The 72,089-nt window shown below is 32.9% G+C and overlaps 1 protein-coding gene across 1 annotated transcript; it reads right to left on the reverse strand.

Annotated features, from left to right (window-relative positions):
• Window positions 1-5,462: 5,462 nt before the first annotated feature.
• On the reverse strand, window positions 5,463-60,206 carry LOC143046286 (uncharacterized). The gene is made up of 24 exons (XM_076219378.1): window positions 60,031-60,206; window positions 59,205-59,366; window positions 37,815-37,991; window positions 33,592-35,257; window positions 31,933-32,114; window positions 30,960-31,133; window positions 30,300-30,443; window positions 28,279-28,403; window positions 27,359-27,508; window positions 26,094-26,258; window positions 23,841-23,978; window positions 22,940-23,042; window positions 20,837-21,057; window positions 19,350-19,580; window positions 18,544-19,000; window positions 17,363-17,502; window positions 15,775-16,008; window positions 14,991-15,179; window positions 12,362-12,522; window positions 10,918-11,620; window positions 9,899-10,028; window positions 8,666-8,919; window positions 7,961-8,135; window positions 5,463-7,251 (listed from the first exon to the last, which is right to left on the reverse strand). Exons 2-24 carry the CDS (start codon window positions 59,293-59,295, stop codon window positions 5,876-5,878), a joined length of 7,386 nt encoding a protein of 2,461 aa, XP_076075493.1. The 5' UTR covers window positions 59,296-59,366; window positions 60,031-60,206; the 3' UTR covers window positions 5,463-5,875.
• Between the last annotated feature and the right edge of the window lie 11,883 nt (window positions 60,207-72,089).

The following is a 72,089-nucleotide window of genomic DNA, read 5'->3' on the forward strand; positions in this document are numbered from 1 at the left end:
GACTTGTTACTGGCATTTTCTTTTGCATGCACAGTTATCGTGAGTCTCTCTTTTGAATGAAACTTCTCATTTCAATTTAAAGCAATCTGCTGTGCTTAGCCAGATGTAATACAGTAGTATATTTCAATTGTTTTTATGTCGAAGAAGGTCATTTTAATCACATCTTTAAAATCAAGTTTTTCAAATATTTAGAACTATGACAAGTGAGTAATATTAAATTGTGTTAAAACAGCAAAAAGTAAAATAAAAAAAATACTGAACTCCGAGGAAAATTCAAAACGGAAAGTCCCTTATCAAAAGGCAAAATCAAAAGCTCAAACACATTAAACGAATGGATAACTACCTGTCATACTCCTGACTTAGTACAGGCATTTCCTTTCGCATGCGCAGTTATCGTGAATCTATTTTGAATGGAATTTAGCATTTCAATCTGAAGCAATCTGCTTAGCCAGAGGTATTGTAGTAGTATATTTTAATTGTTTTTGTGTCGAAGAAGGTCAAAATTATAACATGAAAAAGTGACAAAAATGGGTTGCCCTCGACAAAAAAAAAATAAACAGTCTGGTATTTTCTCTTGGCTGCACGTGTTTTACTACTGAATATTTGTGATCTAGGAAAAAAAATAAAAACTGGGTTAACTTTCTTAGTTCATTTTATCAAACCCACAAAACATATAAGTTTTCAAGCAGCAGTATATGTTGGCCCTACAAAAAGGCTGTTTTATATTGCTAATATGAGCGGCCGACTCTACATTTACTCAGTTGTGTTTTTTTTATATGGTCATATTTATAAAATAACTGTTTACAAAATTAAATTTTCGAAATACTACGGATTTTCAACACCAAGGAATTGTTTTAAGTTTTGAACATATTATACGTTTTCCTAACGAATATTATAATATTGTATCGATATAAAATGTGTAACATAGGTATACTTGTAATGCGTTTCTATTATTTAGATCCGTTGCATATTTCCTAATTGATATTTAAGTCTGCCAAAGTATGCAGTTAATGAAATGGCTGTAATTTGTGTTAAATAAGCTTTCAGTATGTACTCCTAGTTGGAATCATTGTATCGTTTGTCTTTTATCCTTTAAGTCCTTTTGTATTTGTTCTTAGGGCTGATATTTTCACAGTGTCCACCTATGTTTGCTTTCAAAATATATATAGAAGCAAACTGGATCTAAGTCAATAATGATGGAAGATTTTATTGTGTCATGATTGCATGTTTGCCTTTCAAATACATGTACTATATATTGTAAATATGTTTAATCAGAGGAGCCATCCCGTACTACAACTTCCGCTTAGTGACGTCAAAGCATACAATATCTTACTATTTACGGATGTTATAATCTAGAAAGTTATTATTGCCCGATCAAAATAAAATTCCATTTAAAACAGTCAAAAAATATATTGTATATGAACAAATTCTTTAACAACTTTACAGGTACAGTTACAACTTTTTTCCAACTCCATTCCACAATTAGAATTTATGTGATAAAAGACGTTGAGCAAAATCTAACTACTATATCAAAAAAAATTCTTTAATTTTTTTTTTATATAGTAGTTAGATTTTGCATAAAACACCAACGTATAAAAGCTTTAAAATGACATCAATCCGAAAAGAGGGTACTTCCTACATCTGATTCACCATTTGTTCACCGAGTTAATATTTGTCGGAATAGTCCTAAAACTCATTCTCACATAAAACATTCGATTACATACCTGTTAATAAAAGCTTTTTTACCTTAATTTGTTATCCTAAAAATATTTAAGAACGTTGAACCCAGAATATATTCATTCCAACCTCAGCAATCATTGTTTTATACGGACAATAATATAACGCAGGCAAAACAAAGGCAGATTTAGTATATTTTGTCTTAAGTATTTGTACCGTTTGAAACTCAACTCAACGGTAGTTATCGGACGGAATGTATGTGTCACGTTTGTAACGCTTTTCCTGATGGGTTTCCCTAACAGTTGCTACAAAAATACCAAAATGTTTAAAAGATTCTAAAAAAATGACATTCCCCGCTACCACAACAACATAAAAAATGGTAACAGTAGAGAGGTGTCCTGCAGTAACAATTATCGACATTTAGAACCAATATTTATGTTATCAGAGCGTAACTGATGAGCCTGTATTAGATGACAAGCAAGCGCGTCTGGTGTACAAAAGTTCAATACTGCTATCTATAATGAGATTATTTACAGAATTTTAAAACAAAGCTAACGATTCATATTCAAGTACATACAATATAAATTGTGTTACATACTCATGATTAGTTTCTAATATATAGATCCTTTGAATATGTTTCATTATTAACTATATCTGTATTATATTGTCATTTTGACGTCATTAAACGGAAGTTGAAGTACAGACTGACTTCTCTGCTTAACAATCTTTACGATATATAGTACAGGTTTTATCAAAGGCAAACATGAAAACATGACATAATAACATTTTACTACATCATTATTGACTTGGACCCCGTTTATTTCTATTAATATTTTTAAAGCAAACATAAAGGTTAACTGTGAAAAGATCAGCAGTAATAAACTAATAACGATTTCTATTTGAAAAAGAGAAAATCTATGTTATTCTCTTTTTTCCACTTTACTTGAATGAAATGTGTAAATACAAAAGGACTTTAAGGACAAAAGACAAACAACACAACACAACGAGTCTCTAGGAGTACTCACTAAAAGCTATAAATGCTAGTTTTAAACTATTTACAATCATTTACTATTGCTTTTGGCAGACTTAAATATCAATAAAAACATATTCAACGGAAACTAATCATCAGTATTTAACACAATTTATATTGTATGTACTTGAAACTGAATCGTTGGGAAAACGTATGATCTGTTCAAAACATAATTTTGAGCAAAAATATAAAAACCTCATTTTACTCAAAAAGTAGCACATGAAGGTATATTTTTAATTACATATTTGATTTAATGAGGGGAAAACAGCCTATATGCAAATTGTCAGCAAAATTTCAATATGGGATCAAAACTGTATCGTATGCCGTTAATATTGAAGGAACAGTTATAAAATTCAATCCACCTGAAACATTCGACTCCATGCCAGTTAACAAAGTCAGACAACATCTACAAATTCTTGATATTGACATTTTGAAAATCAATGAATTAAAGAGCCTTTAAACAATATAAAAATAACAATTGTGTAGACCTTCACCTTATCCCTGACATCAATTATCTGCTTAAAGACAAATGATTTCTTATAAAAAGTCTGATGACGTACCTTTTATGTGTCACAACAACATATGTTTAACACAAAAGGGGAAACACTTTTGTAACATCTACCGAAGAAGTGATTAAAAAAATACAGTATACAGAAATATGACTCCAATGTGCAAAAGTTTTTGGCGAGTTTCAGAATCATGTCGAGGAGGCATAGAAAAAGAGAAGCGGATTGTCTCACATATCATTTCGTTGTACCATTGTGTACGCGTTATGTCAATATGAGCATATTTATCATATTCAAATTGATAAGCTATATTTATTAAGTCGATGATAAAACATGCTGTTGTTAAATCACTGTACAGTAGAGATATCCTTCTTCATTTTTTTCTATTTATTTCTTGGCGATAATGTGCACAGCTGTGGATACGAAACGCAGACCTACACTCTGCTCAAGCATAATTTATCTGTCCAAGATCTTTACACTCTAGTGTATTCTATTTATGTATTGATTCCAACGTTTGCTTAAAATTCTTATTGTTGCAGGTTTACAAATTGTTTTGACAACCTGTCATATGTAACTGACAGTTTTCAAACGACCAAAATTGTTTGACGATTATTCATAATGTTATTCAAGTGTTTTTTCGCAGTACTCATCATACCATTATTCTTTTATTTATGGAGAATAATTCCCTTTTTACAGTCTGAAAATTGACAAGAAGATTTTTTTTTATTCAATCTCTAAATTGTTTAAATTTTTCAAACTTGTTCGGTTTCCCGCTTTCGCGAAGAAATTTGTTTATTTCTTTTGATCTTGTTTGTCACGAGATTTTGTGTCAAATAAAGGAAGGGTATCATACTGCTTGTTTGTTGATAACGGGAAAAAATGACCGATAAACAATCAAAATAAATTTATTATATTGTCAAATGATTCTGGAGCTAAATCATCATACGAATTTATTGCAAACAAAATGTATTCTCTTTGGAAACTTGCCTGATCAATCGTCCTCAGATTTCTGTATCTAATAATACGACTTTTTATCTGAATCCTTAACTGATATTCATGTCAACACCGACGTGCTGACTACTGGGCTAGACGAGTTCCAAATATATCATGCAAACATGATCTATTATCGATTAAAACAATTGTATCTTAAAAATTATTTGATATAAATGAAAAACGTCACCAGAATGTTGATACCATTTCTTTGTTTACATTGAAAAATCACGTTACAACTAAAGTTCCTTACAACAGAACCAACATCGAAAACAGTTATTTCTATTTCCTTTTATGCAGATTCGGAAATAAAATGTTCGATGTTGACATGAATATCAATTATGTGGTCATTTTTATAAATTTCCTGTTTAAAAAACTTTGAATTTTTCGAAAAACTAAGGATTTTCTTATCACAGGGATAGATTACCTTAGCCGTATTTGGCACAACTTTTTGAAATTTTGAATCCTCAATGCCATTCAACTTTTTAGTTGTTTGGTTTTGTAACTTTTTTGATATGAGCGTCACTGATGAGTCTTATATAGATGAAACGCGCGTCTGTCGTACTTAATTATAATCCTGGTACCTTTGATAACTATTCCCTATTACAAGTAAAACCTGTCTCATAAATATTTTGGTGACAAATATGCCAGAGAGTTGCTAAGCCGTTAAGGCACATCCAATCCTTTAATAAGGGGACGAAGTCCCCTATAACAGTAGAAAAATCAATAAAAAAAAGGAAAAATATTCACGAATTTTTCATTGTACTAATGAACTCAAAACGGTTAACTATTTTTGTCACTTTTTATAATTCCCGCATTTGCGCAGAACGCAGATATCCACTTCCTTCTTCCGTTCTCGTTGTCATGAGACGTTGAGTAGTCTGGTAAAATAAAATATAGGAACTCAAGGAACACAAAACCAATTTCATTTTAAATAATTCTTTGTCTTTGATATGATGGATAAACGTTACCTGATGATCGCATTTCTTTATTTACATTGAACATGACGTCATAACTTAAATAACGTCACAAATAAAATCCCTAACTAAAGAATAAAAATCGGAAACGTTACGGTATTTCCGTTTCTTTGTAAACAGCTTTTGAAGTTACAAAAAATAATTCATACAGACTTCGTCCCCTTTACAGGTGATGCCTGCCTCATATTAGAGTACATGCGTTCGCTTTGCTTTTATTTTAACTTAATTTGTATATTCAAGAAGGACTTTAGAAAGTTGAACATTGAATATATTCAATCCAACACATGCACAAATTATTTAATACTGCAAACAATATAACGAAGGAAAAACAAAGGCAGATTTGGTATTGTATGTCTCAGATAACTTTAAGCGAAGTTATCTAGCGCGCATTAAAATAAGATTATTCAATAAAATGACATGTTTAAAGAAAAAACAATCATAACCTTTTATGTATTAAACATTTCTCAAACAAAACGAGATTATGAAACGAATTTTGCACTAGTTTATTGTTGCACAGAAAAAAAGTGATTGCAGAAAACGATTTCAATGTACCATTTAATGTTCGGTAGCATCATCTGTTTAATTTTTCGTGTAAATTATAGTCCCGTTTTAAACAGAAGTCAAACGTAATTTTTGCATTCGTTATGTTAAAAAGTAACTTTAAGATCAACTATTTACCAAGGACAATATAAATTCTACTGATAAATACGTCTTGGACGTATTTTCTTCTTCGTTAAATCGACTTTCGGTTTTACCATTTCGATTTGTTTTGTAGTTTCTTGTCGTATGATTTCTATTTGTTTTGGAACTTCCTTACTTAATATGTAGTCTGGTGACAACTTCATCTTGTCTTTTGTTGTGGTATTATTTGATGCAATAATGAGACCGACAGCCTCTTTCCAGAAACCTGCTACAATGTTTGTGATGCCGAATGTTGACCTAACAGGTTTGTTCCTGACAGTTGTAATACCTACATTTAATGTTGCATTCATCATTGTCATTAAAATCCACAACAAAAACAAAACAAAGAAGAAGTAATAGGCTCTTCCCAGAACGGGCTCCACAGTAAACAGATCTTTGATGCTATTTTTACCGATAATAGCATTGACCAATGTCGTTGAAGATACGAATAAGTTTTTGTATGTTTCTAGATACCTGCCAAATATTAAATGTCCAAAAGTAAAAAACGCTACATACACGATCAAAAACATTACAAAACATCCACAAAGATCACGGCTCACATGTCCTAGTATCTTTCCGAATTGATTTATTCTTTCATTGTAGCTGAGAACTCGCATGATTCGGAATGTGGTCAGAAATATAATGAATGCCAAGAAAATGTTAAACAGTTCGTCCCATGACGCAATATGACTGAAGTTGACGAATTCATTCTTATGATTTTCCCATTCTTTCATTGCCATATTAATCATTATCCATCTTCCAATATACATTACGGTACAAATAAAGAATAAAATTATAATTAAAATGTCAAGAATATTCCATAATTCCTTAAACAACTTCTTTCCGTTTCTCCGAATCAAAAGACATTTATTAACAGAAAATATAAGTATTCCAATTAGTACAATAATTTCACAAATTAAGATGAACATACCAAGGCCTCCGACATGTTGATAAGGCCGAAATGGTTTAATCAATGTACTTGTTATGATCCCACCTGATTCCGGAAACTCGGTCAAAAAGGAAATGAAAACAAAAACATTGTCATCTACGTTGTACAAAGTGAATTCTGTAAATATGGCTCTCGTTTTACGATCTATCCATGTGTATTTATACAAATCATTGAGAACTAGACGTGATATGTTGTAGTTGACAACAAATTCTGCTATGTATCCACCACCGCCGTAGGTAGAATGTAGTCCTGCGGCCGGAAGTCCCCAAATATCAACAGAAGACACAAAATTCCAGGCAGCATGTGTCATATTATAAACAGCTTGACCTCTGACACAAGGGCGAGACTCCCAGGCTACACAATAGTTTCCATCCTCCTCTCCGTAAATAGAATATTCACCATAACATGTAAAATTACCCCAAAATTCTGTTCTACATGGCTCTGAAAAAGTTAATACCTACATTTATATCAAGTGACTTTTAATAATAAATTTCCCTCGATGTAAAAAAGACTACGACCAAATGAGTTGTAGAATTTCAGTTAAACTCCTTTGATAGCTTGCTTATTATACAAGTTTTGTCTTCTCAGATTCAAGTTGCGTTTTATTTTTAGTTGTAATCAGCTATTTACTCTTATATGTTAAGACTGTCAATCTGAATGTTCATGACTTGTTTTTTTATATTCTTGAGAATATGTTTATGTATGTACTTATTATGGCTTTCGAATATCCAGGTTAAGGCATTCCTGATAAAGATATATCTAAAAAAAGACTTTAGATGTAACCAACTTATGTCATTAGTTTCATTAATCAGTTTGCCAATACGAATATTGTTTAATTGAAAGTAGCCAAAACAATAAGGAACAGAAAAAAGTAAAAACACAAAAAAACTGAACTCCGAGGAAAAATCAAAAAGGAAAGACCCAAATCAAATGGCAAAATCAAAAGCTCAAACACATCAAACGAATGGACAACAATTGTCATATTCCTGACTTGGTTCAGACATTTTCTTATGTAGAAAATGGTGGAATGCCACTACTAACTGAAAATAATCGTTGCCAGACTTAGCTGCAAACCTCAATTTCACAAGTTCGAACTGGTAATTAAATTGAACACAGTAGTAATACAAATAAAGATGTTTGTATTATTTACCTTGAACTGCTCTTAGTTGTCTTAGTCTCATTGGACCAACACGAAAATTGACCTGGTCTTGTACATATAATCTTCTATCGGCTTTCAGTTGATCTCCATTGGAATGGTATCTTGGAAACAGAAACGGAATAAGAGTCTCGTCGATCCATGTATATAAATTAGATGCAGTTGTAACCTGTAAAACATTCTGATAGTTCAAGACATATGACAACAGAAGTTATAAGATGATTTTCATATTTTGTGTCTTAGTTACACATACTGAATTATGAATAAATAACATAACCTACAGATGTATTTGGTTATAAACTAAAATATTGACTATTCTAAATGTGGATGAAACAAAGATTATAAGATGACTGTCCCTCTGGTTTCGTCCCTCTTTTAGCAAATGGCAAGATAAGATCATAAAATTTGATTGCAATTCTGACATATTTTGTACAACATTTGAGAAGCTTTTAATTCATCACCAATCAAAGTCCTGTAACTCTGGCATGATTAAATTTTAATTAATTTTGTAAAATTGAGAACTATGAGATCAGGAAAAACCATGTTTTGAGTTATAATATAGTCTAAGGCAGATTTTGTTTTATTCCTTACATTTCTTTGGAAATATATCCGAAGTGATATATGGCTGTTTCTATCTCGTATTATTTTCTTCACATTTTCAACATTTAAATAAAACATCGGTATATAAAGACAACTTACCTGATCGTATCTAAACGTTGAATCGCCTGTTGAGATATTATTCGATGTAACAAGATGCTGTTCTAGATGATTTTTGACGTTGTACCATCTTGAATCCCTGTTACTAAAACTGACACAATACAAAACAGCAAGGAATATCATATACAAAACTAGCTCTATGAATATCTCTTGCATAAGAAGTCGCTGCTGTCTTTTTTCTTTCAATCTAGCAAGTTTCTTTGGTTTCAATGGAGCTTGCTTCTTTTGGTACACATCTATAGAAAATTAAGATAAACAGAACTTAGGAAAGTTATGAATAGCAATAAAAAGGTCATTACACGCAATAACCTCTTTATGGACTCTAAATTATAGCCATATTGACATAAGATTTTCTCTTGCTGAAGGTTTTGCTTGATGATGTGTCGGTCCATTTACTATATTCTACCTAATAATGTCATGTTGACAAATAAGAAACTATGGTCCCAACTTCGCAAGGCACAGTGTTCTTAGATGAGTTTATGTTTAGCAAATATTTCAAAGTTTTAGGGTCCTTCATTTTGCCTTCAATCTGTGCCAATTTTACTATGTAGTGTCGTCCACAATCATGTTCTACATCGGAAAAAATACACGCACTCCGTTTCTTGAAAAGGTCAAACATAAACTGTAGTGTGGCAAATGGGCCTATATGCATCGTATTCTTTAGAGTTTAAACTTATACTAAAATGCTATACTACCAACAGATTGTTTAATTGATCAGTAAGACATAATTACTGCAATAAAATCACGTGACAAAATGACGATAAGGTCAATTATAAGAACATCGTATCAAAAAAGAGGTGAAAGATATCAAAAGCGACATTCAAAATCAAAAATTGGGAATGAACTGACAACCCGGTGATACTTCTTATTCGGTAAGTTATATTGTCAAAAAAAGAGGGTTGGATTGTAGTTACGACAGTTGAAACATATCCGTGGTCTTATAATATAAAAACAGATATTCTATAAGTTTCAATGATGATCATATGGATTTTTGTTTTCTTTATTGATGACCGGAATGTTTAATAGTTTTCAACCAAAAGGTGAACAATCAAATCAAATTTTTAAAGGTGTAATTCAATTTTTTTTTTTATTGAATATATGATGTTCTATAATGAAGTCATACCAGCGTATTACTTCAATAGTTTAAATGAAAACGGAAAAGGGGAAATAATGAGGTTGAACAATAAATAGGACTATGGAATTCAAAAACTTTACCTAAAAGATATGAAAATGGACTTGCTGCACGTCTTTTCGTCTCCATAAGAAGTTTCTCTCTGTCGTATTTTCCAGTTTTTTCTTTATAACTCTTTACAATCCAAGAGAATACAAGCGACAGCAGTATAATCTAAAACAAAAGTGAAGTTTCCAAATAAAGGTAACTACATTTACTTTTTATCATGAGTTATACTTGTCCTTTAGTTTATATAAAATAATAGAAGTATTATACTCCATATCCTTATTTGATATATAATATGTTAAATTAACATGTACACATTGATTTAAAATTTTTATTTCTGTTTAACTAAAAGAAATATTAGATTAACTTTATAATGAAAAGATCCGAAATATTGTCAATTTCCCATTACATAGCGCTAACAAACTCTCTCGTCCATAGTAAGACGTTTATATATCACTATTTATGCATTACGCTCGTTCATGTTCAACTTTACGGACTTTATTTGCACAACTGTGATCCTTACATAAAAACTACCCCACCAAAATAACAAGGAAGAATGAATGAAAACGACGCTATATGAGTAGTTACGGGCACTTTTTTTGAATTGTCTGAAATGTTCATACTGTGGCCTTTTTTAGCTAGATTAAAGTGTTTTTTCGAATTTGTAAATAAGGCTATACAATTAGATTCAAGCTCAGAAGCGCAGTGCCATAAATATTTGACTGAAACATTAAAAGATTAATGGATCGAATGTATCTACATACAGATTAATTCTTTGTTCAAATGGTGTGTTTAATGGACACGAAACTTCGATACATTTTACGATCAATTTTCGTCAGATGTAACTCTTCACTACATTATTTTAAAAATATACGTATATTTCTATTTCATATGGGTATTTTATCTATTTTAACATTGTTGATTAATGTATTCGATATCTGTTGCTTTTAATTTTTGTTACTGGAATCAGAACACATGAATCATTTCATAGCTAAACACTGTTGTACGAATGGTAGTTGACGATTATATGAGTACTGCGACACCTGGAATATTTTACCTTAAGTGGATCAACGAGGAGCATTGATTCGATGAATGACATAAAGAAACATAGCAGCCATTCCTCTGACTTCGTCTTTCCCCATTCCATGCTATACAGAATTAGAAAAAATCCTGATGTAAAGACGGCTAATGTGACTATTCCCCATGCTACATATCTACACCAAAACGGAAGTGAAAATTGAGTGTCGTCTATAACATCTGCTTTAGAATGGGTTTCCGCATCGGTCTTGTCAGTGGGTTGAAGTGTCATATCCTGGACTTCGTTAGTATTTGGTAAAGGCTTCTTTGCGCTTGTGTTACGATGTCTTGAACTTCTAAATATATAAGATACTAAGAATATTGGAGGTGCCGCAATCATTGCACTTATAAGTGAAATGTATATCCCAGAAAGTGATAATTTGATTGGTCCGATTGAAAATTGACTTCCGGTATTTTGTCCATAAAACATTGCATTTGAGATCATAGTGAGAAACAACAATGTCAAACAACAAGCCATTCGTTCTATCCTTGTAAAATTGCTATCTTCAGGGCGAATTGCAACCGATAGCCATAAGTGATTGTCTGTAGTGTTTTGTCTGGTCTTTTCGTGAAATAAAAATGAGAATTTGTGTTTATCCAACTTATCAGAAACAGGAATGGCACAATCAATGCAGCCATCATCGTGGTCCAAAGACAACCATTGATCACATATAAACGTATACCTGTCAAAAAGAGAACATTTATTAATTGATTTTTACGGAAGCACATGTAATTTTGGTAAACATTTGTGTCTCCATAATATTAATAATAGTTTGCATTGGATGTTTTTGTCACTTTCTAGGTACCGACAGTCTTACTACGTTCCTATATCTAGAAAAGTTTGCTTGTTCTTGTTTGTAAAGTAAATACTATTTATAAATAAAGACGATAGTAGTCCACTGTTGTTCAATATTTAATAAACCGATTTGATTGTTTTTAGGTCTACTATTTTCAATGAGCTCCTTTCTGGTACATGAGTAAGGTTTCATTGTATAAACAATTTATGTTCGTTTAAGCCTGGCGAATCAACCCACGAAGGGGAAGATAGTTATCAAAAGTACCAGGATTATAATTTTAAACGCCAGACGCGCGTTTCGTCTACATAAGACTCATCAGTGACGCTCAGATCAAAATAGTTAAAAAGCCAAAAAAATAAAAATCAACCCACGAAGGGGAAGAGTAAGGCAATTTTAATTTGAAATAAATTTCGGAATTTGACTGTTTATCATTTTGCATGAACTGCTTTTGTCGTCTCTTATCAATCCTGCTTCACAAAATCATTATAAAAACACAACACAATTATATATGTTATTCATCTTTATCAATATGCAGGTGAAAACTCTCAATGATACCTAAATAGATGTATATTTCTATATAGCCTTTATCTATGATAGGAGAGAACTTAATTAATTGGTAAGCTTTACCTCTCACTGGTTTGTACATCTTCTAGCATTATTTTATTAAGATACCATGATGCTGAATTTCCTTGTCCACTATTATCATGCCAAATTTTCAATACCGTTGGATCATTTATTGGTTTAGAAACGCTCATGACAAATTTCCGGATGCTACCAACACCAAAACCCTATAATATAAACAAAACCACTTGGTTAGGCCGACAAACTAATGATTTTTCTGTTGCTTTCGTTATATAATTATATTTTAATCATTTAAAGAACTTGTGGTGGTCAGATTGTTGAACTGCTTCCATTTAAAAAGAAAAATCACAAAAAATACCGACATCCGAGGAAAATTAAAAACAGAAAGTTCCTTATTAAATGGCAACGAAACAATATTTTATTGATCTCTTATATACGGCATTTTCATATATTAATATGTTACGTTCATGTATGTTTGCTGCAATGAAGTCGTTAGATCAAGGGTACGGTGAGAAGAACGACTTCCATCGACCAATGTATTTGGTGGTCCGATACGGATTGTTTTAATAAATGTGTGTTTGCTTGTTGTATACATAGACATAAGTATTAAATTATCTTATTACACAAATTTATATAATTATGTTTAAAATTGAGAAAGGAAATGGTGAATATGTCAAAGCGACAACCACCCGACCATAGAGCAAACAACAGCCGAAGGCAACCAATGGGTCTTCAATGTAGCGAGAATTCCCGCACCCGTAGGTGTCCTTCAGCTGGCCCCTAAAATATGCATAATAGTACAGTGATAATGGACGTCATACTAAACTCCGAATTATACACAAGAAACTAAAATTTAAAATCATACAAGACTAACAAAGGCCAGAGGCTCCTGACTTGGGACAGGCGCAAAATTGCGGCGGGGTTAAACATGTTTATGAGATCTCAACCCTCCCCCTATACCTCTAGCCAATGTAGAAAAGTAAAAGAATAACAATACGCACATTAAAATTCAGTTCAAAAGAAGTCCGAGTCTGATGTCAAAAGATGTAACAAAAGAAAATAAATAAAATGACAATAATACATAAATAACAACAGACTACTAGCAGTTAACTGACATGCCAGCTCCAGACCTCAATTAAACTGATTGAAAGATTATGTCTTCATCATATGAATATCAGGTACAATCCCTCCCGTTAGGGGTTTAGTATCATACTATCATAAAATATATGAGAAGAACATAACCCGTGTCATGCCAACAACTGTTTTTTTTTAGAAGTAAATGTGTTTAGTTCCGATGCAAAGACCCTATCAGTGAATCAATGTTAAAGCCAAAATATGCAATCTTTAATGACCTGACAACAGTATCGTAACTATATCCCCTTTTAATAAGTCTATTTAAAGGTTTTGTTAGTTTCTGAGGAGAATACTGACATTTTTGTGCTTTATAAAGAATATTTCCATAAAATTTTGGATGTGAAATACCTGAACGTATAAGATGTCTGCATGTTGAGTTATATTTACGAATTATTTCCTTATACCGGTGATAAAATTTAGTAAATGTTTTGACCAGTTTGTGATATCGAAAACCCTGGTGTAATAATTTTTCAGTAATACATAAATTTCTCTCGCTAAAATCTAATACATTGTTACATACACGAGCGAATCGTACAAGTTGAGATATATAAACACCATAAGATGGTGACAAGGGAACGTCACCATCTAAAAATGGATAATTAACAATAGGAAATGAAAAATCATCTCTTTTATCATAAATTTTTGTATTAAGCTTCCCGTTTATGATATAGATATCAAGATCGAGGAAAGGGCAGTGGTCATTGTTATCATTAGCTTTATTTAAAGTAAGTTCTACAGGATAAATTTCTTTAGTATACATACTGAAGTCGTCATTATTTAGAGCCAATATATCATCCAAATATCTAAAAGTATTGTTAAATTTTTGTATCAAATGTTGTTTTGATGGGTCTTTGCTAATTTTAGTCATAAATTGTAACTCATAACAATACAAAAACAGGTCCGCAATAAGTGGTGCACAGTTAGTCCCCATTGGAATTCCAATAACTTGACGATATACGGAATCTCCAAAGCGAACAAAAATGTTATCAAGTAAAAATTCAAGTGCATAAATAGTATCAAAGCATGTCCAATTGACATAGTTCTTTTGTTTATTGCTACTAAAAAATGATCTAAAAGAGTTTGAACATATGTACTCGCATTCCGACTTTTTAAATGCCCAGTTAATTAGGGATGTGAATTTTTTCTTAATAAGAATATGAGGCAAAGTGGTATATAGGGTAGAAAAATCAAAACTTTGAACAGATTCAAAATCACCAATATATGCATGCAATTTATCAAGTACTTCCAACGAGTTTTTGACACTCCAAAAGTAATTAATTCCACTATTTTCAAAGGCCTTATTTGAACAATTTATTATCAGGTTTTTTATTGTACCAAGTGTACTAGTAAGTAAAACAGACAATTTAGTAGTTGAACAATGGCTGGAAGATGAAATAAATCTATATTTGTAAGGTTTTTTGTGCAGCTTCGGAAGCCAGTACATAGTTGGGACTTTCATTGTGTTTGGTTCTGCTTGTAAAGAAGTAGCTAAAAGTTTATGTTTGTTACAGTTTATTTACACGTATAAACGAATACTCACTCGATGTGTTTCGTCATCTAGTAGTCGTACATCTGGTTCATAAAAATGGCTTTTCTTAGGTTTTCCATCAATTATCATGAAACCTATTCTTGATTTTGTTCCAGCATTTCTGTGTAGTCCTGTGAACACCGTCAGAATGTACAAGTAATCGTCGTAAGGACCGTTGTCACTCAGGTATGATAAAGCCCACTGGAATAGTTTCATTGATTAATCAGTTCTATCTAATCTTAAGGTTGGTATTTTTTCGGTTTAAAACATGAAGCTACCTTTTATATACAACGTTTAAATCAGACCCCTTACTTTATTTCTTTTCAATAAATGGACAACTATAGGTAACTGAATGGTTGTATTTGTTGTTGAGGAAAATGATGTATTACCTATGTTTATTTTATTCATTTAATAATAATAATACTTATGCATGCATAAAGACAATACTTTTAAAGCTGATAAATATTTTCTTCAGTTGTTCCCTTTGGAGCAAACTAATGATGTATGGATGCTATCATCATTGAATGGGATACATTTAAAAATTTGTACTTAAATGTAGATGAGGTATATATAGGATATTTGCTTTGGATGGATGGTATAGCTTATAATTCGTAACTCTTTGTGTCTCTATTTTGCTTAAAAACTGTGGTTTTTTTTTTACACAAATCGGCATACACTTTGGATGTAATTATTTTCTTTGACATTTTATTAAAACTGCCGATTACATAAAATTTTATACAATCTTCATGTTGTACAATACTGTGTCAACTATTTTATAAGTAAGCTAACGCATTACCCTTTCATGGTCCTTTTTGTCCTGTCTGAATGCCCATACACACAACAAAATATACAACAGTACTAGTGATACAACTGTTGCAAACACCGCTGCATTGTTTTTCAAATCAAACTTATCAAAAACGCTTCCAAAATCTATCATGTTTGGAGGCACATAGAAAGTAGTGGCAAAACTGTTTCCGGGTGGACTGGTACATTCACAAACAGTCTCATTGATGGTTGATGCAGCAGAAAGCTAAATAACAAAAATAACAGGTGTAGAAAACATTATTTTATATACACTAGGAGAATATGTCCGTCAGAAGCAGCTAAGACCACAACATCTTTTTATAGAGTGTACTGCTTGATATTTCGTTTTTTGTATGATATATTATAGTCTGTTGCTTGTTTTGTAGTCTGTTAACATTGTTTGCATTTCATGTTGGTTTTAACTTAACTTATGAAGTTGCTTTGTTTTGGGTCCTTCTACCTCGAAAATTTTACATTTCATAAGATGTATGCAGTATTGTAATAAAACCTTCTTTAATAATTTTCATGACGCCTCTTATCACTTTTTTTTTATTAACTCCATCATTGCTATAAAATAAAAATAACTCTGAAGAAATCTGCTTCTACCGACGTGCTGGATGAGTCTATTAAGCTTGGCACAATTCGAGAACTATCGAAATACGACTATACAAAGAAAATTTAGTGTTGTCTGCAACTATAAATAATCACAATTCTTTCTTATCGATATTTGAATGCTATATAGCAATGACATACGTGTACGTCAGCAGAAACAATATAACATAATACTAAATTATCTGTCTAAATTCAGAACAAAAATAGTAATACTTGTTTGGTATTCAAAACAAAGTATAGAAGGGCTCTAATGCTATAAAAAAAAAAATCATTAACAGAAGGAAAAATTGAATTTGAAAAGAATTTTAGGATTTATATTTATTCGAACTATTTTATTTGTAAATAATGTCCATTGTGAAAAAAATATTTATCTTTGAGACAATGTATTGGTTTTTAAATAACGTGTACATGTAAATTGGAATATTTTTTATAATCTGTCACGATGTTGTACTGTACACGAATATAGCCTGCATCTTTGCAATCAAAATATCTTTCAAATCGACTGACCTAACTGAATGATTAACCAGATTTCTTGCTTTTTAACGTCACATGTTATAAATGCATTTGAAAACGACATAAATTATGAATTGATGATATGATACTATTTTAATGAAAGACTAACAAATGCAGTGATTATACTCTAGAATTCCTCTGAAATTTGGAACTATTTAGACGTGAACTTTCACAGACACAGCTGTGTCAGTCGAGTTATTGTGTACAATATTGTTAAAAAAAGGTAATAAGATTTATTAAATGACACAATGTGTATGCTAAAGTGAGAGTACTTTCTTTGTCTATAGAATATGTATATATACACTGAAGTTTGCAATGAGTCCTATAACGAGCTGCATGATCATAGGCTATTGGTGTAACTTTACAAATAGGGGATATGAATATGACTTACTGAATCTCAAGTTGAAATAGGACTACATTGAATACAAAAGACAATGGGGTCATCAAAGTCATACCTGACAAGATGTTTTGTTCCATTTCTGCTCTACAGTATCCCATACTCTACAACCAACCGTAGCACCAATTATTTCATATTCAACAATAGTAGTACTCAGTGATCGCCTTCGTCTGGTTAATGTAGGGGTTGACGATCTTTCTGTTATAAAAAAAAAAACAGCATTGTTATTTCATAAGTAAAACAAAGATAAACAAATGTTATAATGGGTATATCAATCAAATAGAGAATGGAAATGGGGAATATAAAGAGACAACAACCCGACCAAAGAGCAGACAACAGTCGAAGGCAACCAATGGGTTTTTCAGCGCAGCGAGAAAATCACGCACCCGGAGACGGTCCCCAGTTGGCACCTATATAAAATTATGAACTAGTTTAATGAAAATGGAAGTGCCACTAAACTCCAAAATATATAAATTAACTAAAACTAAAGAAACGTACAAAAGTTACAAAGGTCAGAGGCTCCTGACTTGGGGCAAGAGCAAGAATGCTGCGGGGATAAACATATTCCATTATCACTGAACCAGTTTATATTTGTTTAGGGGCCAGCTGAAGGACGCCTCCGGGTGCGAGAATTGTTCGTTGCATTGAAGACCTGTTGGTGACTTTCTGCTGTTGTCTGCTCTATGGTCGGGTTGTTGTCTCTTTGGCACATTCCACATTTTCATTTTCAATTTTATTTGTAAGATCTCAACCCTCCCCCTATACCTCTAGCATTGTGTCTAGCCATAGTAGAATAAAACGCATAACAATATACACAGTAAAAGATGTATTGGTTTCGTCTAGTGTTAACAAGTTTTACTGGCATCTACAAGGCACGGCCTTGTACATATTATAATTTCAGTATAGGAATTTATCTAAACATAATCAGATGTGGTATAAGTGCCAAAAAGACAACTTTTCATAATAGACCAAATGACTTACACCGGCATTATAAAATACCAAAAAAACATATATCGTTATGAAAAATATCAGCATTATATTAACAATGTATGCATATATATACAGTACGTATCCAGTATCCTGCCTTCTGTCTGAATTCTTCTCTTTTTCGTTTTCTTTTTGTTTTGATTTTGAATTTTTCAAATCAGATAAAAACATTTATAACATTCATTTTAGCCCTAGAAGGCAAACACAGACTTTAACAACCTTTCTTTTCTGTTTGTTTAAAAATTAATATACCTTTTTGAACAAGGACTCCAACATACACATTTGTTGGAGCGGTGTATAGGCCACTGTCAAGTATAACTTTTATTTCGCTGGTTGATAACCAGTCGCTGGAATTTATAATTTTCTTCCAGTCATATTCGTCTTCCGTTGGAGGTTCTGTCTTCCGAATGTAAATAGTGTGATTAAGGTGGTCAATGGCGTTATTTATACTGATTATCAAACTGTCTGCAGGTGTCTTCCAGTACATTTTATACGACAGCATCTGTGAAGTGGCTTCATTTTTGTCTATAGGAATGGCTATATTTATAGTTTTTCTTGTTGGTACTAAATCAGTATTTTGCAGTTTGATTTTAGATGGTATTGCTGAGTTTGTTGTATTGCTATCTCCGACTGACACTGTTACTGTCTTAGATGATATGAACTTGGACTCCACGTCCCAAGAAAAAGGTGTGTGGTCATATAATGTTACCTTTAAAGAAAAGTTGACATATTTGGTGACATCGAGAATTATGTGAGGCATTATTTAACAATATCAATACTACTCATATAGAAACAAGAAATAACTGCATCTACAATAAAATAATGTCTCTAACATTATAAACACTGAATAACAGCAAGGGATCATATTATTATGTTTTATATAATTTACATTTATTAATAACACCCATCAAGATTTAGATTTACTAGAAATCATACATGTTGTATATATGTTTGATAGAATTAACAAATAAAAAATTAACAAATATTTAAACACAATGAAAACCCTTTAATTGATGTTGATCATGTTGATCTACGGTTATTCCGAATAAAAAATGTACCTGAACAGCTTGCTCATCTGCAGACTTGGAATCAGATTCGACAAAATTTACATCTACTTCATTGTTCTGAAACCCATTCTGAATCAACTCCGCTATCAGTTTTTTATCTTCTGTTGAATTGATGTGTCCATTTTGAACGTAAACAGGCATCTGTTTACGATAGTTCAGTCTCTGGAGCACGTGACCTAAATCGGAAATACTGTCCAATAGTATTTGAACCTGGGTTTTAACCTACATATAGAAATCATTTAACAAATAACGACAAAATAAAAAAAGAGGATAGAAAAACACGATATTTACCATTAAAAAGAGGCTAGAAGAATGTATATGTCATATCTTCTCATTGTGTTCAGTTCCAATGACTGACAAGTTTAAACTAAAATGATTGATAAATATACAACTTCAAAGGGCTACGCCTAATTTTTCTAGTCCGAGTTTTAGAATTAAAGGCAAAATCTCATTTACATTATATTTTGTTATCTTTTATTTATTTTAATGTCATTATTATTCATGATATTTCTATCGGATTATTGCAAAATTCAATGACAGTTTTTTCATTTGTTACAGCGCCTCATACCAAGATTCCGATAAATAAACGTATATAAGTTTTTGCGAGGTTTGGCATGCCACAAAACAAGGTTCAACCCACCATTTTTTTCTTTAAAAATGTCCTGTACCAAGTCAGGAAAATAGCCATTGTTATATCATAGTTCGTTTCTGTATGTGAAACATTTTTACGTTGTGTTTCCGTTGTGTAGTTTGTTTTCTCCTATTTTTGAGTGTGAATTCACATTACTATAAGACGTGTCACGGTACTTTTCTATCCCAAATCCATGTATTTGGTTTTGATGTTATATTGGTTATTCTCATTGGATTTTGTCTAATGCTTAGTCCATTGCTGTGTGTGTTACATCTTATGTTGTGTCGTTGTTCTCCTCTGATATTTAATGCGTTTCCCTCAGTTATAGTTTGTTATCCCGATTTTGTTTTTTGTCCATAGATTTATGAGTTTTGAACAGCGGTATACTACTGTTGCCTTTATTTACCCCAGTGTAAATCATCTTGTCGCTTTTGGTTAGGACTTTAAGAACACTGACAGTTAAAGTTCGTAGTATAGACACCAATCTTCATATTTATAAGAAATTACATATAAGAAATGTTCACTGTTGATTAACGTTCAATCATTAGATGGTAATACTTTTATGAAGAAAAAGACTTGGCAACCTTTCAGTTTCTGATCCTTATGTTTTTGAAATTTTGTAAATTTAAGAGAAATGGTGTTAAACCATTGTAATGGTTGAAATGTCTTCCAAAATTAATTTAATTACTGTACAGATTTTTTGAATTATGAGTTGTATATGCTTCATCGTGATGGTGATAACTTTTCGCTGTGAGAGCAATTGAGCACTCAAAATGTTTTTGTATACCATATGTAATACATCTTAACTGTGTACGATAAGTCTGCTATAATTATGAACTTCACTTACAATATCATTTTTAAAATCAGCATCCAGTTCATTTTTCATAGCGACCTGTGAAGCAATAAATGCTCTTTCTACAGGAGTCAGATCAGCGTCGTTTGGTTCAGATAATTCCTGTCTGCTGGAGATATCCGTCATTATGGTATATATATCCAATGTTGTTGGTGTATCCACTGATGTTATGGGTAATATGGCTTCCAACGCATTGTTCAGGACCCTAAGCATACCTGAAACAATATATATCTATACATAACCCACTCGAGAAATCAAAATGTTTATCATGACGACATCTCTGCTTCCAGATATTAAAGCAATGTAAAGGATATCAAATGTTCATGAACATGACGGATATTCTTACTGCAATGGTTAATTTGTGTTAAACTATTAACTACTGCTACGTACAATATCATTTGATTGATTATTTGATTGATTTTTCGTACTTTAATGCCACTTTCAAGCACTGCATTTAGGCTAACTTGTGGCGGTCAGTTTTTATTTGTGTTGGAAGCCGTAGTGCCCGTACAAATACATCGACCTTTGATAAGAAAAATGACAATCCTAGTCAATTAAGATTTGAGTCGAGTGCACCCGCACAAGTGGGTTTCGAACTCACAACAACAGTGTTGTCTGGCTAGCGATTACAGTAGTAACTACTTAGTCCACTCGACCATCGAGGCCCTAAATATAATTTGATCAAGGATTAAAGTTACAGAATTAAACAGAAATTAAATAAATCTGTTCTTAATGCCTTACCTATTTCCAAAAAAAAAAAAATCAAACAACATAAAACATAATGACAACATTCCCTACCTTTTACGATTTACAAAATGTGTCTTTGTACGTCTTCTTCATATGCACAATATCACGCAGTTTCCAAACCTTGTTAACTGATTTTGAAAGACATTATCTTACATGGTGAGACGTAGTTATCATATATTGGATATGTTCCATTGTTAACTGTTTACGTTGATATGTCATGTTAATACTGTGGATATGTTTAATTGTTAACTGATTATTAGAAGACATTACCTTTACATGTTGAGATGTAGTCATCATACTTTGGATATATTTCAATGTAAACTGACTATTAGAAGACATTACCTTTACATGTTGAGATGTAGTCATCATACTTTGGATATATTTCAATGTAAACTGACTATTAGAAGACATTACCTTTACATGTTGAGATGTAGTCATCATACTTTGGATATATTTCAATGTAAACTGACTATTAGAAGATATTACCTTTACACGTTGAGATGTAGTCATCATACTTTGGATATATCTTAATGTAAACTGACTATTAGAAGACATTACCTTTACATGTTGAGATGTAATCTTCATACTTTGGATATATTTCAATGTAAGCTGACTATTAGAAGACATTACCTTTACATGTTGAGATGTAATCTTCATACTTTGGATATATTTCAATGTAAGCTGACTATTAGAAGACATTACCTTTACATGTTGAGATGTAGTCATCATACTTTGGATATATTTCAATGTAAACTGACTATTAGAAGACATTACCTTTACATGTTGAGATGTAGTCATCATACTTTGGATATATCTTAATGTAAACTAACTATTAGAAGACATTACCTTTACATGTTGAGATGTAGTCATCATACTTTAGGTATATTTCAATGTAAACTAACTATTAGAAGACATTACCTTTACATGTTGAGATGTAGTCATCATACTTTGGATATATTTCAATGTAAACTAACTATTAGAAGATATTACCTTTACATGTTGAGATGTAGTCTTCATACTTTGGATATATCTTAATGTAAACTGACTAATAGAAGACATTACCTTTACATGTTGAGATGTAGTCTTCATACTTTGGATATATTTCAATGTAAACTAACTATTAGAAGACATTACCTTTACATGTTGAGATGTAGTCATCATACTTTGGATATATTTCAATGTAAACTGACTATTAGAAGACATTACCTTGACATGTTGAGATGTAGTCATCATACTTTGGATATATCTTAATGTAAACTGACTATTAGAAGACATTACCTTTACATGTTGAGATGTAGTCTTCATACTTTGGATATATTTCAATGTACAATGACTTTTTGAAGACATTACCTTTACATGTTGAGATGTAGTCTTCATACTTTGGGTATGTTTCGTTATCCGTCAATATTTTGAGCTTTTCCAAAAGACCTTTATTTCCATTAAAAGCCTTTGACTACAAAAACGTGCAAACAAATATTATCATCAGTAAATTATTATTATTATTATTCAAAAAAAAATAAATTTCACGTAGTGTACATCATATAATAGTTATCAAAGGTACCAGGATTATAATTTAGTACGCCAGACGCGCGTTCCGTCTACATAAGACTCATCAGTGACGCTCCTATTAAAATATTTATAAAGCCAAACTAGTACAAAGTTTAAGAGCATTGAGGATCCAAAATTCCAAAAAGTTGTGCCTTATGCGGCTAAGTTAATCTATGCCTTATTGATAAGAAAAGCCTTAGTTTTTCGTAAGATTCAAAGTTTTGTAAACAGGAAATTTATAAAATTGACCACATTATTGATATTCATGTCAACACCGAAGTGTTGACTACTGGGCTGGTGATACCCTCGGGGACGAAAGGTTCACCATATAAAACATGCAAACGACAACTATAATTCATTGTTGAAGGGAATAAATTATGAACCACCTATGAATAATTTTGGTAATGATCGTTTCATTCAACAGATTTTTCTTAAAAAAATGAAAATTACAGATACAAATTCCTCAATTCAGGTCATAAAAAATAATCTTTTGGTCGTCAAACTTTTTATTTAATATACAGTACTGATGTTTCAGCAGACATCTAGTGCTTCTATATGCATTAATTAACGCCCTACTATCCGACATGTATTTGTACTCATTCTCTATGAGTATTTGTGAGTTAGGGTATGACATTTTGTAATGTGGATCTTGTATGAGCTTCATTAGTTATAGGAAAACTAAAACATAACAAATAAAACATACAGCTGAGGAATTAGAGGTGAATAGCTTGTTTCCAATAGTTGTACCAATACTATTAGCAACCTGGTCTAAGTTCACAGTGGATGTTCCATCAACTGCATTAGATGTGTTAGCCAGTATCGTGGAAAAGTCTGTCAATTGCTAAAATATATCATCAAATTTGGCTTGCAAAGATCTTTAAACGTAACATAATAAGAGATATACATTTCAGCAAATAGACCAATAGTGGTGTTTTTTAATATCATATAGATGTATTAGTTATTCGATGTATAGAGTTGATAATACATAGCTATAACACCCGGTTTACTCTTATTATTTTCTACATAAGGAAATGCCTATGGAAAGATAGGAATCTGACAGTTGTTGTTCATTTGTTTTACATGTCTGGACGTTTGGGATACCATTTGACAATGAACATTCCAATTTGAATTATCGTCGAAGTATTTTTGCTTTTTTACTTTTTTTTACCAAAACCTACAATCTGTTGTAAAGGAAGTGTTTGAGCATTAGAGAAACAATGACACTATTCTATAAAAGTAATATTTAGTTTTTCGCTTAACTTAAGGTTTGGGTGGTTGAGTTACTTGTTAGTGTTTACTTATCAAATTATTGTCCATTAAATGTTTGATGGATAATTGACTTATTGGAAATTAACACATATAACTTTTTTTATATATGATAAACATATTGGTCAATTTTGAAAGGAGACATATATTTATTGATCGTGAAAGTTATTCCGTGGCTGAGAATAACATTCATAGAATACGCAATAACAATAAGAAAAAAATAAACTGAATCGTAAATAATCTTTCAAATATATATCTTAAACCATTGATCTGAGAAAGTTTTGAAACATTTTATCTGATTAAGTTTTATATACCTCATTTCCATAAGAGCGTGTTGAGAAATACAACAATTTGCCATGCTTCAATTATGAAGTTCAATAATAATATTCTATAGAAGAGCATGTCAATTACATATTTCAACAAGAATATGTCCATATTACACGAATGCCCCGCTCGCACTATCATTTTCTATGTTTAGTGGACCGTGAAATTGGGGTACAAACTCTAATTTTGGAATTTAAATTAGAAAGATCATATCATAGGGAACATGTATACTAAGTGTTAAGTTGATGGGACTTCAACTTCATCAAAAACCTACCTTGACCAAAAACTTTAACCTTAAATTTGCACTATCATTTTCTAGGTTCGGTGAACCATGAAATTAGGGTCAAAACTCTAATTTGCCATTTAAATCAGAAAGATCATAATCATAAGGCACATGTGTACTAAGTTTCAAGTGGACTTCAGCTTCATTAAAAACTACCTTGACCAAAAACTTTAACAGGAAGCGGGACAGATGGACGGATGGACGGACGAACGGACGGACGGACGAACAGACGGAAGAACGAACTAACGGATACTCGGGGCATAAAAACATTAAACAAAATGTCGTATTGATAAGTTGATATATAAACATGCCTGGAGCAGATTCGATCAAAGGTAATTAAAAAACAGCATACAAATAACATGTTTAAGCTAGATCATAAGTAAATGTTTTTTTAAAACAGAATTTTCTTATAATTTGGCAAAATGAAGATTTTACTATCATTTTTTCATATATATATAATAAAAAGTATGGGTCACCGTGCTATTTTTCAAGCTATCAGTCCTTGAAAATTGCCTAAATTTGGTTAGTTTGTTCATGAAAAACAAATAAGAGAGCATAAAAAAAATTCTAGGAGATAGAATTTTGAAATAAATTGTGAGAAGATAGGTTTCATAACATGTTTTAAGAAAATAAAAAGAAAACATGATGTCACCCACCTTGTTTTCTTGCCACAAGTGCAAATAACAATTTTCCCTATTACCACAGTATAAATTTTGTACTAAAAGAGACATCTCCCCTTAAATGGCTCATTTGAAGAAAAAAAATGATTTTTAAAGCCAAAAAGGTTGATATTGTTACAATATTTTGAATGATAGTATAAATTAACAAGTTTTCTTTATATAAAAAAAACAGTCTAACTATTAAATTGCAAATCTGTTTCCAAATTTGCTGATTTGGGCAAATAACTAGACCGATTTTGTACTGTGATTGTACAATCCAAAATGGCGGTATACCATGAATCTACCTTAAAAGAGCTGTATCTCAAAGCGAATTCGATCATGAAGTATATTGCAATTTCAAATAAAAGTAGCAACTCGGCCTTCGAAGTTAATTAGATATAAGATATCAATATAACAACAGTACCTGTATAATATCACTTTGTGTTGTGACATCTCCATAATCAGGATGTTCATACATATTCCACAGTTCATCAAATGTTTTTGTTACATTTGTTCCATCAGACAGTATTTCTACACCAATATTGATCCATTGTGCAGGGTCGGTATCAAATAGTGTTGTTGTTGTATTCTACAGAAAATTCCAATTGTACAAACAAGGAATGTCAACTCGGTGAAGATTAACTTATCGAGTACTCGTTAAATTTAACGAGCGATTCATGAGCACTCGCTCGGTAAGACATTTACAAAATGGAAACATAAAATTATACCAATATGTGGATCGTTGTCTTATGAACGTAAAATCATCAACATTATTATCTAGATAACAGTCCAAGGATTTTATACTGTAAATAATAGTTCATTAGATCTACTACATGTACTAAAGATGTAAACTGTCAATAATCTAATCAATTGATTTTAAAATTAAAACAGTATTTTAGAACCTTACAAAAACTCATTTACTGATCAACAAATGTGTGATGATCAGAACTTTCTGTTGCCTTTAATCATTTTCTGAGGGTGCATAGAACTTGTTCTTATGTAGAAATATTATTTTGTCAACTTTTTTCTGGGACAAGGTAATTTCTAATTTATCATATACGTTAGGTAACTTATATTCATGCTGACAAAAAAAATCGCTCTGACGTTACAGAGGTGGTGGGATAACTAAGACACGATTTGTTTTTAGTGTAAGCCTTGAATGTTCATAGCCTACCAATGTTTGGAGGAATTTTAAATAACAGTTAAACATATGAATATTATTTTATTTTTATTTATATTGATTAATGTTTAATTTCCAGAGAGGCGCTCTCAATAATTATATTGTTTGTTTAAGCTTAAGAAAACAACCACATTCTAAAAGGATAACGATAAGTCAAGTATTATTTTGGTATTTCGGTAACAACGATCGTTACTCGAGTACTCAAGAACTCAATGACATCCCCCCTTACAAACTTACAATTATTTCAAATTTAGATTTGAGTTCTTTAAACGAAAATTATTCTTGCATAATATTCTTTTGTTATATTTTTTCTCTTGGTTTTTTTCTTTCAACTAACCTTGAATGTAATTGTTTATATAAGCACATACACCGAATGACAAACACAAAGACTTTCAGTGAAACAGCAAAATTCTATACGGACGGGAAATTAAAAATTTTCCGATAAAATCTTAGTATGAAAAAAAGTAAACCCAATCAAACAGGTCACGGACGTAATAAAATTAACATACCAAATCTGCGACAGGTGTTCCGGCTACCTCTGCATTCATAGCTACTTGTTTTACATTCCCTGTTTTCCAGTAATACTCCAAGCTACCAGCCGAGGAATGTAAGAATGACGATACACTACTTTGGTCTGATGTGGTATAAGTGGGTAGAATCTGAAACGTGTCTCAGTATTAGTTGTGTTTCTTATCATTTTGTTAAGCTAATCCAAATAAAATACCTTTCCGATATATCACATGTATTTCTATTTTTAAAATTATTTCGAGTTAACACTTAATTTGAACATTTTTGTAAATTGTTATATACAAACATCCCTTTCCAGAAGAAGTATGAACGTGTACATACCTGTCCGACATTGTGATTATTTCTGAATGTCAATACCTGTCTGATATGTTTGGTACATTCTGTATAATCGATGCATATCTGTCAGATATGTTTATTACTTTCTGAATAATCAATAACATACCTGTCCGATATGTTTGGTACATTCTGTGTCATCGATAACATACCTGTTCGATATGTTTTTTACATTCTATGTTATCGATACATACCTTACAGATTTGTTTGTTACATTTTGTATAAACGATAACATACCTGTCCGATGTGATTGGTACATCAGTCTGTACAATCGATAACATACCTGTTCGATATGTTTATTACATCCTGTATGTCCGATATATTTGGTAAATTATGTATAATCCATTACATACCTGTCCGATATGATTGGTACATTCTGTACAATCGATAACATACCAGTCCGATATGTTTATTACATTCTGTATAATCGATAACATACCTGTCCGATATATTTGGTTCATTCTGTATAATCGATTACATACCTGTCCGATATGATAAATTCATTCTGTATAATCGATAACATACCTGAACAATATTTTTTATTAATTCTGTATAATCGATTACATACCTGTCCGATATGTTTGGTACATTCTGTATAATCGATAAAGATATCATAGATCTGTATCTTTATTGTAACATGATAATTATCTGTCTCAATACCAGGCTTTACTTTGATGTAATTATCTTCCTCTGCTGTAATTATAAAATCAAGGGACATTAGCTTCGAGGAGCACAATACATATACAAGGTTTATTTTTTTTTTATTTAAACATTTAAAAAAAGCAAAATATTGAAATTATAAGTATGTCCACAAGAAGACTCAAAACAAATTTTCAGATGCTCTTATTTGCAGTTTCGTAGATAATTCTGACGCAAATTTCATACGCGGCCATCTGTTAATCATTAAATAAATATTCAGTTTACAGACAGTGGATGGATGATGATCTGAAAGGGAATCACATAGTATATCATGCTGATATAAAGTCATATAACACCGGAAGCTTATATTTGTAGATTCCAAGAAAATGAATATGTTCAGTATGTTTAGAATATATAAGTTTTGTAAGTTTTTGGTTAACATGTACTCGACGAACCGAAGTCACAAAATTCCAAATTACAGAAAATGGAGAAAACTCTCCACACAAGACCAAATTACACAGACGTAGCTGTGCGGCCTTCAATAGATTGTTGCAGGTTTATGCATGCAAGCAGGAGTTAACAACATCCACCATCCTGGAAAAGTGTTGTAACAATACAACCTATAGACAAACAAAAGGGATTAACTCATCAAATCGATACAAAGCAAAAAAATAAATAACAAAAAAACATACTTGGCGTGGAAGAGTAATTATACAATCCGATGCCCCGGTAGAATAACAGACACTACGTACAGATCTGAGAGTACTCGTAGTTACTGACTGCTAGTTTAAAACCAATAGCAACTAATAAAATAATCAAGCATCTAAGATTGAACAATCAATCAGTACACAGCAAACATCCAATGGATTTAGTCATCTAAAGACGGCATAATCAGTCAGAGAAAAACATCATTTGTGAAACGCCAAAAACAGTTGTCGACAGATAGTCATGAATGTGCATATATGTATTAATATAACAATTATTTATTTATTTTTTATTGACTGATAATATTATTTATATGACTTATAATACGAACATATTTAAGGTCTGATTGAAGTAGGTTACTTTTTAGAATAAGTTTATTGATGGAATCGGATCGGTTAGTTCATCTAGATCGCATCTTTATTTCCGTGTTCTGTTAACAAAATCTATGTATTTGTTGTTGCTATTAAAAGATCGACGAGAATATAATGGAAAGATCGACGAGAATATAATGGAAAGATGGACGGACAGGTGTTAAACTGAATACTCCAACTCTTCGAAGAGGGAATTTTTATTATCTCGACAAATTTGGTTCAATTTGGTAAAAAAAGAAAAGATAATCATAATCGACTGTATGACATTGTAAGCAGCAATTCGACCTTGTTTTGGTCTGTTTACATGCCTAAGTTTTTCATTAGTTGATATTGCTTTTGTATGGTCTCCGTCTCGATAATTTAGATTTTATATAATTAATGGAAAACAACATGAACGATGTGAAATAGAAGATTAAAACAACGGAATCACCTGTTAAATTATTGGTCTGACTCATTCAGTTCGCAAAAATCATTCTAATTTAACATGTTTTAGTAAAACGTTGATTAACATATAAATGTTTTGTTTAATTTAAGAAACGAGACTTATTTACCATTATGTAAAAATGAAACCGCATGTTACATTTTAATGATGTGTTTCTGTTGTGTCTTAGTTCTCTTATATTTGATACGTTTCCCTAAGTTTTAGTTTGTTACCCGGATTTTTTTTCTCTGTCGATTTAGGAATTTCGAACATCGGTATACTACTGTTGCCATTAGTTGTCGACAATTTTGAAACTGCAATTGCGTTTATTCCAGGTGACGTCTATCTTTTTGTAGAACCTCAAGTAAAACTACTGTCTTATCTTTTAAGTTGAGCATTTAAGTTTTTATTCAACGACATAATTCGATTTGTTTTAAAGTATTTACAACTTACAACCATAATACAACATAGTCTCTTTTCCTTCGGAATTTGTCTGCACTATTCGATAATTCAACTGTTCTTTCCAGTCATAGCTGGTATCGGTTGATGTTCGGAACCCTTCGTCGTTCCATCCATTTGTTGTTACTTTCTTTTCTCCTAAAACGGAAAATATAAAATATTGTCATAAATCCCAAGCTTAAAGTAAGACGCATTCATTCATTCATGAAACTAGCTATAGACATCAGTTTGTTTTCATATATTATGAGAAACTTTAAGACTGTCATATAGGACGCTCATCAGATATGTCTTATACTGTCCGAAGATACTCCTCCCCGAAAAGATTCCAAATCCTCATATAACGTTCAAAGTTGGTATTTAGTCTGTTTTGGTGATGTCACATTCTGGGGGAAGAGGTTGGAATTGAGGTTAGAAAAGCTGCCATCTTTGAAACATATATTTCGTCAACAATCTCTTGATCTCTTGATGGTTTCTCTAAAACTTTCAAAGGAATGATCTCAACTTTATATCTTTCATAGAAAGTATGATATGACTGATGATGAAATTGCCTTTAATAGTTCATAAAGAATTAAAAAAAAAATGAACCAAATCTACCAAAAATTAAAAGTTTTAAAAAAACGCGTTCAGTAAGAAAACACATCTGAGACAACTTACCCCATATTGAATCTTCAATCTCACAAGACCCTCCATACGGCAGTATGTTTGTATTGACGAGCCAAATACCAATGCTTGTCTCCCCTGTTGCAAGTTCCATATGAGCTTCAATAAGGTATCCAGCGCTAGCATTCAAAACATTGGCTTGCATAACAAATGAATTGGTTTCCAACTCTGAGTTTGCCATGTAATAAAGCATCACAATTGATAAATTTATAAATTCATCTATTAAAAAGTGATTGTCAGGATTAAAGAAAATTGTTATCAACAAGAAGTGATTGGCCGACTGATTAAATCCATATGTTATCTATTGAAAAAGGATTATCAGACGGATTAAAGCAAAATGTTATCTAACAAGAAGCGCCTGACCGACTGATTTAACCAATGTGTCATCTATTGAAAAATTATTGTCAGACGGATTAGGGCAAAGTGTTATCTTACAAGAAGTGACTGACCGACTGATTTAACCAATGTGTCATCTATTGAAAAATGATTGTCAGACGGATTAAAGCAAAGTGGTATATAACAAGAAGTGATTGTCTGGCGAATTTCACCAACGTGTCGTCTAACAAGCACTGACTGTTCGACGGATATCATCAAAAGTCATTGATAGATAAGTGACTGTCCGAGGAATTAAATAAAAGTGTAATCTGACAAGAAGTGACTGTATTGCAGAGTAATAAACGACTTTCAAATTTCAACTCACCATTATTATATCAAATATATTTTTAGGCACAGTTAGGTAGCAAAGAAATATGCAGCAAAAGTTTCGAACGGGAGAACGAACGAATATATTAGATGATAGGCGGACAGGTGAGACAAAAACAGTATACCACCAACTCATTGGAACGTTTGATTCAGTTTAACTGTATGAAATAGGTTGCTTTATACTAAAGATTTTACAAGGTTGATACTAAATAGTATAACTTATTGTTTAATGTTTATATATGCATAGAATTAGCGAAAAAATTACCAGATAACATCCAAGATTCCCAGTTATTATTTGTTGTTGCCTTCCTGCTAAATATATCAAAATCTTTTACTTTCCACCAAAATTTAAATCCTTTTTGTTGTTCATACGTACAAAATGGACATGTAACCTTTAGCGACATTATAGAAGTCAGAGCAGTCTTCTTCATGCAGTTTAATCTGCATCTGCAAGAAAGTACACATACGAACTAGTCGGTAGTCGATGATTTTAATTCACGATAAAGAACATGAACAACGATTTTTTTATCTGTTTTATGTCCGTTCTCAATAAAAAAAAAAAGCATAATCACAAAAATACTGAACTCCGAGGAAAAATTCAAAACTGAAAGTCCTGAATCAAATAACAACATCAAAAGCTCAAACACATCAAACGAATGGATAACAACATCATATTCCATTGAATGTTGGACATGTTACTGATTGGTATTTTAGTCTTACATACATGTACATCTTTATATGATTTATTTAATATTTGTTTTTTTGCTTTAAACTAGCTTTCAGCTATTGCTGTGTGTCTAATTTTTTGTGCATGTTAATATACACCGCCACGTTCGGTATGGGTTTTTGTAAGATTTCTATTATCGGTCTAATGGTTTGAGTCCTTTGAATTGTTTTCTTTTCATCTTGTATTGTAATACCACTACACCAGGGAGGGAGGATTGGCACCGTAAATTTTCTTATCTTGTACTGTTTTACCACTAATCCAGGGAGGGGGATAAGCACCGTAAAAAAATGTTTAACCCCGCTTTATTGGGTATTATCTGTCCTATGGCAGGAGCCTGAAGGTCAGTGATTGTCGTTAGTTCATGTCTGCTATTGTTGTTTTCATAAATTGTTTTGTTATAAACTAGGCCGCTAGTTTTATCAATTGAATTGTTTCGTAATGTCATGTCAGTGTTTTAATCTGACTATACGGTATTGAGTTTTCTCCTTGTTGAAGGCCGTATAGTCGATTATAAATAGTTACATCAATTTTATTTGAAATTTAGTAGATAGTTTTCTATTTGGCAATCATACCATATCTCTTTAGTGTTATAAAATGATACATTATATAGTAACAACAACGTTATTTAAAAGACAGAGACACATAAAATGACCTCAAAAATGAAATAAAACCGAAATAATTCAATATCCCCAATAAATATCCTCACCAAAAGGTCCTATGTAATGGAAACTCTTTACATTAAACAGCGGTATACTATATATATAGCTACTGTTGAACAGCGGTATACTACTGTTGCCTTTATTTTGTACCCCAAGTAATTCAGTAGCTTTATAGCAAACAAACATTCTTAAATTAATTACACAAAGATTCATGACCTTATGAAGTAATTAGAAAATGTAACGGACCATATCCAAAGGAAAATTTAACTCTTTTCTGGATTGAAGTTCGACTGAAATATTGCAATAGAAAGAATTTTCAAGCTCGTAAATGTGTAGAGAGTGATTTGACAAAAAGGATATTAAAATAACGGCAAAAGTTTTCCTAAGGTCAAATTTGCCTAATGAAATCGGAAAGGGTGTTACGTGAACATTACTGGGATACAAGTACCTTTATAAGATCTTTTAGTTCACTCTTTACATTAAATTATTCTTTTCGAGTAATAATATTGTTTTAACTAGAACTGAGAACTTTACTTACTCTATATCCAGGATTGGCGGATTTCCTATACCTGATTGCGCATGTTGTATAAAGTAACTTATAGACTCCTCAAATTCTACTCTTAAATACACTAAAAATCCCCTTCCCTCTGAGACATCTTGAGATGTAACAGTCAGACTTCCGGTTCCATCTTCGATTCCGTTGAACAGTTTACAAGCACTAGAGTTGAAAAGTTCTATCTCTAGCCAGTTCAAGTAATACTTTTCTTGATTTTTCATTCTATTCCAATCAAATGAGTTAATCTTAGTAAACCCGTCAAAGATATCTCCCAGATAATTCATCAAACATTTTCCCGATTCATCAATGATGAGTTTGAAGTAACCATCAATTCCTATCAAATCTACTAATCCTGTTGCACTGCTCACGTAAGACTGGACAAATTCAAAGCTATTTAACAAATCCCGCAGTGCAAATGCAAATTCTTTCGATACATTTGCATTTTGCAGCCATTCAAATAGATCATCAAAAAATGTATCATTCGCACTATCAGGCAACCCGGTAAGATCATTTAGTTTATACAAACTATCGAGAGTCAATGAGCTATCTGATAACCTTTCAAAAAAGTCGTCTGTATCCTGCAGAAAATCATCATACTCTGCACCATATAAATCATTCAGAAATTCTAGCATTTCGTTTAAAACAAGCGTGTTATTTCCTGGAAAAGGAAGGACATACTGTGTGTCTTTCAATTCAGATTTAGGTTTTGACTGCATTTCATACATGAAGTCAATATCAAAAAATCTTGTCAAAGGTATCCATTTATAAGGTGGAAGTGGCGTAGTTGTGTCCGGTGTTGTTGTCTCCATTGCAGTTGTGTCCGGTGTAGTGATGTCCGGTGCAGTTGAGCTCGGTGTAGTGATGTCATGTGCAGTTGTGTTTGTTTCTTTTTGATTGCCTTTCCTCTTTTTTTTCGCTGGAGGATATTTATTAGGTTCAACCTTGACGTAAAACTCACTTCCATACATACAGCGAGAATTAGAATTCTTTAGGCTTTTGACAACGGGGTCAAGTGTAGAGCCATCGATGAATGCGACTTTGTTTTCTATATACGAAACAAAATTAGTTTCGTACCATTTCTTTTTATAGTCACCTGTATCCTTAAACGCTAATACTGGGTCAATATTAAACTGCAGTAGATTATAAATATCATGTGTTACAAAATTGAGACATCTCCAGGAAAATATTATCCCAGAAGGATCACCGGGGCCTCTAGTTAAACTATACGACACAGAACGAGCGTCAAAGTCTGAGAGTCCTTGACCAATAGTCCTACCGGCTCCACCTTTAATAAATGCATGAGGTGGGGGTTGTTCTATTTTCACATACATTGATTCTTCCATCCAGTGTGTCATGCTTGCAGGATATCCTATTCTTGCATACAAACGATAGTATCCTATTTCATGTTCTCCTGGGTTAAACTTGAACTTAACGCCTGACTCTTTTTCTCCAACCTGTACTTCTGTATTAGCAGTAATGTTTATTACCTTGTATAACTCAAAGTAAGTATGAATTATAGTTGCTGTGGTACACTTGTTTTTCGTGAGAAGGTATATATCCACCTGTGCTGAGGTATAAATGGACATAGCATTTTCTATTTTTAGAAATTTGTCGCTAAACATTTGGTATGTTAGACATGGAGGTACAACTGAAAAAAAATAATTAATTTGTTTAAATGAACTGTGAGATCATCAAAATGTTTAAAATGGCTTCACCTTTGCAAATGATAAAGTAAACTGAAGACATTGACAAAACAAACAGTTGACTGAGATAAAGAGATAATGTATTCTTGACTTGTCCAATCGAGTAGTTGTCACGTGAGATGAATGTATCTGTAGCGATATCCTGTTGTCATATTAAATTCAATGTGCATTATCATAAAGACGACACAATGTTTTAATCGTATTTACTCACACTTTAATCATTATTTAATATGTTTAAGTGTAATGCGATTTTGTTTTTAAATTTCAAGAGACAGACACATTGCTTTCCAGATCTTGGTTCTTTGATATTTTTTCAAATAATTTGTACAAGAGGGACTAAAGATAGCAGAGGGACAGTAAAACTCATAAATCGAAAAAAAAAACTGACAACGCTTGGCTAAAAATGAAAGAAGACAAACAGATAAACAAAAGAACACATTACAGAACATAGAAAACTAAAAAATAAGCAACACGAACCCAACCAAAAACTAGGGGTGATCTCAGGTGCTCCGGAAGGGTTAGCAGATCCTGCTCCATATGTGGCACCCGTTGTGTTGCTCATGTTATAACAAATCCGGTAAATAGTCTAATTCGGTAGGTCAACATTCATGAAAGGGAAGAGAATTGATAGTTACGACGTAAGGAACATATTCTATATCATTTGTGAAGCCGCTATTCCATAACGGTCAAACAACTCGTGATGGGAAAATCGTATCAATTGGGAGTTATATACCCCGTATGAAAGTGCTGCTGGAATTTTGCTACTTACAAATGTAATATTTACGAATTAAAGATTCTTCAATATAAACGACATGATCATGCGTATTAATGTATGCTAGAATAATAGTCTATGGTTGATGCGCACAAAGCATTTGAATTTTATTTATATTCTTTTTTTTTTTTTGTAATTTCTGACGACTGATTTTAGTAGTTTTATATTCCTTAAAAGTAAATGACAAAAATAATGAACTCCGAGGAAAAGGACACCAAGAGATCATTACCTTACATGAATGTTAATCAATTGGATGCGACTGAATTTAAAAAGTCTCTTTTTACTTTGTTTATAAACTTACGTAGATATTTGTTATAACATTTTATTAATCTAATCTTGTTCATTTTGTTTATTGTCTTTTGAAACCTCTTCTGACATCGGACTCGGACTTCTCATGAGTTTTACTGTGCGTATTACTGCGCGTTTCTTTTTGTACATTGGCTATAGAAATAGGGGCAGGGTTGAGATTAAAAAAAAAACATGTTTAAGCCCGCCATATATTTACACCTTTCCCAAGTCAGGAGCCTCTGGTCTTTGTTAGTCTTGTATGATTTTTAATTTTAGTTTCTTGTGTATAATTCAGAGTTTAGTATGACGTCCATTATCACTGAACTAATATACACATTTGTTTAGAAGCCACCTGAGGGTCGCCTCCGGGTGCGGGAGTTTCTCGCTGCATTGAAGACCCATTGGTGGCCTTCGGCTGTTGTCTGCTCTATGGTCGGATTGTTGTTTCTTTGACATATTCCTCATTTCTATTCTTAGTTTTACTCGAATTATCCTGGTATGTTGGTAAGTCGTTCACTTATTGAAATTTTTTTCTTATTTTTTCGGTAGACTTAGCTTTGATTTTTTATTACCCTGTATTGTCAAGCTAGGTTACTCATAATTATTTCTCAGTCACTCAATGTTTGATGTTGTTCCATACATAAGCTGCTGACACTGTGTGTTTACAAATTCCAATGCCGTCAAAACCACGTGTTGCATATCATCGTTCCACCCATTTAATTGTTTTATTGTCAATTAGAGGATTTTTTTCAGTCTACAGGAAACATCCATTTTAGTCATGACATTCGACATCAATACAATTTTTATGAATATTTACCTACGGACATGATGGTCAGAACATTGATCTTTTTATATTGAATCATTTTTTTTTCTATGAAAAATAAAAGTTATTCGTGTTTTATTAACCTACTATATATTCCTGAAAACAAAATATGGCATGCACATCGTTTTTTCAAATAGTTTTCCTTTCATTTTGGATTGGTTTTTTTTCACGGGAAAATCCCGGAAGACGTGAGGTGCTTGTCATTTTAAACTTCATAAAAATACGATTTGATTGACCTTTTTTGTCTGCCACTAAGATTGATGATGCTGAATTAAATGTACACAAAGCAATGGAGGACGAAAGTGGGATTTTTTGAAGTTCTGAAATGTTTTAGGCATTCAGAAGTCAGGTTTGAAATGGCCATTAGAAAAAGGCGTTTTTGTACAATACTTTTGAATAACAATGAAAACATATCTTTAGAAATTTATGTTTTATTTTATTTTATTTTATTTAGAAGAGTAGAAAAAACGTAAACTGTACTAAACTCGAACGCTGATATTAGCGTAGTGACGTCAATGCGGAGTTTTTCCATGTGATAAGTTCACACTCAAATACCGAACGAACATTATGACTGATTTTAGACTACGGTAGGATATATCTTTTCAAAAACTCAACTTACCTCTGCAATTTCCGTCAGTCTGATTTACTCCTACGCAAAAATCGCCACCACAAATATTTACTGGATTATCACATCTTCTTGTATGATTATAGGTACCAGTTCCGTAAGTGGCAGAACCAGGAGGCATTGTACACGATCCCCATGCTCCCCATTCGCCCCATTGTCCTGCCACAGGTCCTAGTCAAATTAAAAAATAATGCGTTGAATATTTCATTTGTATGATTTATTTCAGGGCCAATGATGTTTTCTATCGGTGAATGTCGTGTCAAAGTCAATGATGTTTTCTATCGGTGAATGTCGTCTGAAGGTCAGAAATATTTTCTATCGGTGAATGCGGTGTGAATGTCAGGGATGTTTTCTATCAGTGATTGTCGTATGAAAGTCAGTGCTGTTTTCTATTGGTGATTGTCATGTGAAAGTCAGTGATGTATTATATCGGTGAATGTCGTATTAAAGTCTGTGATGTTTTCTATTGGTGAATGTCATATCAAAGTCAATGATATTTTCTATCGGTGAATGTCGTGTGAAAGTCAGTGATGTTTTCTATCGGTGAATGTCGTGTGAAAGTCAGTTATGTTTTCTATCGGTGAATGTCGTGTGAAAAGCAATGATGTTTTCTATCGGTGAATGTCGTATCAGAGTCATTGATGTTTTCTATAGATGAATGTCATGTCAAAGTGAATCGAGTTTTCTATCGGTGAATGTCGTATCAAAGTCATTGATGTTTTCTATCGGTGAATGTCGTGTGAAAGTCAGATGTTTTCTATCGGTGAATGTCGTGTGAAAGTCAGTTATGTTTTCTATCGGTGAATGTCGTGTGAAAAGCAATGATGTTTTCTATCGGTGAATGTTGTATCAGAGTCATTGATGTTTTCTATAGATGAATGTCATGTCAAAGTAAATCGAGTTTTCTATCGGTGAATGTCGTATCAAAGTCATTGGTGTTTTCTATCGGTGAATGTCGTGTGAAAGTCAGCGATGTTTTCTATCGGTGAATGTCGTGTCAATGTCAATGATAAATTCTATCGGTGGATATCGTGTTATTGTCAATTATGTTTTCGATCGATGAATGTCGTGTAAATGTCAATGATGTTTTCTATCGGCGAATGTCGTGTTAATGTCTTTAATGTTTTCTATCGGTGGATGTCGTGTCAATGTCAATGAAGTTTTCTATCGGTGAATGTCGTGTGAAAAGCAATGATGTTTTCTATCGGTGAATGTCGTATCAGAGTCATTGATGTTTTCTATAGGTGAATGTCGTGTCAAAGTAAATCGAGTTTTCTATCGGTTAATATCGTATCAAATTCATTGATAATTTCTATCGGTGAATGTCGTATGAAATTTAGTGATGTTTTTTATCGGTGAATGTCGTGTGAAAGTCAGTTATGTTTTCTATCGATGAATGTCGTGTGAAAAGCAATGATGTTTTCTATAGGTGAATGTCGCGTCAAAGCAAATCCAGTTTTCTATCGGTGAATGTCGTATCAAAGTCATTGATGTTTTCTATCGGTGAATGTCGTGTGAAAGACAGTGATGTTTTCTATTGTGAATGTCGAGTCAATGTCAATGATGTTTTCTATAGGTGGGTATCGTGTCATTGTCAATTATGTTTTCGATCGGTGAATGTCGTGTCAATGTCAATGATGTTTTCTATCGGTGAATGTCGTGTCAATGTCAATTATGTTTTCTATCGGTGGGTATCGTGTCATTGTCAAATATGTTTTCGATCGGTGAATGTCGTATCAAAGTCATTGATGTTTTCTATCGGTGAGTGTCGTATGAAATTCAGTGATGTTTTCTATCGATTAATGTCGTATGAAAGTCAGTGATGATTTTTATCGGTGAATGTCGTGTCAATTTCGATGATGTTTTCTATCAGTGAATGTCGTGTCAATATTAATGATGTTTTCTATCGGAGAATGTCGTGTCAATGTCAATGATGTTTTCTATCGGTGAGTGTCGTATGAAATTCAGTGATGTTTTCTATCAGTTAGTGTCGTATGAGAGTCAGTGATATTTTCTATCGGGGAATTTCGTATCAAAGTCATTCATTTTTCCTGTCGGTGATTTTCGTATCAAAGTCATTGATGTTTTCTATCGTTGAATGTCGTATGAAATTCAGTGATGTTTTCTCTATCGGTTAGTGTCTTATGACAGTCAGTGATGTTTTCTATCGGTGATTGTCGTATCAAAGTCATTGATGTTTTCTTTCGGTGAATGTCGTATCAAAGTCATAGATGTTTTCTATCGGTTAGTGTCGTATGAAAGTCAGTGGTGTTTTTAATCGGTGATTGTCGTATCAAAGTCATTGATGTTTTCTATCAGTGAATATCATATGAAAGCCAGTGACGTTATCTTTCGATGATAGTCGTATGAAAGTCAGTAATGTTTTCTATCGGTTTTGTCGTATGAAAGCCAGTGATGTTATCTATCGGTAATTGTCGTATAAAAGTCAGTGATGTTTTTAATCAGTGATTGTCGTATGAAAGCCAGTGATGTTTTCTATCGGTGAATGTCGTATGAAAGCCAGTGATGTTATCTATCGGGGATTGCCGTATGAAAGTCAGTGATGTTTTTTATCAGTGATTGTCGTATGCAAGCCAGAGATGTTTTCTATCGGTGAATGTCATATGAAAGTCAGTGATGTTATCTATCGCTGATTGTCTTTTCAATGTCAATGATGTTCTCTATCAGTGAATGTCATATCAATGTCAATGATTTTTTCTATCGGTGAATGTAGTTGCATAGTCGGTGATATTCTCTATCACTGAATGTCGTATGGAAGTCAGTGATGTTTTCTATCGGTGAATGTCGTATGAAAGCCAGTGATGTTATCTATCGGGGATTGCCGTATGAAAGTCAGTGATGTTTTTTATCAGTGATTGTCGTATGCAAGCCAGTGAATGTTTTCTATCGGTGAATGTCATATGAAAGTCAGTGATGTTATCTATCGGTGATTGTCGTTTCAATGTCAATGCTGTTCTCTATCAGTGAATGTCATATCAATGTCAATGATTTTTTCTATCGGTGAATGTAGTTGCATAGTCGGTGATATTCTCTATCACTGAATGTCGTATGGAAGTCAGTGATGTTTTCTATCGATGATTATCGTATGAAAGGTAGTGATGTTCTCTATTGCTTAATTCGCATAAACATCTGTGATATTTTCTATCGGTGATTGTCGTATAAAAGTCAGTGATGTTTTCTACCAGTGATTTTCGTATGAAAGTCATTGGTGTTTTCTATCGGTGAATGTCGTATGAAAGTCAGTGATGTTCTCTATTGCTTAATTCGCATAAACATCTGTGATATTTTCTATCGGTGATTGTCGTATAAAAGTCAGTGATGTTTTCTACCAGTGATTTTCGTATGAAAGTCATTGGTGTTTTCTATCGGTGAATGTCGTATGAAAGTCAGTGATGTTTTTTATCGATGATTGTCGTTTGAAAGTCAGTGACGTTTTCTATCGGTGATTGTTGTGTCAATGTCAATGATGTTCTCTATCAGTAAATGTCGTATTAATGTCAATGAATTTTTCTATCGGTGAATGTAGTTTTAAAGTCAGTGATGTTCTTTATTTCTGAATGTCGCACGAACATCTGTGATGTTTTTTTATCGGTGATTGTCGTATAAGAGTCAGTGATGTTTTCCATCAGTGATTTTCGTATGAAAGTCATTGGTGTTTTCTATCGGTGAATGTCGTATGAAAGTCAGTGATGTTTTTTTTCGGTGATTGTCGTTTGAAAGTCAGTGATGTTTTCTATCGGTGATTGTTGTGTCAATGTCAATGATTTTCTCTATCAGTAAATGTCGTATTAATGTCAATGATTTTTTCTATCGGTGAATGTAGTTTTAAAGTCAGTGATGTTTTGTATCAGTGATTGTCGTTTGAAAGTCAGTTATGTTTTCTATTGATGATTTTCGTATGAAAGTCAGTGATGTTTTCTATCGTTGAATGTCGTATGAAATTCAGTGATGTTTTTTATCGGTTAGTGTCGTATGAAAGTCAGTGATGTTTTGTATCGGTAAATGTCGTATGAAAGTCATTGGTGTTTTGTATCAGTGATTTTCGTTTGAAAGTCAGTTATGTTTTCTATTGATGATTGTCGCATAAAAGTCAGTGATGTTTTCTATCGGTGATTGTTGTGTCAATGTCAATAATTTTTTCTATCGTTGAATGTAATTGCATAGTCAGTGATGTTCTCTATCGCTGAATGTCGTATGGAAGTCAGTGATGTTTTATATCGATGATTATCGCATAAAAGTCAGTGATGTTTTCTATCGGTGAATGTCATATCAAAGTCAGTGATGTTATCTATCGATGAATGTCGTATGAAAGTCAGTAACGTTTTCTATCGGTGAATAAGGTATCAAAGTAATTGATGTTTTCTATCGGTGAATGTCGTATCAAAGTCATTAATGTTTTCTATCGTTGAATGTCGTATGTAATGCAGTGATGTTTTCTGTCGGTTAGTGTCGTATGACAGTCAGTGATATTTTCTATCGGTGAATGTCCTATCAAAGTCAGTGATGTTTTCTATCGGTGATTTTCGTATCAACGTTATTGATGTTTTCTATCGTTGAATGTCGTATGATATTCAGTGATGGTTTCTATCGGTTAATGTCGTATGAAACTCTGTGGTGTATTATTATCGGTGATTGTCGTATCAAAGTTATTCATGTTATCTATCGGTGATTGTCGTATGAAAGTCAGTGATGTTATCTATCGGTGATTGTCGTATGAAAGCCAGTGATGTTTTCTATCGGTGAATGTCGTATGAAAGCCAGTGATGTTTTCTATCGGTGATTGTCGTATGAAAGTCAGTGATGTTATCTATCGGTGATTGTCGTATAAAAGCCAGTGATGTTTTCTATAGGTGAATGTCGTATGAAAGCCAGTGATGTTTTCTATAGGTGAATGTCGTATGAAAGCCAGTGATGTTATCTATCGATGATTGTCGTATAAAAGTCAGTGATGTTTTCTATCAGTGATTGTCGTATGAAAGCCAGTGATGTTACCTATCGGTGATTGTCGTATGGAAGCCAGTGATGTTATCTATCGGTGATTGTCGTATGAAAGCCAGTGATGTTTTCTAGCGGTGAATGTCGTATGAAAGCCAGTGATGTTTTCTATCGGTGATTGTCGTATAAAAGCCAGTGATGTTTTCTATCGGTGATTGTCGTATGAAAGCCAGTGATGTTTTCTATCGGTGAATGTCGTATGAAAGCCAGTGATGTTTCCTATAGGTGAATGTCGTATGAAAGCCAGTGATGTTTTCTATCGATTATTATCGTATGAAAGTCAGTGATGTTATCTATCGGGGATTGCCGTATGAAAGTCAGAACTGTTTTCTATCGGTGAATATCGTATGAAAGCCATTGATTTTATCTATCGGTGATTGTCGTTTCAATGTCAATGATGTTCTCTATCAGTGAATGTCGTATCAATGTCAATGACCTTTTTCTATCGGTGAATGTAGTTTCAAAGTCAGTGATGTTCTCTATTGCTGAATGTCGCATGAATATCTGTGATGTTTTCTATCGGTGATTGTCATATAAAAGTCAGTGATGTTTTCTATCAGTGATTATCGTATGAAAGTCAGTGATGCTTCTATCGGTGATTGTCGTATGAAAGTCAGTGATGTTTTCTATCGGTTAATGTCGTATGAAAGCCAGTGATGTTATCTATCGGTGATTGTCGTATGACAGTCAGTGATGTTTTCTATCGGTGATTGTCGTATGAAAGCCAGTGATGTTTTCTATCGGTGAATGTCGTATGAAAGCCAGTGATGTTATCTATCGGTTATTGTCGTATGAAAGTCATTGATGTTTTCTATCAGTGAATGTCGTATGAAAGTCAGTGGTGTTTTCTATCGGGGATTGTCGTGTCAATGTCAATAATGTTCTCCATTAGTGAATATCGTATCAATGTCAATGATTTTTTCTATCGGTGAATGTAGTTTCAAAGTCAGTGATGTTCTCTATCGCTGAATGTCGTATGAAAGCCAGTGATGTTATCTATCGATGATTGTCTATAAAAGTCAGTGATGTTTTCTATCAGTGATTGTCGTATGAAAGCCAGTGATGTTATCTATCGGTGATTGTCGTATGGAAGCCAGTGATGTTATCTATCGGTGATTGTCGTATGAAAGCCAGTGATGTTTTCTATCGGTGATTGTCGTATGAAAGCCAGTGATGTTTTCTATCGGTGAATGTCGTATGAAAGCCAGTGATGTTTCCTATAGGTGAATGTCGTATGAAAGCCAGTGATGTTTTCTATCGATTATTATCGTATGAAAGTCAGTGATGTTATCTATCGGGGATTGCCGTATGAAAGTCAGAACTGTTTTCTATCGGTGAATATCGTATGAAAGCCATTGATTTTATCTATCGGTGATTGTCGTTTCAATGTCAATGATGTTCTCTATCAGTGAATGTCGTATCAATGTCAATGACCTTTTTCTATCGGTGAATGTAGTTTCAAAGTCAGTGATGTTCTCTATTGCTGAATGTCGCATGAATATCTGTGATGTTTTCTATCGGTGATTGTCATATAAAAGTCAGTGATGTTTTCTATCAGTGATTATCGTATGAAAGTCAGTGATGCTTCTATCGGTGATTGTCGTATGAAAGTCAGTGATGTTTTCTATCGGTTAATGTCGTATGAAAGCCAGTGATGTTATCTATCGGTGATTGTCGTATGACAGTCAGTGATGTTTTCTATCGGTGATTGTCGTATGAAAGCCAGTGATGTTTTCTATCGGTGAATGTCGTATGAAAGCCAGTGATGTTATCTATCGGTTATTGTCGTATGAAAGTCATTGATGTTTTCTATCAGTGAATGTCGTATGAAAGTCAGTGGTGTTTTCTATCGGGGATTGTCGTGTCAATGTCAATAATGTTCTCCATTAGTAAATATCGTATCAATGTCAATGATTTTTTCTATCGGTGAATGTAGTTTCAAAGTCAGTGATGTTCTCTATCGCTGAATGTCGTATGAAGGTCAGTGATGTTCTCTATCGCTGAATGTCGTATGAATATCTGTGATGTTTTCTATCGGTGATTGTCATATAAAAGTCAGTGATGTTTTCTATCAGTGATTATCGTATGAAAGTCAGTGATGCTTCTATCGGTGATTGTCGTATGAAAGTCAGTGATGTTTTCTATCGGTTAATGTCGTATGAAAGCCAGTGATGTTATCTATCGGTGATTGTCGTATGACAGTCAGTGATGTTTTCTATCGGTGATTGTCGTATGAAAGCCAGTGATGTTATCTATCGGTTATTGTCGTATGAAAGTCATTGATGTTTTCTATCAGTGAATGTCGTATGAAAGTCAGTGGTGTTTTCTATCGGGGATTGTCGTGTCAATGTCAATAATGTTCTCCATTAGTAAATATCGTATCAATGTCAATGATTTTTTCTATCGGTGAATGTAGTTTCAAAGTCAGTGATGTTCTCTATCGCTGAATGTCGTATGAAAGCCAGTGATGTTATCTATCGATGATTGTCTATAAAAGTCAGTGATGTTTTCTATCAGTGATTGTCGTATGAAAGCCAGTGATGTTATCTATCGGTGATTGTCGTATGGAAGCCAGTGATGTTATCTATCGGTGATTGTCGTATGAAAGCCAGTGATGTTTTCTATCGGTGATTGTCGTATGAAAGCCAGTGATGTTTTCTATCGGTGAATGTCGTATGAAAGCCAGTGATGTTTCCTATAGGTGAATGTCGTATGAAAGCCAGTGATGTTATCTATCGGGGATTGCCGTATGAAAGTCAGTGATGTTTTTTATCAGTGATTGTCGTATGCAAGCCAGTGAATGTTTTCTATCGGTGAATGTCATATGAAAGTCAGTGATGTTATCTATCGGTGATTGTCGTTTCAATGTCAATGCTGTTCTCTATCAGTGAATGTCATATCAATGTCAATGATTTTTTCTATCGGTGAATGTAGTTGCATAGTCGGTGATATTCTCTATCACTGAATGTCGTATGGAAGTCAGTGATGTTTTCTATCGATGATTATCGTATGAAAGGTAGTGATGTTCTCTATTGCTTAATTCGCATAAACATCTGTGATATTTTCTATCGGTGATTGTCGTATAAAAGTCAGTGATGTTTTCTACCAGTGATTTTCGTATGAAAGTCATTGGTGTTTTCTATCGGTGAATGTCGTATGAAAGTCAGTGATGTTCTCTATTGCTTAATTCGCATAAACATCTGTGATATTTTCTATCGGTGATTGTCGTATAAAAGTCAGTGATGTTTTCTACCAGTGATTTTCGTATGAAAGTCATTGGTGTTTTCTATCGGTGAATGTCGTATGAAAGTCAGTGATGTTTTTTATCGATGATTGTCGTTTGAAAGTCAGTGACGTTTTCTATCGGTGATTGTTGTGTCAATGTCAATGATGTTCTCTATCAGTAAATGTCGTATTAATGTCAATGAATTTTTCTATCGGTGAATGTAGTTTTAAAGTCAGTGATGTTCTTTATTTCTGAATGTCGCACGAACATCTGTGATGTTTTTTTATCGGTGATTGTCGTATAAGAGTCAGTGATGTTTTCCATCAGTGATTTTCGTATGAAAGTCATTGGTGTTTTCTATCGGTGATTGTCGTATGAAAGTCAGTGATGTTTTTTTTCGGTGATTGTCGTTTGAAAGTCAGTGACGTTTTCTATCGGTGATTGTTGTGTCAATGTCAATGATTTTCTCTATCAGTAAATGTCGTATTAATGTCAATGATTTTTTCTATCGGTGAATGTAGTTTTAAAGTCAGTGATGTTTTTTATTGCTGAATGTCGCATGAACATCTGTGATGTTTTCTATCGGTGATTGTCGTATGAAAGTCAGTGATGTTTTGTATCAGTGATTGTCGTTTGAAAGTCAGTTATGTTTTCTATTGATGATTTTCGTATGAAAGTCAGTGATGTTTTCTATCGTTGAATGTCGTATGAAATTCAGTGATGTTTTTTATCGGTTAGTGTCGTATGAAAGTCAGTGATGTTTTGTATCGGTAAATGTCGTATGAAAGTCATTGGTGTTTTGTATCAGTGATTTTCGTTTGAAAGTCAGTTATGTTTTCTATTGATGATTGTCGCATAAAAGTCAGTGATGTTTTCTATCGGTGATTGTTGTGTCAATGTCAATAATTTTTTCTATCGTTGAATGTAATTGCATAGTCAGTGATGTTCTCTATCGCTGAATGTCGTATGGAAGTCAGTGATGTTTTATATCGATGATTATCGCATAAAAGTCAGTGATGTTTTCTATCGGTGAATGTCATATCAAAGTCAGTGATGTTATCTATCGATGAATGTCGTATGAAAGTCAGTAACGTTTTCTATCGGTGAATAAGGTATCAAAGTAATTGATGTTTTCTATCGGTGAATGTCGTATCAAAGTCATTAATGTTTTCTATCGTTGAATGTCGTATGTAATGCAGTGATGTTTTCTGTCGGTTAGTGTCGTATGACAGTCAGTGATATTTTCTATCGGTGAATGTCCTATCAAAGTCAGTGATGTTTTCTATCGGTGATTTTCGTATCAACGTTATTGATGTTTTCTATCGTTGAATGTCGTATGATATTCAGTGATGGTTTCTATCGGTTAATGTCGTATGAAACTCTGTGGTGTATTATTATCGGTGATTGTCGTATCAAAGTTATTCATGTTATCTATCGGTGATTGTCGTATGAAAGTCAGTGATGTTATCTATCGGTGATTGTCGTATGAAAGCCAGTGATGTTTTCTATCGGTGAATGTCGTATGAAAGCCAGTGATGTTTTCTATCGGTGATTGTCGTATGAAAGTCAGTGATGTTATCTATCGGTGATTGTCGTATGAAAGCCAGTGATGTTTTCTATAGGTGAATGTCGTATGAAAGCCAGTGATGTTTTCTATAGGTGAATGTCGTATGAAAGCCAGTGATGTTATCTATCGATGATTGTCGTATAAAAGTCAGTGATGTTTTCTATCAGTGATTGTCGTATGAAAGCCAGTGATGTTATCTATCGGTGATTGTCGTATGGAAGCCAGTGATGTTATCTATCGGTGATTGTCGTATGAAAGCCAGTGATGTTTTCTAGCGGTGAATGTCGTATGAAAGCCAGTGATGTTTTCTATCGGTGATTGTCGTATAAAAGCCAGTGATGTTTTCTATCGGTGATTGTCGTATGAAAGCCAGTGATGTTTTCTATCGGTGAATGTCGTATGAAAGCCAGTGATGTTTCCTATAGGTGAATGTCGTATGAAAGCCAGTGATGTTTTCTATCGATTATTATCGTATGAAAGTCAGTGATGTTATCTATCGGGGATTGCCGTAGGAAAGTCAGAACTGTTTTCTATCGGTGAATATCGTATGAAAGCCATTGATTTTATCTATCGGTGATTGTCGTTTCAATGTCAATGATGTTCTCTATCAGTGAATGTCGTATCAATGTCAATGACCTTTTTCTATCGGTGAATGTAGTTTCAAAGTCAGTGATGTTCTCTATTGCTGAATGTCGCATGAATATCTGTGATGTTTTCTATCGGTGATTGTCATATAAAAGTCAGTGATGTTTTCTATCAGTGATTATCGTATGAAAGTCAGTGATGCTTCTATCGGTGATTGTCGTATGAAAGTCAGTGATGTTTTCTATCGGTTAATGTCGTATGAAAGCCAGTGATGTTATCTATCGGTGATTGTCGTATGACAGTCAGTGATGTTTTCTATCGGTGATTGTCGTATGAAAGCCAGTGATGTTTTCTATCGGTGAATGTCGTATGAAAGCCAGTGATGTTATCTATCGGTTATTGTCGTATGAAAGTCATTGATGTTTTCTATCAGTGAATGTCGTATGAAAGTCAGTGGTGTTTTCTATCGGGGATTGTCGTGTCAATGTCAATAATGTTCTCCATTAGTGAATATCGTATCAATGTCAATGATTTTTTCTATCGGTGAATGTAGTTTCAAAGTCAGTGATGTTCTCTATCGCTGAATGTCGTATGAAAGCCAGTGATGTTATCTATCGATGATTGTCTATAAAAGTCAGTGATGTTTTCTATCAGTGATTGTCGTATGAAAGCCAGTGATGTTATCTATCGGTGATTGTCGTATGGAAGCCAGTGATGTTATCTATCGGTGATTGTCGTATGAAAGCCAGTGATGTTTTCTATCGGTGATTGTCGTATGAAAGCCAGTGATGTTTTCTATCGGTGAATGTCGTATGAAAGCCAGTGATGTTTCCTATAGGTGAATGTCGTATGAAAGCCAGTGATGTTTTCTATCGATTATTATCGTATGAAAGTCAGTGATGTTATCTATCGGGGATTGCCGTATGAAAGTCAGAACTGTTTTCTATCGGTGAATATCGTATGAAAGCCATTGATTTTATCTATCGGTGATTGTCGTTTCAATGTCAATGATGTTCTCTATCAGTGAATGTCGTATCAATGTCAATGACCTTTTTCTATCGGTGAATGTAGTTTCAAAGTCAGTGATGTTCTCTATTGCTGAATGTCGCATGAATATCTGTGATGTTTTCTATCGGTGATTGTCATATAAAAGTCAGTGATGTTTTCTATCAGTGATTATCGTATGAAAGTCAGTGATGCTTCTATCGGTGATTGTCGTATGAAAGTCAGTGATGTTTTCTATCGGTTAATGTCGTATGAAAGCCAGTGATGTTATCTATCGGTGATTGTCGTATGACAGTCAGTGATGTTTTCTATCGGTGATTGTCGTATGAAAGCCAGTGATGTTTTCTATCGGTGAATGTCGTATGAAAGCCAGTGATGTTATCTATCGGTTATTGTCGTATGAAAGTCATTGATGTTTTCTATCAGTGAATGTCGTATGAAAGTCAGTGGTGTTTTCTATCGGGGATTGTCGTGTCAATGTCAATAATGTTCTCCATTAGTAAATATCGTATCAATGTCAATGATTTTTTCTATCGGTGAATGTAGTTTCAAAGTCAGTGATGTTCTCTATCGCTGAATGTCGTATGAAGGTCAGTGATGTTCTCTATCGCTGAATGTCGTATGAATATCTGTGATGTTTTCTATCGGTGATTGTCATATAAAAGTCAGTGATGTTTTCTATCAGTGATTATCGTATGAAAGTCAGTGATGCTTCTATCGGTGATTGTCGTATGAAAGTCAGTGATGTTTTCTATCGGTTAATGTCGTATGAAAGCCAGTGATGTTATCTATCGGTGATTGTCGTATGACAGTCAGTGATGTTTTCTATCGGTGATTGTCGTATGAAAGCCAGTGATGTTATCTATCGGTTATTGTCGTATGAAAGTCATTGATGTTTTCTATCAGTGAATGTCGTATGAAAGTCAGTGGTGTTTTCTATCGGGGATTGTCGTGTCAATGTCAATAATGTTCTCCATTAGTAAATATCGTATCAATGTCAATGATTTTTTCTATCGGTGAATGTAGTTTCAAAGTCAGTGATGTTCTCTATCGCTGAATGTCGTATGAAAGCCAGTGATGTTATCTATCGATGATTGTCTATAAAAGTCAGTGATGTTTTCTATCAGTGATTGTCGTATGAAAGCCAGTGATGTTATCTATCGGTGATTGTCGTATGGAAGCCAGTGATGTTATCTATCGGTGATTGTCGTATGAAAGCCAGTGATTTTTTCTATCGGTGATTGTCGTATGAAAGCCAGTGATGTTTTCTATCGGTGAATGTCGTATGAAAGCCAGTGATGTTTCCTATAGGTGAATGTCGTATGAAAGCCAGTGATGTTATCTATCGGGGATTGCCGTATGAAAGTCAGTGATGTTTTTTATCAGTGATTGTCGTATGCAAGCCAGTGAATGTTTTCTATCGGTGAATGTCATATGAAAGTCAGTGATGTTATCTATCGGTGATTGTCGTTTCAATGTCAATGCTGTTCTCTATCAGTGAATGTCATATCAATGTCAATGATTTTTTCTATCGGTGAATGTAGTTGCATAGTCGGTGATATTCTCTATCACTGAATGTCGTATGGAAGTCAGTGATGTTTTCTATCGATGATTATCGTATGAAAGGTAGTGATGTTCTCTATTGCTTAATTCGCATAAACATCTGTGATATTTTCTATCGGTGATTGTCGTATAAAAGTCAGTGATGTTTTCTACCAGTGATTTTCGTATGAAAGTCATTGGTGTTTTCTATCGGTGAATGTCGTATGAAAGTCAGTGATGTTCTCTATTGCTTAATTCGCATAAACATCTGTGATATTTTCTATCGGTGATTGTCGTATAAAAGTCAGTGATGTTTTCTACCAGTGATTTTCGTATGAAAGTCATTGGTGTTTTCTATCGGTGAATGTCGTATGAAAGTCAGTGATGTTTTTTATCGATGATTGTCGTTTGAAAGTCAGTGACGTTTTCTATCGGTGATTGTTGTGTCAATGTCAATGATGTTCTCTATCAGTAAATGTCGTATTAATGTCAATGAATTTTTCTATCGGTGAATGTAGTTTTAAAGTCAGTGATGTTCTTTATTTCTGAATGTCGCACGAACATCTGTGATGTTTTTTTATCGGTGATTGTCGTATAAGAGTCAGTGATGTTTTCCATCAGTGATTTTCGTATGAAAGTCATTGGTGTTTTCTATCGGTGATTGTCGTATGAAAGTCAGTGATGTTTTTTTTCGGTGATTGTCGTTTGAAAGTCAGTGACGTTTTCTATCGGTGATTGTTGTGTCAATGTCAATGATTTTCTCTATCAGTAAATGTCGTATTAATGTCAATGATTTTTTCTATCGGTGAATGTAGTTTTAAAGTCAGTGATGTTTTTTATTGCTGAATGTCGCATGAACATCTGTGATGTTTTCTATCGGTGATTGTCGTATGAAAGTCAGTGATGTTTTGTATCAGTGATTGTCGTTTGAAAGTCAGTTATGTTTTCTATTGATGATTTTCGTATGAAAGTCAGTGATGTTTTCTATCGTTGAATGTCGTATGAAATTCAGTGATGTTTTTTATCGGTTAGTGTCGTATGAAAGTCAGTGATGTTTTGTATCGGTAAATGTCGTATGAAAGTCATTGGTGTTTTGTATCAGTGATTTTCGTTTGAAAGTCAGTTATGTTTTCTATTGATGATTGTCGCATAAAAGTCAGTGATGTTTTCTATCGGTGATTGTTGTGTCAATGTCAATAATTTTTTCTATCGTTGAATGTAATTGCATAGTCAGTGATGTTCTCTATCGCTGAATGTCGTATGGAAGTCAGTGATGTTTTATATCGATGATTATCGCATAAAAGTCAGTGATGTTTTCTATCGGTGAATGTCATATCAAAGTCAGTGATGTTATCTATCGATGAATGTCGTATGAAAGTCAGTAACGTTTTCTATCGGTGAATAAGGTATCAAAGTAATTGATGTTTTCTATCGGTGAATGTCGTATCAAAGTCATTAATGTTTTCTATCGTTGAATGTCGTATGTAATGCAGTGATGTTTTCTGTCGGTTAGTGTCGTATGACAGTCAGTGATATTTTCTATTGGTGAATGTCCTATCAAAGTCAGTGATGTTTTCTATCGGTGATTTTCGTATCAACGTTATTGATGTTTTCTATCGTTGAATGTCGTATGATATTCAGTGATGGTTTCTATCGGTTAATGTCGTATGAAACTCTGTGGTGTATTATTATCGGTGATTGTCGTATCAAAGTTATTCATGTTATCTATCGGTGATTGTCGTATGAAAGTCAGTGATGTTATCTATCGGTGATTGTCGTATGAAAGCCAGTGATGTTTTCTATCGGTGAATGTCGTATGAAAGCCAGTGATGTTTTCTATCGGTGATTGTCGTATGAAAGTCAGTGATGTTATCTATCGGTGATTGTCGTATGAAAGCCAGTGATGTTTTCTATAGGTGAATGTCGTATGAAAGCCAGTGATGTTTTCTATAGGTGAATGTCGTATGAAAGCCAGTGATGTTATCTATCGATGATTGTCGTATAAAAGTCAGTGATGTTTTCTATCAGTGATTGTCGTATGAAAGCCAGTGATGTTATCTATCGGTGATTGTCGTATGGAAGCCAGTGATGTTATCTATCGGTGATTGTCGTATGAAAGCCAGTGATGTTTTCTAGCGGTGAATGTCGTATGAAAGCCAGTGATGTTTTCTATCGGTGATTGTCGTATAAAAGCCAGTGATGTTTTCTATCGGTGATTGTCGTATGAAAGCCAGTGATGTTTTCTATCGGTGAATGTCGTATGAAAGCCAGTGATGTTTCCTATAGGTGAATGTCGTATGAAAGCCAGTGATGTTTTCTATCGATTATTATCGTATGAAAGTCAGTGATGTTATCTATCGGGGATTGCCGTATGAAAGTCAGAACTGTTTTCTATCGGTGAATATCGTATGAAAGCCATTGATTTTATCTATCGGTGATTGTCGTTTCAATGTCAATGATGTTCTCTATCAGTGAATGTCGTATCAATGTCAATGACCTTTTTCTATCGGTGAATGTAGTTTCAAAGTCAGTGATGTTCTCTATTGCTGAATGTCGCATGAATATCTGTGATGTTTTCTATCGGTGATTGTCATATAAAAGTCAGTGATGTTTTCTATCAGTGATTATCGTATGAAAGTCAGTGATGCTTCTATCGGTGATTGTCTTATGAAAGTCAGTGATGTTTTCTATCGGTTAATGTCGTATGAAAGCCAGTGATGTTATCTATCGGTGATTGTCGTATGACAGTCAGTGATGTTTTCTATCGGTGATTGTCGTATGAAAGCCAGTGATGTTTTCTATCGGTGAATGTCGTATGAAAGCCAGTGATGTTATCTATCGGTTATTGTCGTATGAAAGTCATTGATGTTTTCTATCAGTGAATGTCGTATGAAAGTCAGTGGTGTTTTCTATCGGGGATTGTCGTGTCAATGTCAATAATGTTCTCCATTAGTAAATATCGTATCAATGTCAATGATTTTTTCTATCGGTGAATGTAGTTTCAAAGTCAGTGATGTTCTCTATCGCTGAATGTCGTATGAAAGCCAGTGATGTTATCTATCGATGATTGTCTATAAAAGTCAGTGATGTTTTCTATCAGTGATTGTCGTATGAAAGCCAGTGATGTTATCTATCGGTGATTGTCGTATGGAAGCCAGTGATGTTATCTATCGGTGATTGTCGTATGAAAGCCAGTGATGTTTTCTATCGGTGATTGTCGTATGAAAGCCAGTGATGTTTTCTATCGGTGAATGTCGTATGAAAGCCAGTGATGTTTCCTATAGGTGAATGTCGTATGAAAGCCAGTGATGTTTTCTATCGATTATTATCGTATGAAAGTCAGTGATGTTATCTATCAGGGATTGCCGTATGAAAGTCAGAACTGTTTTCTATCGGTGAATATCGTATGAAAGCCATTGATTTTATCTATCGGTGATTGTCGTTTCAATGTCAATGATGTTCTCTATCAGTGAATGTCGTATCAATGTCAATGACCTTTTTCTATCGGTGAATGTAGTTTCAAAGTCAGTGATGTTCTCTATTGCGGAATGTCGCATGAATATCTGTGATGTTTTCTATCGGTGATTGTCATATAAAAGTCAGTGATGTTTTCTATCAGTGATTATCGTATGAAAGTCAGTGATGCTTCTATCGGTGATTGTCGTATGAAAGTCAGTGATGTTTTCTATCGGTTAATGTCGTATGAAAGCCAGTGATGTTATCTATCGGTGATTGTCGTATGACAGTCAGTGATGTTTTCTATCGGTGATTGTCGTATGAAAGCCAGTGATGTTTTCTATCGGTGAATGTCGTATGAAAGCCAGTGATGTTATCTATCGGTTATTGTCGTATGAAAGTCATTGATGTTTTCTATCAGTGAATGTCGTATGAAAGTCAGTGGTGTTTTCTATCGGGGATTGTCGTGTCAATGTCAATAATGTTCTCCATTAGTAAATATCGTATCAATGTCAATGATTTTTTCTATCGGTGAATGTAGTTTCAAAGTCAGTGATGTTCTCTATCGCTGAATGTCGTATGAAGGTCAGTGATGTTCTCTATCGCTGAATGTCGTATGAATATCTGTGATGTTTTCTATCGGTGATTGTCATATAAAAGTCAGTGATGTTTTCTATCAGTGATTATCGTATGAAAGTCAGTGATGCTTCTATCGGTGATTGTCGTATGAAAGTCAGTGATGTTTTCTATCGGTTAATGTCGTATGAAAGCCAGTGATGTTATCTATCGGTGATTGTCGTATGACAGTCAGTGATGTTTTCTATCGGTGATTGTCGTATGAAAGCCAGTGATGTTATCTATCGGTTATTGTCGTATGAAAGTCATTGATGTTTTCTATCAGTGAATGTCGTATGAAAGTCAGTGGTGTTTTCTATCGGGGATTGTCGTGTCAATGTCAATAATGTTCTCCATTAGTAAATATCGTATCAATGTCAATGATTTTTTCTATCGGTGAATGTAGTTTCAAAGTCAGTGATGTTCTCTATCGCTGAATGTCGTATGAAAGCCAGTGATGTTATCTATCGATGATTGTCTATAAAAGTCAGTGATGTTTTCTATCAGTGATTGTCGTATGAAAGCCAGTGATGTTATCTATCGGTGATTGTCGTATGGAAGCCAGTGATGTTATCTATCGGTGATTGTCGTATGAAAGCCAGTGATGTTTTCTATCGGTGATTGTCGTATGAAAGCCAGTGATGTTTTCTATCGGTGAATGTCGTATGAAAGCCAGTGATGTTTCCTATAGGTGAATGTCGTATGAAAGCCAGTGATGTTTTCTATCGATTATTATCGTATGAAAGTCAGTGATGTTATCTATCGGGGATTGCCGTATGAAAGTCAGAACTGTTTTCTATCGGTGAATATCGTATGAAAGCCATTGATTTTATCTATCGGTGATTGTCGTTTCAATGTCAATGATGTTCTCTATCAGTGAATGTCGTATCAATGTCAATGACCTTTTTCTATCGGTGAATGTAGTTTCAAAGTCAGTGATGTTCTCTATTGCTGAATGTCGCATGAATATCTGTGATGTTTTCTATCGGTGATTGTCATATAAAAGTCAGTGATGTTTTCTATCAGTGATTATCGTATGAAAGTCAGTGATGCTTCTATCGGTGATTGTCGTATGAAAGTCAGTGATGTTTTCTATCGGTTAATGTCGTATGAAAGCCAGTGATGTTATCTATCGGTGATTGTCGTATGACAGTCAGTGATGTTTTCTATCGGTGATTGTCGTATGAAAGCCAGTGATGTTTTCTATCGGTGAATGTCGTATGAAAGCCAGTGATGTTATCTATCGGTTATTGTCGTATGAAAGTCATTGATGTTTTCTATCAGTGAATGTCGTATGAAAGTCAGTGGTGTTTTCTATCGGGGATTGTCGTGTCAATGTCAATAATGTTCTCCATTAGTAAATATCGTATCAATGTCAATGATTTTTTCTATCGGTGAATGTAGTTTCAAAGTCAGTGATGTTCTCTATCGCTGAATGTCGTATGAAGGTCAGTGATGTTCTCTATCGCTGAATGTCGTATGAAGGTCAGTGATGTTTTCTATCGGTGATTGTCGTTTTAATGTCAATGATATTCTCTATCATTGAATGTCGTATCAAAGTCATTGTTGTTTTCTATCGGTGAATGTCGTATGAAAGCCAGTGATGTTATCTATCGGGGATTGCCGTATGAAAGTCAGTGATGTTTTCTATCGTTGAATGTCGTATGAAAGCCAGTGATGTTATCTATCGGTTATTGTCGTATGAAAGTCATTGATGTTTTCTATCAGTGAATGTCGTATGAAAGTCAGTGGTGTTTTCTATCGATTATTATCGTATGAAAGTCAGTGATGTTTTCTATCGGTGAATGTCATTGAAAGTCAGTGATGTTATCTATCGGTGATTGTCGTTTCAATGTCAATAATGTTCTCTATCAGTGAATGTCGTATCAATGTCAATGAATTTTTTCTATCGGTGAATGTAGTTTCAAAGTCAGTGATGTTCTCTATTCCTGAATGTTGCATGAATATATGTAATGTTTTCTATCGGTGATTGTCATATAAATGTCAGTCGTGTTTTCTATCAGTGATTTTCGTATTAAGGCCATCGGTGTTTTCTATCGGTGAATGTCGTATGAAAGTCAGTGATGTTTTCTATCAGTGATTGTCGTTTGAAAGTCAGTAATGTTTTCTATTGATGATTGTCGTATAAAAGTCAGTGACGTTTTCTATCGGTGATTGTTGTGACAATGTCAATGATGTTCTCTATCAGTAGATGTCATATCAATGTCAATGATTTTTTTTCTATCGGTGAATGTCATATCAAAGTCAGTGATGTTATCTATCGGTGAATGTCGTCTGAAAGTCAGTGACGTTTTCTATCGGTGAATGTCGTATCAAAGTAATTGATTTTTTCTATCGGTGATTGTCTTATCAAAGTCAGTGATGTTTTCTATCGGTGAATGTCATATCAAAGTCAGTGATGTTATCTATCGGTGAATGTCGTCTGAAAGTCAGTGACGTTTTCTATTGGTGAATGTCGTATCAAAGTCATTGATGTTTTCTATCGGTGATTGTCGTATCAAAGTCATTATTGTTTTCTATCGTTTAATGTCGTATGAAATTCAGTGATGTTTTCTATCGGTTAGTTACGTATGACAGTGAGCGATGTTTTCTATCGGTGATTGTCGTATCAAAGTTATTAATGTTTTCTATCGTTGAATGTCGTATGATATTCAGTGATAGTTTCTATCGGTTAATGTCGTATGAAAGTCAGTGGTGGTTCTTTTATCGGTGATTGTCGTATCAAAGTCATTGATGTTTTCAATCGGTGAAGGTCGTATGAAAGCCAGTGATGTTATCTATTGGTGATTGTTGTATGAAAGTCAGTGATGTTTTCTATCGGTGATTGTCTTATGAAAGCCAGTGATGTTTTCTATCGGCGAATGTCGTATGAAAGCCAGTGATGTTATCTATTGGTGATTTTTGTATGAAAGTCAGTGATGTTTTCTATCAGTGATTGTCGTATGAAAGTCATTGGTGATTTCTATCGGTGATTGTCGTATGAAAGCCAGTGATGTTTTCTTTCGGTGATTGTCGTGTCAATGTCAATATTGTTCTCCATTAGTAAATATCGTATCAATGTCAATGATTTTTTCTATCGGTGAATGTAGTTTCAAAGTCAGTAATGTTCTCTATCGCTGAATGTCGTATGAAGGTCAGTGATGTTTTCTATCGGTGATTGTCGTTTTAATGTCAATGATATTCTCTATCATTGAATGTCGTATCAAAGTCATTGTTGTTTTCTATCGGTGAATGTCGTATGAAAGTCAGTGATGTTTTCTTTCGGTGAATGTCGTGTGAAAGTCAGTGATGTTTTTTATCGGTGAATGTGGTGTGAAAGTCAATGATGTTCTCTATCGGTGAATGTCGTGTGAAAGTCAATTATTTTTTCTATCGGTTACTGTTGTGTCAAAATCAATGTTTTCTGAAGGTGAATGTCAAAACGGGGTTTTCAATGTCTTCTTGTCATTTTAAACTAGTTTTAGATTGGAGAAATTACAGGAATGATGGTTTAATGTATTTTATAATTCCGTAAGGATGAATTCTCCTCTTTTTCAAAATATCAAGATTTTTAAAAACTGTTATAAATTGATGGTATATTAATAGCGAAGCTTTAAAAGTAGAAAAAAATAACAAGTTCGTGTTCTTCTTTTCTTGATTCAATAAATTGAAAATGTAACGAGTAATCATTATCTTAAGACTTCCCATACATTATACATTGGCACCTTTTTCTTAAAAAAAATAAGAAAATTTGCAAGAATTGCATTAGATTTTATAAAAAATGGTGTTTAAAACTATATTTCATTAAATTGTGAATTACAAAGTAGGGGTCAGCGGGCAAAATCTTTATTGTCACAAAATGATAGAAAATCAATTTTCAAATCGAGCACTTTCAATGTGATTATAGTGTTTGCTGCGTTATGAACTATTCTTTTTTTTTCAAAGAATGATTTACAATATATACGTTGACATAAAACAATAAACAATATCTATTCGTTCAATACTTTAGAGAGATAATTTATAAAACAAAATTTGATTTACAATTTTTTTTTTAAATCGTGCAAAATCTTTTCATATAAATATTATATGGCAGAAAGTTTATGCATTTTGGTTTGCATCCAATCCACAATAAACTTTAACTCGATTATTAAAGATATTTTATAAACGTTTTCTTTCTTTTGTGAATACAATCTTGGAATACTTTTATTCTTGAATAAAAGAAGAAATTACAATCAAAAAGGCTAATACCCGTTTTAGAGAAATTTACCTTTTCAGCAATTGGAAAATTTTCAGAATTGTATGCTTAATGCTCAGCATTTGAAAACAATTGTTTTCAATATCCAACGACATCTAATTTTTTTAAATCACTCACCGCAATCTTTTGAAAGTTCATCTCTTCCAAACTGACTACAATCTTGCCCGCCATTGCATGGTGTTGGATTATGACATGTTCTTCGTCTCATTGTTGATTGGTCACACTTCTGTGAGCAATCATCCCATTCACTCCATGCTGTGTAACCGCCATCAACTATTTCTAATGCAGAAATTATAAGTATTTGATTAGAACATTACTCCTTATCTTCTTTCGTGTAGGATAACAATGTTCCTATAATATGTTTATATATCTGATACTAGTATAATGATCGCTGCATTTTAAATTATACGTTAAATGTAAAATTAGGAAGATGTGGTAACATTGTCAAAGAGACAACTCTCCACAAGTCATATAATAACACAGAAATTAACAACTAAAGGTCACCACAATGCCTTCAACAATAAACAAAAGCGATACCGCATAGCACACTTTCTACTCAACTGTTCATCCGATTCCAAACTAATGCCTCGTTTACACATACATTTAATTCGAATTGAATTCGAATCGAATGTGAATCGAATTTGCTAATCGCAGTCACACACTCTTCTTTTTTAATTCGAATTAAAACAAATTACCACAAAGATAAATTTGAACCTACATTGAACAGCTTGATGGTTGCCACATGTGTGTCAGGATCTATTTACCTTTCCCTACCAGAGCACTCCAGACTTTGATGTGATTTTTATTTTTCGTTTTTTTTTTGGTTGTTTTTTTTGCTTAATATTCACTTTTTTTATAGACTATTGTACTTTCAGTTTGTTTTGCAACGGTTTGTGTTCGCTGTACATTTGATATCTTTCGTCAATTATTTGTTATGACTCACCAGATGTAAGATAACAGCCTCTTGATTGGGACAGAGATGTTGTAGTTGTTTTTTTTTTATCTGAAGTGTCCACTCTTGTTCCTGTTCGTTTCTCTGTTCCTCTGCAGGTTTGATCTAAACTTTCAGAAATTTTTCCACATGATCCCCAAGCGGTCCATGTTGTCGTTACTGTAGCTTCAGAAAGAGCTAGAAAAAGAGAGCATGGGATTATTGATCTTAAGACTTAACTTTTTATATCAAACAACATTTTACTAAATTTATAAGTTTTAATTTTTGTTTATGTTGACAATGTAGCTTCTTTATGTGGTATTAATCCACGTTTATACGATGTTTATTGTTTTCTATTTCATATCGGTTACGAATTAGCTGCTCTTGATTAAAAAGAAGGCCACTTAACATTCTTTATTCTTCGGTTATAAATTTCATCGGTCATTAATAGAACAAAACGGACCAGAAAACCGGTCGTTAACGAACTTTTACATGTTATTGACCGATTAGTGTGGTTTCTCTGTTATTGATCATGACCGATGGGGTGTGGTTTCACTATTTATAGAGATGTCCCTTTAATAAAACATGTTCCTGTTTTCAATTGTATATTAAAGTTTTTGAATTATTTACCATAGGATATAGTAAATTATAAAATTATAGAAAGCTTTATTTAGCATTCATATACTGAAAAATTGCACTTAAATGAATTGCAGTGACTTAAAGCTACATGTATTACGACGACTGGACTTCACTCTTTGCTATTGTACAATAACTCGAGTTTGCTAAGAACATTTTGAATTGATAAGAATTGAAAAACCATGGTTTACTCAATGGAATAAACGTACGATCATTATCACTGTCTACGTCAATACCACTGTTCTGTTGGTCCAATTTTTCAATAACAATTATGTAAGTAGTGTTTAGGTAGTTTTACAAAGACTACAACATAGGCGATCGCATGTGAGAAGTTTAAAAATAATATGAGACGACCATTCGTTGAAGGGTTACAAAGAAACATGAGACAAATGCAAATTAGAATTTTACAAAACATAATTGATAAACGTTAACGAGAAGATTACAACAGACGAATGTACATGCCTTTTGTTCGAAATGAATTGAGGAAAACCCTCGTGATAATTTTGAGTGCATTTCTATCTTACACAAATGATGCAAACGGCTAAGCGCGCACATTTTTTGACCATTTGTTTCTAGCATACATTTGCAAAGTTTGTAAAACATTTATTTACAAACAACATGTGCATGCATTATTGAAAGTTCAAACAGAGTCAGTAAACACTGATTAAACGAAGTATTTGTTATTACTTTTGTAACGTTTAGAAAACAACAACAAACGCCACACAACGTTAACAAAATTTTGGTTAGAAAGAAATGCACAAATACATCGTTTAACAGGTTGAAGTTAGACACAAATGTAGCGTTGTAATAACAAAAGATGAATGACAAACGGTAAACGCATTTTTAGCGAGTGCACAGTTTGTCAAAGTCTATGTTAACTTTGCAATCGTATGTTAGAAACATATAATCAAAACGTGTGCGTGCTTAGCCGTTTGAATTGTATGTGTTAGAAAGAAATGCACGCTTAATAATATAACAAACGCTCATAGATGTTTAAGATAATACTGAGGCGAACTATGTTTAGAAGTTTACAAAACAATATGAGAAGTGCGAGTTAAACGTTAACAAAATCAAAATGAGACCAACATCAAACAGAAAGTTACAAAACGACATTAGACGGATGATAGTTTGAATATTACAAAGCAACAAGAGACAAATGATTATTTCGAGATTTTCAAAACAACATAAGCTAAGCACACCTATGATGTAACAAAACCATACCAGGTAAATGCTCTTTTTGAAGTATTAATGCTGTAAACCTCATTGAGAAGTTTACTAAATAACATGAGGCGAACGATCAAGGTAGGTTCACAAATCAGAATGATACTAATGAATCAGCGGTTAACAAAGCAACATGTAAAACAATAATCATAAGGCGAACACTTATTGAAGGTTTACAAAAACATGGTAAACACGCATGTGAAATGTTAACAATAATCATAAGGCGAACACTCATTGAAGGTTTACAAAAACATGGTAAACATGACTATGAAACGTCATAGGAAGTCTACAAGGTACACACAGTTGTTTGTCTCTTGATTTTGTATTATGTACATGACATTTTTAGTTTGTTTTCGAGTTGGGCTATTTTTAGCCTTTGAACAGTGTGCTGTGTATAATCGTTATACATACAAGTAGACACCCGTGATATCGCGGGTCCGTGACTGACTTAAAGTATATAACTATGCCTAAGCCTTATTTTAGTAATTAGTATTGTCATCTGATAAAGTCATGTCGATTATAAGAAACACAGTTTTTTTTTTTGCTTTCAAATCTTTCTGTTTGAACCCGTCGACCTGGAACTTATCAATTATTGGTAATATTAATTATTTGGAAAACAAAAGGTCCTGGCTATCCAGGAATGGAGTATTTTTTAATCAACAGCATTGATTGCTGTATAAAACTACAATAGGGAACAATTTGACAATGATAGAATTTAGTAGTGTCATCCCTTTGATTATGACCCGTGTATATAGCAAAATCCTAAATACACCGCTTGGTGGTGCGCCTGTCAAATGCGGAACGTACAGATAAGGTAATAGCTAACAGGTGAATATACTATTGGTATCGGTATCGGATTCGACCCGGAACTTGTTAAGTATTGGCAATATTAATTATGTGGAAAACAAAAGGGTCTGGAGTGGTGTAATTTTTAATCTACACCATTGTCCTATATTAGTTCTATATAGAGTTGAATTCTTTGATTTGTCGTTTTTACCCGATGACGGCTGACAAATTGGACCTCGTAATTTTAGTATTATAGATTCATAATTCATTATTTAAAAAACATTGTTTATCTAACCTAGAAACTGAAATACCCCCCACAATGTTATATAATTTGCATCTTTCAATAACATTTCACGAGAAGTATTCGTTTAATCAATTTTCAAAATTTAGCAAAGTTCGAAGAAGGGACTAGGGGTTATAGTTATATGTTTTCATTGTATGCATATGTAATCAATCACAAGCTTCAAATCAGACGATATTACATTGTATGCATACATTTATTGAAAGTTGACATTGTCTGTTACTAAAAATTAATAGATTTATTCTTGACAGTCTCTAATTGACGTTTCATTGTTTGTTTTAAACTAAGGAAAATATTTAATTCCTTTACGTTTTTGTAGTTATAAGAAACTGTCAAGACCAAATGGTTTATTCAAAGTTTGCTTTTCTTTATTTACTTTGTAATAACGAACCATCAAACGTTTATTGATATCCAATAAAAGTGAAACATGAAAAGAAGCCTAGATATCGTTTTAAATAATTATAAAGGCGTAAATAAACTTGTTAACATTTTATGTTACAAAAGTGGGTTCTAAAATATAAAAATAGGATATGTAGTTCTTAAGTAACACATGGTCTTTTCAGTCTTGGCGTTGTTCCAGGTTGAGGACCGTAATAAGTTTAGACAAGTTCTGATGGACTAAAACACTTTGAGCAGGCATATTTACACGTCATAAGTTAAAATTTTCTTCACTCATATAACCGTACAATGAAATAAATAGAAAAGTTATTCAATACTATTAACGGTATCAAGTCTGTTTGTGAACAGTTAAAGATGAGTTGAAAGTAGAACCGAAACAGAAACAATAATTGATTAACAATTAAACTTACATTTGACAATTGACATACCATATTTGAGCAATACTAACAAGTTGTTGTAGACGAATCTCGCGTCTTGCGTAGAAGCTTCAAAGCCCGGTATCATAAATCGCCTCCTTCCGAAATTGTCACATTCAGGACTTTTAGGAATTTTGGTCATCAACGCTCTTCAACTTCGTACTTTATTTGGCCTTTTAACGTTTTTGGATTCGATCGTCGCTGATAAGTCTTTTGTAGACGAAACGTGCGTCTGGCGAAATACAGGATTAAATCCTGGTATCAATGACGAATTTATTTACAATACTTGAGTTCTGAGAGAGTCCATGGCAAGCTGTTTGTTTTATATAAATAGTCCATTGCAGCCTTTAAAAAGATATCTGATAAAGTAAATTAGATATCTTATTAATCTCCTCGGAGTTCGGTATTTTTGTTATATTACTTATGAGAATATAAAATATCTTTTAAACAACTACTTTGTGAGATATCTTTTACTAATAAAAGATATCTCACAAAGTAGTTGTTTAAAAGATATTTGATATTCTATAGTTTATATCGTCATGACTTTTAAAATCGCTAAATATAGAGATCTACTGATTATGCAAATTTGATAGAATAGGTTGTCACCAAGATTAAGGGATGTAATAAGAACATGGTCGAATATTAAGTGTAAATATGTTTGATTCACTCAGTAAACTTGATTTGCATGTACGAGACATATAGAAAAAATATACCTTTTGGAATTAGGGTCCTCAATACTACTCAATTTCTTACTTTATTTGGAACTTTGAACCTTTTTGGGGTCATTCGTCAGTGGTGAGTATTTTATTAACGAAGTGTTAGCCTGACTTACACAATGTTACACCTTGTTTCTATAATAAGTTTATTTTCAACCTTTAGGTTTTAACTGCAATATCTCTTACGCCATATATATTTTTTTATTAAGCTTTTATATGTGTTTCTAAAATCTGTTATTATTCTAGACATGTAGAAAGACCAAAGGTATAAGTCGTTCACCATGATGCGAGTTGTGTTACCAGAGAACCAAATGAAATATCTATTCATTTTGCTGTGTAAATCGTTACAACGTTATTGTGCCATATAAAAAGGGACATCTGTTTGTTTCCGCCCTTTCCATCCATAGAATTGTAATGACAAACACATTTGGTAACGTTTACATAATACTTTGACCGGATAAATATATCTAATAATACATTCCTATTTATTATTCTTATAGATCATATTACAAAACTTAAAGTGGATTTTAACAAGACAAAATATATATTTAGAGTTTGAAAAATCTCAGAAAATATTTAATTATCTGCTGATCTTTTCCAGTAAGTTTGTCAAAGTGAACATTAATGGCTAAAAAATGTACAGGTCAGCGACATGCCAACATGTTAAATTATTTAAATAAAATAAAGTCGCGAATACAAAGAAAATATCAATAAATAAATAATTCTTATATGATTGCATATATATCTCCCTATTTTTGAATAGGATTGGTCGGTTAGCATTTGTTGCCTTGTTTACCACTTTGATAGACAATGGTGTGACTATATAATATTGGTATTGATAGTTTTTAGTAATGGCTAAATTGAGATTGAAACTAATACATAACTTTTATTTCTTTTCTAATGAACAACAAAAGTAAATAATGCTTTAAAGCTTGGCAAAATATATAAGCATGACCAAATTAAACCAAAATAAAATTTAGCCAGCTTTCATCAATGAGCTTAGCACATTGATGACGTCATTTGAATGAATATTTTCAAGCTGAGAATTATTCTTCTACTTAAACGCTTAATTTAATATCTCATTAACATAAAGTGTTTGCATTAATTGAGCATTTCTGGATTTCAGAAAGTTAATACGGAAGTAAACTCCTTAGGAACGACATACCAATTGTAAATCTGACTGATTGTAAATAGTAGCCATTTAACAGATAGATAGCTATTTGTTCTTGTTTTGCCAACTTATAGATCTATAAGAATCACTTTTTACCAATGTATTATTGTTTTTGGCCTAATGATTGCAAACTATTAAATATACTACAAGTTTCTAGTAAGTCTCGATCAAATCATCTAATTATGAACAAGCTGCATGGAATATTCGAACTTCTATAGTCTCATATGTCATATCATTGTAGTATACCATTGTTCTCTGCTGTCTATTCATGTTTTATATTATGTAATATATATTGTTTATTTTGCCATAGAATGTCTATACCTTTGCATTAAAGATTCTTTCATTCATTCATTCATTCATTCATTCATTCAGATACCTATCAATCAAAGTTCTAAATGTAATTTTAAGGCTTAAAACTTTTTATAATTTTGATGCGTGATCTTACATAAAACTTTACATAAAAACTATTCGGATTTTAATTCAGTTTGTGGGGAATAAGTTTACATATTAATAATCCTATAACGAAAAAGTACTCTCAGACTGATCGTTCGTTCTTTTTACAATTCGTTCAAGAAAGAGATGAAGTTTGATATAAGAATCATTTTGATAACAAAGTATATAGTTATTTTCACTATTGTTGTATTCATCTAACGGACTTAATAATTCACAAATAGTTACCACGTAAAATATAAACAACAAGATATATGTTTGATATCATAATTCAAAAAAGTCTATACTTCTAAACAAAACAATAAAAAATATTTTTACAAACAATGTTTCAAATTTTACAGACAAAATAAATCATTGCTTGTGATATAGTATTAAGCAGAAAGGACTGTCCCGAGGTAAAATCAATATAAATGTAAGCCACACGAATTATTTATATTCTAATAGTAGAAAGACGGCAAATATTTGCTGCCCTCGTAATTGAACTCGCTTTCGATATTTAATTTAAGACGAAGAAAACTGAACCAGTGATATGCTTACATAAACATACTTAAACGTACTTAAATGGTGTTAAATAATTATGAAAATATTTGTTTATGTCTGACGAAAAATAATTCAGTGCATATCAGAAAACACATTGATATGATTCGTCTACAAGCCTTCCGGTAGTTGTTCTAAACGTTGTTTATTTTTGATAGACGACGTTGATCGAACTTCTTTTCGTAACCAATGTAAACATGATGTCAGCGATAATTACACAATCCTGCTTGACGTTAACAAATTGTATTTTCACTAAGCGTAAATCATCGAATTAAATTATAAACACAAAACAATCATTTGAATGATAATAATTTCGAGTTTTTGCAGTTTATTTATTATCAGATAGAAAATGTCATGGAGTACATATTTTTGCGTTAACCAGCAAATATATTCGTGCACCAGGCCAATTCAATGACAGAAATATACAATGTACATAATGGAGGTAACGAGTGTGGTAAAATGAATTACTTATCTCCATTTTCAAAAATTATAAAGATTAAACGCCTTTTTGAAGAATTTATTAGTGTTTAAACTGGACTAATTCACTCACAAACATAAGTCCTTCGGATTTTGTTTTGTTTGTGAGGAAATCGGTATAGTCTATCCACCAATAAATTCCTTTAAAAAGGCGTTTTATCCATTAATATGTGTTAATTTATGTCGATAATGTACTGATATTCCATAATAAAGAAAAAAAGAAAGTATATCTTCTTACAGTCTCCGAAACTAAACAATTATTTGACATTTGAACTTCGTTTTTGACGGAGCTCAAGTGATAAATGTTTTCAAACAACACATAAGTATACAACTCATTTGAAATTAGATGCATTGGGATAAATGGACTTTATCATTTATGATATGTTGAATTCCGCATTATTACTCATGCAGTATTTTCTTCGATTTATGTGCCCATTTAGAGTTTTAGTTTGTCGCTATCAACCAATAATTGTGTTTTACAATTATAAGACGAAGAATGAAAGGCTTTGGGAATTTTGGTCTTCAATGCTCTTCAACTGTGTACTCTAATTTGGCCTTTTAAGCATTCGTGCGTTACTTATGAGTCTTGTTTTAGACGAACCGCGTGCATGGCGTAAATATGAAATTTTGATCCTGATATCTATGATAAGTTTATTTGCAACCATTTGGTCGATGTCACTGCTGGTAGAGATTTATTTCCCCGAGGGTATCATCAGCCCAGTAATCAGCACTTTTGCGTTGACTTGACATTTAAGGGAGCTGGTTTCTCAGTTTCAAAGTAATTAACTTTTCAAAACACTAGCATATATTGATAGGGGATTAATAAAGGAATCAAATAAGCAAACATAATATATAGGTCACCGTGCTTGTTTTCGAGATATTAGCCATTTAAATTTTGGCGGGAAAATGTTCTCTCTTGACTTTTCATAGCTTTATCATTATCAAGTTTAAGTCCTCAAAAACTATTAAAAAGTAGTAAGACAGCTTATCATTATACATGTAAAAGAATTTTAAAAAGAAAAATGGGGGACACCGGGAAAATTTTCAAATGGATAAAACCAGAGGATTCCGAAAATCTTACCAAAATTCCAAAACATGACAAGCGAGCTTCCTTAAATGTTCGTGATTATAAATTAACTGTTAACAAAGTTTTGAATTTTAAAAAAAACTAAGGCTTTTCTACCTCAGGAATAGATTAGCTTAGTTGTATTTAACAAAACTTTTAGGAATTTTTGGTCCTAAATGATCGTCAACTTTGTACTCTATTTGGCCTTTAAACATTCGAGCGTCACTGATGACATTTTTTAAGACGAAACGCGCGTCTGACGTTAATATAAAATTTTGATTCTGGTATCTATGATGAGTGTATTAAGCAATATATTCCACTCACACCAAAGCTGGGATACATATTTGTTTTCAGGGAAATGTACTGTATTGTTTCAAGTAGAAAACCTCTGTGTTTTTTTTTATATGAAAAACAACAATACGATTATTGTTTCGTTGTTTTGTGTTTGTCAAGTTGGTCAAATGAATCCATATAATATATCCTTTCTATCAACAAACTATGCAAGGAGAACAAAGAATGGATTTTCCGTTGTAAACGTCGGGAATTCCTGAAAAGAATGGAGAGTATTACGAAACACAAAAAACTTATAATATAATGCATAAAATGTGAAGGGATAGACATGCACTTTTTGATGTTCATTCAATAAAAAATAATGATAAAACGTATAACTTCCTTAAATGGGCATTATAGAAATTAATTAAGATAGTAAAATTGGTAACCTAAATGTTTTCATATAGTGTGGATTCATTATTATTCGTTGGATATAAATTTTCGTGAAAATAAATGAAACCACAGTAAATAGATTATGAATATGTTTTCTATGTGTTTGAAAAGTAAGTCTCTTCTTCTCTTACAGGATCATTCTATATAAAACTTTCAAGTAATTCCTTTGCAAAATACAGAAGACGACGAAAACAGTTCAAAAGAGAACCGCAGACGAAAACAAACACAAACAGGAATGTGTCCCAAGTACACGGATTCCCCATCCGCACTATCATTTTCTATGTTCAGTGGACCATGCAAATGGGATAAAATCTCTAATTTGGCATTGCAATTAGAAAGATCATATCATAGGGAACATGTTTACTAAGTTTCAATTTGATCGGAATTCAACTTCATCAAAAACTACCTCGACCAAAAACTTTAAGCAAAACTTTAACCTGAAACGGGACAAATGGACGAACGGACAAACGGACGGACGGACGAACATGTATTTCACATAGTATTTTTTTAATTTGTAACTGTAAAAGTTATATACGGATGTACACCTCTGAGGAGCCAATTTTTTTTAGAATTGAACTTATTTTTGAAACCTGATTTTTGGATTTATATGACTGTCAAAAAATGATTGGTGAAGGAAAAATCATATGGTGGTGCGCTTTTTTGCTTCGGCCCCTGAAAGTACCCAATTTTGATGATTTTTCATTTTTCATCAATTTTTACCCATTTGTGGGATATTATCGTGAAAAAAATCATAGTTCCACAATTAAACTTTTTCTCATATTCTCAATAAAGATGAAGTGGACCCAATCTGTATAGTTTTAACTCAAAAAAATATAGGTAGGTGTTAATATAAGAAAGTTGTATCATATTTTGGTGATTTTCGTGTCAAATTTACCATGTTGTCAATTTTGTAAATTCGTGATTTTTCTCTGTTTAAAGAACAAAATGCATATTACTTCAACTTCCTTGTTATACATGATTTAGAAAAATACATATCTAAGAAATTTGAAATGAAAAAATTATATTGGATGTTAAAGTTTCCGATAAAATGATTTTCTGTACCCTTCACCCATTTTTCTCAATTTCACTAAAAAAGACTGACTTGATAAGTAATAGAATTTGAAAATTTCTTTACTTAAAAACTACTTATTGAAAATACACAATTCTTTCACAGAGTTAAGTTTGATTATGATAACTATCAAATGCATTGCTATTCTCCATTGTATCACATGTTTTGGGAATAATTCCAGAACGAGATTTCAATGAGACTGAATGAGACTGAAATGTCAGAAGAATACATCCTTTATATAGATTTGATCATTATTTCCAGTATGATACGATATTTTTCTTCTTCGGAAAAGAGGAATGTTTAAATTCAAAGCACCTAAATGTTGAGCATTAGCAAAACTTAAATTTGAAACAGAATATCAAGGGTTCTTTTGTTAAACAATGTAGTTCATTGTAAGATATATTTATAAGTCCTGGCATTCTTTTTCATTCACGTTAATTGTGTTGATATAAGGTCTCACAATTGATATTTATGAAAGGAAAGTTTAGGGCAATCGACCAATACGTTGATTGTCTAGCAAAAAGTTAATTAAATGCACCCAGGGAGGTATTAAGGTTACACTCTGTAAATACAGCTCACAAACTACGCCTATCTTTTGAAGGATATCTTATTTTTATAGATATTTTGTTTTGTATACCTATTGTTCGCCGAAATGATCTGCATGTGTCATCTCATAGAGACACAACTTGGAATTATACCAATAAACAATTTTCTTATCGAGGCCTTCTATAGCTGACTATGCGGTATGGGCTTTGCTCATTGTTGAAGGTCGTACGGTGACGTATAGTTGTTAATGTCTGTGTCATTTTGGTCTCTTGTGGACAGTTGTCTCTTTGGCAATCATACCACATCTTCTTTTTTATATTGGATAGCAGACAAATTCAATTATCAGGAAGGCTCAACTTGTATCATAAATATATTAAGATATAGTCAGGCAAGTGGGAGGTTAAGCTAGCTATAAATAAAAAAAATGAAGGTGTGGTATGGGTGCAAATGTAACTGTAACACTTCTCCAGTAACCAAATAACTTAGAATTTAACAACTATAGGTCACCATACTGCCCTTAAAAATTAGCAAAACCTTTACCAAATAGTTAGCTATAAAAAAAGAAATGACAAATTTAAAACAATTCAAACGAGAAAACTAATAGCCTGCTTTATGAAACAATAAACAAAACCAAAATATAATATATAGCAGAAAAAGGCAACAACTAATTTACATGCTCCTGACTTGGAACAGGCACATACAGAATATTATAACAAGCTGTTTGCCTCCGAAGGGTCTGTTCCTAGCCAGGAATATTGCACTCGTTACCGATTCGTTTAGTTGCTTTTATTAGTCCAGAGTTTGATTTTTTCAGGTTGTATTGGCTATTACTTTCTTTTTGAATTTATATTAAACATTTTGAAGTTCGGTTTTTTTTCTTTCATTGTAATGTTTTAATATTTGTTACATATATACTAGTCAAAAAAAAAAAACGATACACGACTTTTTTCAAATTAAAGATTAAGTTTTCCGTTTTGAGGACCAATATTGAAGGTAGTAATATTTAATTGCAATGGAAATATAAATTCTCTTGAAAAAAATTAATATCTAATGATATCATTTGATGAAATTTATATTTTTGGAAAAAATTTACATAAAACGACAATTTTAAAAACAGAAGTCCCAACTAATGATGCCAACCTCTCATTAAAAGGTAAAGACAACTTTGCCATAAATTCTTTTTTTTTTAAATCATACATTTTCTTCGTATATTTGTAAAGCAAAGTTCGGCCCCACATGAAATCGTTAAAATGTATAAATTATCATATGATTTACCAAAGACAGTATGTGTAAAGTGAAATTAAAAAAAAAGGTATCAATCGTAAAACTAATCCTAAAGATTTCAAATTTACAGTGTGCTGTTTTCGTATCTAAAGCATTGGTTTGAGGCGAAAACAATTTTATTTATTTTTGTATTTTTGGCGATTTCAAAAATTACTTTTTTTTAACAAAAATAGAAAAAAAAAACATTATTTCAACCAATTAGTTACAATATGAACATAACTTGATAACCATATTGAATATTTTAAACAAATTTGAAAATTCATTTCGTACATT

This window comes from Mytilus galloprovincialis, chromosome 9 (genome assembly GCF_965363235.1).
Source record: "Mytilus galloprovincialis chromosome 9, xbMytGall1.hap1.1, whole genome shotgun sequence".
NCBI classification, from domain to species: Eukaryota; Metazoa; Mollusca; class Bivalvia; order Mytilida; family Mytilidae; genus Mytilus; species Mytilus galloprovincialis.

Coding starts and splice junctions, on each gene's coding strand:
- LOC143046286 (XM_076219378.1), bottom strand. CDS start 59,295: ATGAGACGAAGAACATGTCATAATCCAACACCATGCAATGGCGGGCAA. Junction 35,258..37,814: donor GACTGACGGAAATTGCAGAG/GTAAGTTGAGTT, acceptor ATTTTTTTTCAG/TTGTACCTCCATGTCTAACA. Junction 23,979..26,093: donor CACAAAGTGATATTATACAG/GTACTGTTGTTA, acceptor GATATATTTTAG/CAATTGACAGACTTTTCCAC.